This window comes from Candoia aspera, chromosome 15 (assembly GCF_035149785.1).
Source record: "Candoia aspera isolate rCanAsp1 chromosome 15, rCanAsp1.hap2, whole genome shotgun sequence".
Classification (NCBI taxonomy): domain Eukaryota; kingdom Metazoa; phylum Chordata; class Lepidosauria; order Squamata; family Boidae; genus Candoia; species Candoia aspera.
This window is the reverse complement of record NC_086167.1, coordinates 10591747-10663835: the sequence shown is the minus strand read 5'-3', so window position 1 is coordinate 10663835 and position 72089 is coordinate 10591747.

Genomic DNA, 72089 nt, shown 5'->3' with positions numbered 1-72089 from the left:
GGGTGCGTACAACATTAAAAAGCACATTTATGACCACCTCGGGTTACTCTATTTCTGGCATGGTAAGTTTAAATATAGAGCTCCTGGCTTAAAAAGGAAGAGAATGAAGGCAGAAGAATGCTGACATGGTTTTGGAAAGATCTAGGGCTGTGTTCCTCCTTGAAGAATCCAAGCGTTACGTTACGACTCGCCCCCTTCCATTTACGCCAAGAATATTCCCTAAGTCAGTCAATGAAAGTTCTGGCTTGGCGCTTGCGAGCTGTGGATTTGGGTGCCCGGGTGTGCGTGCAAAGGATTAGCTGCATCTTGGCCAGCAACGCTGCAAAGAAGTCTAGAACAGGGATTCTGAACTTTGGGGCCCCGTGGATCGAATTCAGGGGGTCCGTGAAGTTGGATAGGAAAAAACCTACAACTGTTGTAGAGTCCCCTTTCTGGGAGAGATGGGCGGTGATCGAAATTTGATAAATAAATAAATAAAATAAACTTTGTTTTCACTAACCTGTAACCTGCTTTTCATTCAATCATATATGCAGGCAGCTGAATGCCCTCTAAACTCCAAAAATGTTGGTTAACTTCAATAAATCCCATTAATTAAAATTATCATCTCCTAAAAAAGGGCCTTTCTCTTGTTATTGATTAATGGGATTAATAAATAAGTGTGTGTGCGCGCGTGTGTGCGCGTGTGTGTGTATATATAAATAACGCAGATGGGATTCTAAAATATTTCTGAGAAGTGTATTTAAGCATAGACGACCGACAGGAAGCTCTGGCGTGGGCTGGTCCACGAAGTCACGAAGAGTCGGAAGCGACTAAACGAATAAACAACAAATCATTTAAGCGTAATGGTTTCCCTTGTAAAACAATCTATATCTCAGTATTTGATTTTAGGCATTGAAGTACAATTTTCTGAGAGAGGGCAGTTTTCAGCAGTTTTCTGTTTTCAGCAGATTCTCAATGGGGTCCATGGAACACAAAGTTTAAGAACCGTTGGCCTAGCATGAGATTTTGGGGGCGGGGGGATGAAAGGATGTAGTATGGGGGTTATGATCTGGTTCCGCATATGACTTTACTCCATTTGCTAGAACAAAAATAGATAGAACTTCAGGACTGCCCTCCAGATAAATAGCAGCTGTTTATTATGAATAACAAACAGGAGTTTATGAATAACAAACAGGAGTTTATGATGAATAACAAACAGGAGTTTATTATGAATAACAAACAGGAGTTTATGAATAACAAACAGGAGTTTATGATGAATAACAAACAGGAGTTTATGAATAACAAACAGGAGTTTATGATGAATAACAAACAGGAGTTTATTATGAATAACAAACAGGAGTTTATGAATAACAAACAGGAGATTAATAACAAACAGGAGTTTATTATTATTAATAAACAGCAGTTTAGTATAGAGGAGTTGCAACTGAGTTCTCTGGTACTAAATCTCATCAAATGATTTTCAGGGGTTCTATTCAAGCTCCAGAGTGTGCCGCAATAATTATAAAATAGTTTAGTGTCAGGGCACAAACTTACGGAAAGGGGGAAGGACAATTAGGCTATTTTCCACGTGAACCAATATCGATGGAAGGGATTGATTGATTATGTGCTGTCAAGTCGTTTTTCCACTCCGAGCAACCGGATGGATGAATGGATGGATGGATGACAGACCGACCGACCGACCGACAGACAGACAGAATGGGGGGTATTATATTTGGTAGTAATGTGAGTGAACAAGTTTGCAGAGGAGAGAGCATGCCCTCCTTGCTTTCACAATTTTGGAATCAGCAGCCTGATATTTTAAGTCATTCCTGCTGGAGGTTTTAATATCAACTCTTCTCTGTTTTCAATTAAATGTCTGGTTAGATTGCTGGGCCTGGTAGTGTATCCTCTCTATGCATCACTTCCAAAGTGGAGAGGTCTTACTCAGAGAAGATAAACGGGTCCATGACATCAGTAGGTACAACAGTCCAGAATTGCCATGAAGGTAGCAGAGTGGAAACTTACTTGTCAGCCCCAAATAAGCAATGTGTCACCTCAAAAAGGACAAGAGGGGGCTGAATTAGCCATCCTAATTAAAATTAGCCACCTAATTTAAGTTAGCTAAATTCAAGCTAATTTTAACATGTTGACTGCAATATAAATAAAAAGGCAATATTGTGGTGAGGATCCAGCCTGGTACGTAAGTCCTGTCAACTGTGGATGGTCAACTTAGAGGCCTCCTGTTTGACAGCCTTAGAATTCTCTCCCTTTAAACCAGATCTGGAGGGAGGAACCCTTCAAACAGAGGTTAAAAGCCACCTACTGTAGGTTTATGAAGCTCTTGGTCATGTTTTAACCTAAAGAAGTCTGGGGAAGAACCTTGCAGGCAGTGGGAAGGAAAATCACCATCTCTACCATTCCTGGAAGAAATTCCTGGAAGAAAGCAGTACAATGACATGCCCATGGCAGCAACCTAGTTGAGAACTCTACCCTTTTGCAACAGGACCTGTTGTTTCATGCATCTTGGACAGGGAGAAACCTGTTAGCAGAGTGCTAGAAAGCATTTGGCCCAGGAGAGATCAGAAAAGTCACACACCAGGCATTTCTATAAAAATAATTTTATTTACAGAAAACAAACATATTTAAAGGCTGTTTGCTGAGAGGAGAGATTTCTCTCAGCTGCATACTCTCTGCAAGCCTACACAGAAGGGAAACTGAAACTAAAACAAGTCCAGGCAAGTTCTTCCCCTTAGGCAATGCAACCATTAACACGTGAAAAGGGGACAATTAAATTCAACCTCTTCACCCGCCAAAATGATTAGTTACCATAGTAACCTTAATCTGTAGTAGAAAACATATTAACAAAACCAACAATTAAACCAATGCATGAGAAGTGAAAAGTGGTTCTTAGGGGCAAGGGAGGGGAAGGAGAAAACATTGCTTGGTGGTAGATCATCTTCTTTCCATATCCCAAGTTCTAACCAACATTTATAACTGACTTTCGTTCTTTCAACTGGTTATGTACCATCAAGTTAGTGTTGACTCTTAGCAGCCATATTGATAGACCTTCTCCAGGATGGTCTATCCCAAACCTGACCCTTCAAGTCTTCCAACGGTGCACCCACTGCTGCTAGAATTGAATCCTTCCACCTTGTGGCTGGTCGTTCTCTTCTTCTCCTTCCTTCTACCTTTCCCAGCACTATAGACTAGATATTTGCATAACGTGTTCAAAATATGATAATTTGAGCCTTTCAATGCCTATCAATAAATAATCCCAACCTGGGACTTTTATGGCAGAAAATAAGAGCCAGTGGTGGAGGCAAGGGACGTGAGAACTAGCTCGCCACCTGAATGTGTAAACAACTGGATCTTTTCAGCTGAAGTCAAAGCCGTGGGGAGCTCGTCTTATTAACTGAGCTTGGAAGATCATTTTGCACATCATAAATCACAGCTGATGCCAGGCAGGCATCTCACACAGAGTAGCCAAGTTGCTTCGGTGTGACTCTCCTCATGGACAGAGGGCAGCAAGGTGTGGACACGAGCAGGGTTAAACTTGAGACTGTCTAAATATTTGGATGTGGCAGCCAAACCGGAGGACCAGTTATATTAGTGGCTGGTGAAAAATCAGAGCATTTATGTGGACAGGGGTGGCGTCTTTATTTTCAGTGTCTAATTTTGGTAGCAACTGCAAGTAAGCTTAGGTCCTGAAGAGGTGTTTGTGGGTAGTATTAAAGCATCATGTACATTGTTGGGGGACAGACATAATTGTGTGGATGTGAATCTCTCTTGAACGAAGGTAGTGACAATTGGCCATCTTATCATTAACTTGTGTACTTACTCTCATCTAATGTTTCCATCCATCCATCCTAATCTACCATATCCATTCATCCAGCTGTTCATCCAGCCATCCATCCTTATATACTTTATCAACCCATCCATGTCTTTCCATCCATCCATCCATCCATCCATCCATCCATCCTTATCTATCTACCCATCCATGTCTGTCCGTCTGTCCATCCATCCATCCATCCATCCATCCATCCATCCTTATTTGCTTTATCTACCCATCCATATCTATCTGCCCATCTATCCATCCATCCTTATCTATCTACCCATCCATGTCTGTCTGTCTGTCCATCCATCCATCCTTATTTGCTTTATCTACCCATCCATATCTATCCACCCATCTATCCATCCATCCTTATCTATCTACCCATCCATGTCTGTCTGTCCATCCATCCATCCATCCTTATCTACCCATCCATGTCTGTCTGTCCATATGTCTGTCTAGATATCTCTGCCTTAACAGCACCTACCCAATTTTGGGTGATCCCAGACTAGCTAAGCAAAATAGGACCTGGCTAATACTTCTGTGGGGAACAACCAGGACTTCTGTAACTTGGACTGGGAGGCTAGGAAGTAAAAAAGGATTTAAAAATCCTGGAAGAAGACAGTAGCAAAGCACTTCCAAATTGCTGCCAGGAAAATTACATAGACTTGTCTGTGTAGCCACCTGCACAAACCTGAGCCAAGAGGATTTTTACATGCTCATGCACAGATGTTGAGTGTAAAATGCTTGTTAAAATAAGAACCACCAGAAGATGGATGGGTAAGCAAAGACACCAGATGCCCCAAAGTTACAGCTGGTCATTTGTAGCCCCTGCTGACCTCCTACCATCAACCCCCATCACAACATCTCCCACTCTCCCCCACAACACAATAAAATAAATGGAAGGAAATGCCCCATTGGGTCGGTTGAAATAGAGGCCTGCTTTCCAACCGTTGCTGCCTGGAATCTGGAAAGCTGGCTCTAACTTTCACTGAGGGGCTTTTCGCTGTTTTCCTAATTAGTGCTAATTAGCACACGAAAGCCAGAGCTGGAATCTTGACTTGCTTGATTGACAAGGCCTCCTTGATGTGGTTCTCCTAATGACAGGGGAAAGTGCGAGAAGCCGCAGCAGGTGAATCCTGGTTTCATTACTGCATGGCTCTGTCATCGGACTAATCTGGGAACATCGGCATTCCCCACCTTGAAGGCTGACACAGAAAAATGTGGAGGGGTGTTTCAAAACGGTTCATTATTATTAGCCAGTTCTGAAGCTCTTGGTCTGACTTATCTATCTCCAAAGGCCTTTGGAGAGCAGTCCACCCCCCTTTCCTTAAGCCCTAGAGCTCGGGATTTTCATCTCGGAAAAATTGGCAGCCTTAGATGAGAGAGGCTTAAATAGTTATACTGAAAGATCTTAGCTTGATCTTTAATGCTGAGGTTTTGCAACCGAAGAGACAACATCAAGCAACGTTGAGCCTTCCAGCAGAATGCTAGAAATTTCAACGTTCACTTTTGGCATCTGGCAAATCATGGTCTGCTCGGTAATGCTAATAATGCCTCAGACTCTGATCCTTCAACTTCTCAATTCTTCCTCCCCTGGAAAAACGGAAAAAGAATGTGTTTTTGATCCTGTTCTCAGGGCAATTTATTTTTTCTTGGGGGAAAGGGATATTTTTGAGCTTACTTTATTAATCTGAGGTAGCAGGCGGCTTCCTCACATCTCTCCCACAAAAGAACAGCTAGAAGGACATCCAAGAATCAAATCAATCTTAATTGAGGTTGGCATCCAAGAATCACCATGCAAAAACCCAAGGTCCCCCCCCCCCAACTTTTCTTTGGGATTCAGTGGCAATAAGGGGCAATACATAGATTATTTGGGCGTGTTTTAGCCCTTGCAGAAGATCTTTCTTTCAGTTGCTTTCAATGCAAGGCTGCCAAGGGATATCTGTGAGGAGCACATTGATCATTGGACAGTCCTGTCTCTGGTGGCCTCCAGCTTCTTTGTTTCCTACCAAGGGGAGATATTCAAAGGGAACTCCACCCAGGAGACATTTTTAGATCAGAGGGATGGAGAAATGGGGAACATCAATATACTTTTTGCATGATGATTCTTAAATGCTGCTATATTTGTCCTTCGATGTCCTGCAGTGAAATAGATTCCAAGAATCCATGAAAGAGGTGAATAGATAACTACACAATTTATTGATTTCACTTTTGCCTGGGTCCAGGTTGCAAAATCCAGATTAGAAAGAGTTTGTAACCTGATGTAGAGTGGCTGTCCCCTGCATGTGGGAGGACCTAAATTCAATTCTCAGCCACTTCAGGTAGAGCTGAGAGAAGGACCCTGGTATCAATGATAGCAAGGAAGATGGGCCAGTGGTATGACCCGGTATAAAGCAGGTAAGTATCTTGTTAGAGAGAGAGTGGACTTTCCAACTTTGAATTTTGGAAGGCTATATGAACTAGAGTTCCAAACTCTAGGTGGAATAAAAGAAAAGGTTCTCCCCCAAACTCCAACCAAGCACAATTCCAATGTTGGTGAGATATGAAGAAGACCCACCCAGCTGCTCTAGAAGATCCTTGTTAAGCTGGTTTGGAAGAATGCTTGTCTGCAGATCTTCACTGGTAAGTTGATTTGTAAGAATAATGGGCAAACTTTATTCCAAAGACATGAGCAGGAAGCTGCCCATGAACTGGGCTGGGTAAACCCCATCTTTTCCTTTTGCAAAACGTTGAGAGGAAATTTAACGGGGCTGAGGTAAAAATGAGGAAACCTTTCAACTCCTAGTAAGTAGAGAGAAAGAAACTCACTTTGTTTATTATCTACAGCCAATTGGCAAGAGAAAGGAAGGCTTGTAACATTCGTTGGCTACTTCCTCTGTGGCAGAACACACATTGAGCAATGACCCAAGGGGACAGAGAGGAAGTAAAGGGGAGACAGAATGAACCTAAGCAGAGGTGTGGGGGACGCAGCTGTGAAGAAAATGTCAGAGGCTCCAGCACTGGGCTAGGAATGAGCAGAATGGATTAGCTCTCCAATTTGTTGACATTGCTATAAGCCATGTTTTTCTTGGCCTGGTCTGACTCTAGAGAAATGGTGGACTTCCAAAGTCTTTTTGAATTAATTACCAGATAGTGTTCAGAACAACAAGGTGGTTTCCCGTGCTGGGGAAGGAGAGCGCAATCTCTGCTATACCTCCGCCTCCCCACAAGGTAGAACATCCACAGAATGTCATGTTTGGGAACACTTGGAAAATGAATGATGAGCTTCAAGATTGCCAGTTCTAGAACGGTGACATGGAATTCTTGATTGTCATCTGCCTGGATTGTTTGTTTGCAGGGTCAGGTTTCTGAAGCCAGACAGGCAAGACAGTGATGTCCGATGTGAGATCTTACTGACTTACTGTCAATCAAAACTGGCATTACGACCACCTTCTGCCACTCAGGCCCTTCTAGAGGTTTTCAGCTATAACTTTAATTGTCCATGATCTTAGCTGTGCTGGTGGAGTTGATGGGACATGTAGTCCAAGCATCTGGAGAAAACGATATTCTAGAAGACCGTGACTTCTAGAAGACTGTGACTTATAATACTGTACAAAGTTACATGACCAGATTGGGGAAAACAGTAGCTGATTCTTTTTAATCTCATTTATTTTGTCATATTCATTATGATACATTGTAATGCCATGCTATGCTATGCTATGAAGAATAGCTCAGGTTTTTCTTTAAGTCTGTGTCTTAAAGAAAGCACCAGAAAGACTTTCTGACTTGATTTTGGGAGGCTGTTGCAAAAGTGAGAGCTTCCGTCCCACCCAAAACCAGGCAGTTGGAAATTTTTCTTTCATACTGTATTTATGCAAAGAAAGACTAGTTTTAAAACTACACATGTCCACAAATACTAGAGTAACAAACATTTGCTCCAGGCTGAACCACATTCAGTTGCCTTCTTATAGGCTTTCTACCCAATGTTAATAAATACATAAGCCAACACTATGCAGTTCTTCCTAAATTTCCTGCAGGAATGACAAATAAGAAAGAAAAATAATGCAAAGAGAAAAAGTCTGTCTAGATTACGGTTTCTCAGCCAGGGTTCTGTGGTGCCCTAGGGTTCCATGAGAGGTCACTAGGGGTTCCCTGGGAGATCACCATTTATTTAAAAAATTTCAAATTTGGGCAACTTCCCATTAAAAAGGTAAGTTTCATTCTTATTTTTAGTTTAAGAACACTGTGAATGCACATGGACAGGCCTACCCATGAAACGAATATAATAATTTTGCAACTTCTGGCCTGTATTTGAGCCTGAATGTGCAGGGGTTCCCCGAGGCCTGAAAAATAGTTCAAGGGTTCCTCCAGGGTCAAAACGTTGAGAAAGGCTGGTCTAGTCTGTCTGTCTGTCTGTCTGATGTGTAAATCAGTCCTGTGAATCTGCTTAGAAACCGCAATGCATTCACCTCGAAGCCACCACTGAAAATGGGGAAGTCACTCTCTGCAGAATGAAATAAACCTTGCACCAGGGAAAAACTCCATGGTTCACCCATGAGATTGCCTTCTGCATTTGCTAAATGTATAAATCAGCTGCTATGAGATTCTCATCCCTCCTTTTGTGCCGGGAGAGTGAGTGTAAGTGGCATCACTGGGGTTTAGCACTTTGTGACACGGGAAAGAAATTGAGGAACAGATGGTGCAGAATGAATGACAGGAAAGTTTAACATTTGCCTGTCTCCTCTTCCCTCAGATCTCATTGACTCTAGCAGGAGATCTTCCCGGTCAGCCAAATGCAAGTGGAGGCACTGAAATATTACCACCCGGCTGGGTGTGCCACAGTGATGACTGCATTTCAGCTGCTCTGCAACAAAATATGCTGGCCTGGATCATCTCCCTGGTGCTGACACTGAGCAGAGCAGTAGCCTTAGAAAGAGACTGGTGATAAGTCATTAGCTCTTTCTAAAAGAGTCAGGTTGTCCTGGTTGTCTGAGTCTTAGCCAAGCATGTGGTCTGGAAAGGTAGGTAGAAACTGTGACCCAAGGTCAGCTGCAGGCTAGATTTCAGAAGAGGTTCTGTTGACTTGCATGAAGAAGATCAGGGATCAATGGTGCCTTCAGAGGAGGGCTTTGGGGCCTCTCAAGATGGGGACTCAAATGTACCAAGGCTGGCTTACCTCACTGGGAAGGTTAGAGAAGTGACCTTCTTTCCTATTAAGGTCCACTGCGAAGAGGCCAAAAGGTACCTGTCAGTGCAAGGACATGTGCTTTCCATACAGAAGATCCCAAGATTAATCTCTAAACGTTGCCAGTTGAAAGGATCAGGCAGCAGTTGATAGGAAAGATCTTGGCCCAGGGTTCTGGATGGCTCCTATGGTTGAGAGCAGGCAGTATTGAGATAGGGTGACACATGAGACAGGTCACTACGTTCTTAATAGGCCAGAACCATAAGTAGCAATTCTGCACAACATCATAGCTCATGAACGAATGTCTGTTGAGATATCAGCAAAAATGGGGAGATGGTGTGGCCAGTTGCTGGAAGACCAGGTCTTTAACCCCATGCCTACCCCTCTCTTCTTATTCCCTCCTCCTCTTTGGGGAGTGAGGAAAGATTTCTAAAATTCTCTTGATTAGTCCTGAGATGCCGTGCACTGACACTGGATTCCCTACATCACTTTCAGTCCAGGCTTATAGCGGGAACACAGAGCTGCTAAGCATCTATTAGGACCCCTCCCTGTCTATGCCAAATTGCTCCATGCAGCTTCTCAAAGCTTTCTTCCCTGGAGAAGCTGGGTTCTGTTATTCTGCCTTATTCTATGGATACTTAATAATTTCTTTCTAATTTCTCATGGTGGTGGTGTGTTCTATTTGATGACGCAGCTTTCCATCAGTCAGAAGTCCTCCTAGCTGCCCATCTGTAAAGGTCTCCTAGAAGTTCTCTTTTCATGTCTTCCCTTGGGGCTGAATCAAAGTATGGGAAGCCAAGGAGGCTGCAGATCATTACATGGAAATGTGAGAAGCCAGGGAGGCTGCAGACTATTAGGTGGGAATGGGGGAAACCAGGGAGGCTGCAGATCACAGAACAGACAATTTCCTGTTACACATCTTTCCATCACTCTGCAGCCTCCCTAGCTGTATGTACTTCTCAATCAAAAAAAAAAAAACTCTATGGAAGTTCCCTCTTGATACCATCCCATAGGGTGTCCACAGGATACGGTCAAAAAAGTTGATGGAAATTCCATGATGCACATAAAAAACATCATCGTGGTCACCATCTTGACCACACCCTACGGACACTGCTGGTTCCATAGCTCAGTGTCAGTTGCCACCTGCAATAGCAAACAAAGCAGCAGACAAATTTATGATACCAGCTTTTCCCCATAGGTAAGATGTCTTCCTGGATCATAGCTGAACAATAAATGTTGACTGAATAATAAAATAACAAAGCAAAAGTGTAATTTTTAAAAAATGTGCACGGATACCTAAAAATTATCTTGTGCAAGGTGGATGCAAATCAATGCTTTATTTTGTCCTCTATTTCTTTTACTTTTAAGAAGAAATCTACAGATATAGATATAGATATAAATACATAGATATACCAACCATCCACCCAAGCAAAATTTTTGCAGGGCAGCTTACAATGTTCTAAAATCGTGGTAGAAAGTGTGAACTTTAACCTCAATCATTAAGCTAAAAATAGCAGCTACAATACTTTGAGTATAAGCAGTAAATTAACAGAAGGAAAATCCATATAAGATATCCAGTGTAACATGTATATTAAAATGGTGTATTATTAACATGTCATTTTTGAGGTATGCTTCTGGTTAAGTGGTTGTCTTAAGATTCAGAGCTTGCGGTCCAAATTTTATGTCCGTTACCCCCTGTGCTTTTGAACCTAACATTTTAATTCTATTTTTGAGTTGGTATTTAAATTTGTGCTGTTTTTAATCCAATTACATTTGTTGATGTATCTGGGGGCTAGCTGAGTTATTTTTGTTAATTGTCAGGTTTTTTACTGTGTTATGGGCCACTCTCAGTTCCTTCTATAGAAAGGGCAGTGCAGTGTATTAATTAAAAACCATCACGAACAACAACAACAGATTTTGCATCTTGCATTTTAAGAGGTGTAGAGTTAGAATTTGCAAGCCTAAAGGGATGTTCAGTTTAATAACCGGTTAAATAATCTCATGATGGCTTTTTGAAGGAACATGCATGGTCTTTGCAGGAAATTACTAATGACAAAATCGTTATAATAAAACCATCAGTATTTTTTTTCCTTGATTGTATAGTTTTAGTAAATGACAGTATTACTTTCCTACTGTTTATTTTTTTTGATGTTGTGTAAATATATTGAGAGCTCTTGCACCGAAGTCAAATTCCTTCTATGTCTAATCATACTTGGCCAGCAAAGTATTCTATTCTAATTAAAAAATTATAAATTGATTTCTAACCATTTCCAAGGTACCAAACGAAAGGAAGAAAGAAAAACGTTGAGAAGCAAATTGCAACGATTCAAATACAATTCCAATGCTCATTTGAGCCTAGCCCGAGTTTATTGTCTCCGCAAACCAGCCCGTCATGAAAAACAAAACAAAACATTTCTTTGGAGAGAAGAAAAATGGACTTGGAACATCCAGCCCAAACCCCTCCAGGATCTGACGGTTTTGTGCAGGCTGGAAAAAGCTCTCTCTGTATTTCCAGGAAGAATTCCCTCCTGATCAGGCCTTCCTGAAGTCCTTGCTTTTAAAACTGGAAACACTTTGATGGATATTATTAGCCAAGAAGGGGAAATGTTTGAAGAATTCCTCTTCCGCAAAATTCAGCCTAAACATTGCAGGAAGAAAGACCGATCCTTTGGAGAGCTTGTTCATATCCTGGGAAGGGAGCTTTCTGATGTGTTTTGGGTTTTTTGCAGACATCTACAGGGATAGGGAAACTCTGCCTCTTCCCCGGTTTAGCCTGCAGGGTAGATGCGAAGAAGAATGAATCTCTGGAATTTCTTATTGAGAAAATTCTCCATATTGTCCACCGCTGGGCTATGTTTTGGTTCTTCCTGCTGATCCAAGGTGTGCTGGGCAAAATAAGGCTTTCCCCCCTGCTAGTTTTTATTCCACTTGTTGAAAGAGAATTTGCTTTCTGAATTTCCTGCCAAGGGAAAGAGGATCTTGGTGAATCACCCTATTTTTATTTCTATAACCTCTTTCCTGGTCTGTCCTTAGCTTTAGAGCTTTCCAATAAATCCCAAAATAAGAGGAAACTATACGCAAGGTTTGATGGTGTTTTTTTTTTTTTCCAGAGTGGGAACTGACTTGCAGTGAAGGAATTTTAGGGTGATCGGACCTCTTCCCCACCTCCAGCTGAGAAAGTCAGCCGAAAAACAATGGCTAGGAGAAACCTGAATGAAGAAGTCTCCATGATCCTGAGAATAAAGTGGAAAAACAGCAGCCCTTTTTATAAGGGAAGATGCTTTCTGAGAAACTGCCAGACAGACACAGAGACAGCCTGCATTCCACGTCTCTGTTTGCAGCATTGTTAAAAAAAAAAAATGGGGGGGGGAATGATGAAATTTGACAAAAAAAATACAAAACAGGATCTTCTGCTCAGTCTGGTCATCCTTCTCCAGATCAAGGCTGAATGATTGGCAGAACCAGGGTGACCTTTGGGAATTAAAAAGTAGCTTACTCGTTTGCAAAGGTGCAAGGCAAGCTGCCGTCATAGGTCTCCTAAAAGTCCTTTAGTCGAACACGTAACTCCCAAAACCACAGTCTAAATTAAAATCAAGAAGGAAAGTTTTTCAAAAAGGAATTCTTCTAAGGCCTGGTTTGAAAGTCTCTCGTATCCCCGCTTCTAGCTTTCCTGCAGCTGCAAATTAAAACAGGGACCCCTGATTCCCTTGGTTAGCTCCTGACAATTGCGGCTTGCACAATTTTAATTTTCCTTGTGGTGGGACTTGGTATTTTAAGAGTTCCCCAGTTCTGTGGGCCTTTCATATACTAACTCCCACATCCTTTGATGTGAAATGCAAACACGCAGGCCTTTTTCCAAAGCAGAAAACGGTTTTGTTTTTCCAGTGCCTGAAACCCCAACCTGGCTGAGCTTCTCCAACTGGCTTCAAGAAAACCTCTTCATTTCCACCAAAGCAAAAGTCTTAATTGGAGACATGATCTGACTCAACTGGAAGTGTTGGATAAAACAAATCCAGGCTTTATTTTGACTTAGAGTGGTAGTCGGCTACAGTGTCGTTTACTCTCAGGAATAGTTTCTGTCTCCTTATAAATCCAATACAACCTGGGAAATATTAAGGCATTACTAACAGGAATAAATCTAAGGTGATAACAGCCTCTACAAGGAAGTTTAGTTAGTGGAAAGGAAAGCAGAGGGCAGTGGAAAAAGAGAGATCTTATATCTGAAGGATGAGAAATAAATACCGTGGCAAGAACAGATGAGATTCTTTTTCTGTTTCGCTGATTGCATTTTACCACCATTGATAACTTGGACAGATTTCATATGTATTTCTGAAAAGCCTTTCATCCCGTTCCTGAATTGCATTTGGGAAATAGCAAGCAGAGGGGGAAACTGTTTTAAATCTGCTTGTTTGGGGTTCTTGAAGCCATTTGTGGCAAGGCAGGGAGACAGATTTACAGAATCATATTTTGATCCTTTCTGTTTGTTTATCTTGGGGTGGGGACAATAAATCCATGTGAATGGTGTTTTTCTCTGTTGTTTTCTCCTGAGATTTCAGAGTGGTTCTTTTGCCCTATGCATTTTTTTTCCTTCTCAGCAAGTCCAGAGACTTCTACCCACTTTATGCATTCTACAAAATGCTGTTGCTTTACTCTCTTGCAGCCAGAGAATGTAAAGGTTGGAAGGAATCATGGAGATCAGTTAGGCCAACTTGCAAATCCATCCCTGCTGAAACAGACAATCTTGCTGATTGTATCAACACCTGTTTATTTTTTTCATTCTGTAGTGAAACTGACCAGGCCATCCACATAGAAAAATGGTTTGCTCCCAAGTCTACAGAATTCTTGCTGATCTGAAAAATATGGCGTGTATATTGTGCATTTTATGTATGTGTATGTTGTACGTGTATACTGGTGTGTGTATTAGGCAAAAGGAGGAACTGACTTGGCTTAGTATAAGAAAGTCTGCCTTTTCTGTACAAGAATGTTACCATATCACAGATTTTATATGTCTCCCTTTGTGACAGGGATATAACTTTATTTTAAAATGTGCATTGAAACAATTTTTTCCCAGCACATGCATATGCACAAATACAAAGTAAAATCTTAAAATACCTCTTCTACTTAGTTTGATCATAATCAGTTTATAGATTAAGCATAGAAAATGTGGTACAAATGGTTGTTAAAAAGAGAAGTATATATAGCCACATAGGTTATTTAAAGAGAGAACTGAATAACCAAAAACAATATTTCTTTCATATGAGGTAGCTCTTGTGTTTAATATTTAACATATTTAGGTTGATGGTTTCAACTCTAATGAACTTGCTATATGAATGGGCTAATCTTTGTTATGTATTTTGTAGGAATCATACAGCAGCTATCCCATCATCATTCATTTTCACAATACAGACTTTGTCTCTGCATAAAGGGTAACCCATCAGGATGAGAGATTATTCCTTTAAAGCTTGAATGTAGGGTACTATTAGTTTAAGAATAAAAATACATTATGTTCTTGGTGTACATCAAGATGGTTAGAAGTGGGTAACCCTAAGATGGTTTGCAATGTGATCTCTAGATTAGAGATCTTAGCTGGCACAATGTTTAGGTGCTGGTTCTGCTTGTGACTTAGTGGCCCAAATGTGCTGAAACTGACTGGAACCGTTCCTGTTAGCAGGAAATGTTGCATGTGATAAAAATGCAATAGAGACTGTTAACCATCCCTTTCTTGCTAAAAAGTATAGTCTGAAAGTGTTGGCCCAAGCAGGATGCACAGCCGAGGTGATTCCCACTGGGGGATTCCATTGCATGCATTGCATTGTTCACCCTGAAAAAGTAAAGCATGATAGGTAAACGGGCAGGCATAAAATTATCTTCCAGTTTATGGGGACTCAGGGAGGAGCTTTGTGTCTGTGTGCGTGTGTGTGTTTAAATAAATGAGAATTTGTCTAAGTGAGAAAAGAATTAAACATAAGAATCTTCAATCACAGTGGGTTGACAACTTAAATCTATATTTAAAAACAGAAAGAAAGGAGGAAGAAAGCATAAATCAAGTTTCCCACTGTTTTATAAACATTCCCCAAACTTTGTTCATTTATCACACACACTGCTATTCATGCCCACTGAGGAATCATCTCGTTTTTAACTGAATTTACTATGAAGTAGGAATACACCTCAGATAGAATACTCCGTTGCAAATATTTTATTCTTTCTCCCAAGAGCATATCTCTTTGACATACAGTACTCTGTATTTTGTAGTCTTTCCTTTTTTTTAACCACAAAAATATTCCCATGAAATATTCCTATTTTTTATGCTCAACCACCGTAACAGTTTGTAGCATAAGATTACAGGAACTGGTTATTGTTTCCCCCTTCCCTCCTTTTCATTGTTCTTTACTTTCTCCAACCACACTTTCACAAATAGAAAAAAATTGTGAAATAAAAATAAAAGGAACATCCACAGTTAATATCGTGAAGTAAGTTACTGGGGCTGCTTATTTTTATTTGAATACAGAGAAATGCTTATATTTGGTAAATGATCCAACTGGGCTTTGTTTTCTAAAAAAACGAAGTCTATTTAAAAAAGCTCCTTTCAATCCATTTAGTCAGACTGACATTTAGAACTTCACTGAGAGAGAATGTCCTGTAATTGTCTCTGTTTAAAAGAGAGACCTTTTAAATATTTTTGCTATTTTTAAATGGAATTTATATTCAACACTTCCCATTTTAAAAATGTCAGTGCATTTTATTTATTTATCTCTCTTTTAAAATTGAGGTTTATTTTCAAATGCGACTGATTTTGGATGATATTAGTAATAATATTGGCAATAATTAATTGCTAATATCTCAAATTTTGCTCCAGTTGCCTTCTTTGCAGATAAATGCACAGAAACAATACAGAATGCTTGGGAAAAGAAGGAATATTCTGCAAGGCGTCTACATATTTAAAGAAAACTCCCCATTCATCTAAGGAAATGATCTTTTAGTCAGAGAAAAGCTCATCTTCTGGACTCTCCACAATGTTCCAGTATGTGCTTTCCCACGTAAATGGACATGACTCACTCCAATAGCTTTAATCAATGAAAAAGAAAGATTTGACCAGTGGCATCATATGAAAATTATTGCACCTTTACAAAGGATTTTTTAAAAACCCTTTTTTTCTTTGCTCTGAGTTTTGAGGAAGTCAGTTCAAAGCAGTGGTGAATTTGAAAAGTACAGAAATTGTAACAAGGGGGCCAAAATATTCACGGATAGGAAGATAGATAGATAGATAGATAGATAGATGATAGAGAAAGAAAGAAAGAAAGAAAGAAAGAAAGAAAGAAAGAAAGAAAGAAAGAAAGATTTTTTTAAGAGCAAAACTTGTATCCAGAAAGGATCAAAGTGAATCTTGTAGAACTTTGATATGACCCTTCAAGGATTCAAGCATAGGCTTTGTTGAAAGTTATGGTGCTGGACAATTTGGTTTGATCTGCATTTTTTAAAAAGCAAATGACTTTAACTTTTCATGTCACTTGGGAGAAAAAGGCAAATTAACCCCGCCCCCCACCTTTCGCTTTACGCTACTCTCTGGATGTTGTGACACGGCTCTTGGCTCAACAGTTCCATTAAAAAGGAATGCGTTGCGGAAAGTTGCATACGAAAAAGCATAAATTCAGAAAGGGCGTGTACCAACGCATTTATTAAGGAGGGATGCACAACACTTCCAAGAATAAATCTCTCTTGGGGGGCTGGGTGAATGGGGTGGGTTCTTTGTGAAATCAAATTGTAGAAGTCCGGTGTAGCCGCTGTAAGATCAAGTACATGTTTGACTGCTGTGAATTAAATGTAGACTAATCTGTGTATCATAACAGAGTCCCCCTTTTAGGGGGAGATGGGCGGTGATAGAAATGTGAATAATAAATCATAAAAACCCTCTGGTTGAAAACTTCCGCAAGAAGTTGAGGGGGCTGAAGTAGCACTGCTCCAGTTCTTTTACATCTACTTCACAGATTACCAGCTTGACTTTAAAATGGGAGCGTTAACCTCTAACGTCCCATATAGCCTAGGATTACAGATAAATCCAATTCACTTCCATTTCCCCAGCTTTTAGGAACTTCAGACGACAGCTAACTTCCAGTTCCTATCTTCGTTCCCAAAACTTAACTAATCTCTCCCCCCTCTCAATTCCACAAGGTGATGAACCCCCTCCTCTTGTGTTTTGGGATGAACTTTGTGGAACGTCTGAAGACCACCCATCCTGGCCCCTGCTTCCAGGTTTACCTCCTCTTTGCCTGGCTGCGCAACACAAAGCTTCATTCTTTCTCATATGCACAACACACATATGTAAAAAACACACAGCTTCTCCACCACAACATCCATTTTCCATCAGGATACTTCTGACAGCTGTCAACACTCTGCTGTTTATTTGTTCAACAGGAAGTGATGGGGGTGGGGGTGGGAGAAGACTGCCAGCAGATTGAGAGAGGCGGGGAATCAATGCCATTATGGGAGAATCACCTCCTCCCCCAGTAGAAATCCTCCCCCCCATCCCACCCACCCACCCTGAGCTTAACCAAGATTAGGACTTTCATGGAAAACATGGCATCTCACATAGCATGAGATAAACAGAGAAGGCCAAATCAATAGAACTGAGAAGTAGCTCAAGATCTTTTGTTTACTTCCTGGAACCAGAAGAAATTTCCTTCTGGGTTTTTCTACTCAGCTGAGATGGAATCTTTTGTTTTTGTTCAGAGCATTTTGCAGATGCTCTAGATAAGCAAGGTCATGCTTGTTATGTCACCCTATTACTCATGGTTTCATGTAATTACCCATATACCAGCATGTTATTATCAGCATGCAGTGCTAGTATATATTGTGCCTTCATACACCTATCATATCCAATGTCCCATGCATTTTTGTGTCATGCCGTTGCATGAAGCTAGGAAAGAAGAGACATCAAAGATGGAATACTCAAACCAGGCCAAAACAACAGGATGGTTCAGGAATTTCAATCTACCCAGCATGTGGAGAATGACCACTTTGAAGAAGGCATAGCAAGCTCTGGTTTTCACCACAAGTGAGGGTACCCAGAAGAACAGATGTCAACTGGATGACACAAAGGCACGTAGGTGGAAAGTAGCAGGAGATATGAGAAGAGTGACAAGGTAGGATCAAGCCAAGCTTTGATGGACAGGCCAAGAGTTCTTGGACATTATAAAAGTGTATGGGAACTGTAATCCTTTGGCACCATCACACAGAACCAAGTACTGAATAATTAGCACTAGAGGGCGTCATAAAGACCTTTGATGACTCCAAGGTGACAGTGACAGACAGGGAGAGAAGAAAATGGTAGAGCTTCATTAGATGTGTTCTGACTTCAGTGGCAATCAGGCTGGTAAGTGAGATACTTCTGATTAGGTAGCATTATTGAGGGGTGGGCTCACAACAGGTGTCAGCCCCAAGCCAAACGTGGTTGATCCTGACAGACTTAATCAGGGTTGGATTGGGTTAATACTTGGATGAAAGATTACCAAGATGTATTGATCTAGTGGATAAGTGAGAGCAGATAAAGGTAGATTGGGAGGTTGAAAAAGCATCTTGGAGTCAAGAATCACCTACAGTTGAGCTTGACTTGAAGATGACTTTGCTGTTGGATAGAGTCATGGAAACTGCTGCAGCACGACCAGCACAAAATGTCTCATATTCAGAATATCAGCCCACTGGACCCTCATTTCCTTTCCAGAAGCCCCCCCTCCAGGTTTCTTTTAGGAAAGATGGGAATCCTAGAGGGCCCCAATTATTTAAAGAGACTGGCAATCTTTTCCCTATGTTCTCCATGACTATTTGGTTCCAGAGCCTATGGTCCATTTTGAAACAAGGAGCTTCTAGGAGAGAAATTCCTTGCAAGGAAGAGTGGGGGAGTAATATTAGGAATATAATAGATGTGGAAGAGATTTGAGAGATTTAAGCTTTTCTTTAACAGGGCAAGTAAATTAAAAATAAAATGTATGAGAAGTCATTATTTTATAAGAGAGGGAGCAATGGAGGCAAACTCAGGATCTATCTAGAAGGGAAGAACGAAGGCCTGCCTTATTCAGTGTTCTCCAGGTAGGCTATCTTCTCCCTTTCTCCAGTACTGATTTTTTCATTTCTCATTTAAGCCTTCAAGTCTCCTAGAGATTCTTTCATGATTAAAAAAAGGCAGTTATAGCCTTTGGGCTTACAATCCAAGAAGATAAATTAACAAAAGGCAAAGAGGAAGGGAAGAGGAGAAGAAAGGGGAGAAGAAAACCTTGGTGCTCATTCTTAAATTTTCTTTTGTTCTTCTCTGTTTCGCTGTGGTGGAAATAGGAAACCTAGAGAAACCCAGATAACACCATCATTCCAACTCTTCTTCCCAGAACAATGGGAAGTCCCACTTTGGTCCTGTCTGTGTTGTCATCTCGTTTATAGCTTCAAGATCTGCTGCATGCTATTAGGTCCATTAACCCCCTGTCACTCCCCACCCCAACCCCAAAAGCTGTCTCAACGAACGCAGGAGATTTCAAAGGGCTTTTACAATCTACTAATCGCAAAGCTACTTCCCTTACCAGCTTCCCATTCCTTCCTTTCTCTCCTTAGCTTCCTCAAAGAAGTCTCTCTTCTCAGCCGTTCAGAAATTTCATCACCTTGGCCACTGGTCTCCTTGGTTTGGCTCCTGTGCAAATAACTTGAATTCCAAGCTGAAAGAACTGTTGACACGGTGATGGGGTTTCAAAATCTCCCCAATTAATTAAAGCCTTTCCTTTCAAAGCTCCGGCTCTTTAATTTTGCAGCCCCAAACAAGACCATCTGAAAATACCATTATTCTTGGGGGAAGAACCCACAATTGATTCTTTCATTTTTGAAAAACCCTTTTTTCAGGCAAGGGAGCTACGAAAGGTTGGGTTGGTCAATTAATAGAAGTTGGGCTCCATGTTTTGATAGTGGGTAGCCCAAAGATTGAAGAAAAGGGGGAGATGTTCTCTGAACTGCATTTTAAAGTAATCAACACATTCTGGAGTCATATTTAGATTAGAACACAGTTACTTTTGCAGTTTTTATGCTTATTTATATATTGGAATTTTATATCTATATAATTTCTCCTCTTTCCCATCTAATACGCCCATCAGTCTGTAATCTTTCAAAATGTATGAAAAGAAATCACACTTCTTTTAGTAAGCAGTTGCCCTGATCAACTATACCTGTTTTTTATGCAGTTCCCCCCAAATATACATGGTTGTGTTCAGCTTTTCCATATAAACACATTTCTGTATGTCAAGAACTGCACTTCTGAATTTGAAAAAAAAAAAAAACACTAGCTAAGAAATTGGGTTCTAGTCTCCATGTTAATCCAGACAGTGAGAATTAGGTCCCTATGATAAGAAATGTGAGACAATTATTCTGGGAAAGAATAACCATTGTTCTTACTTCCATCATGTTTTTCTGTCATGGCATTGGTTTTACGGAATAGCGTTATGTTACGTTATTATTTTATTTCACTTCACTTCATCCCATTTAGATGCTGCCCAAACTCCATGCAACTCTGGCCAGCTCACAACAACCAGATAACATAAAAACAGCAAAATTAGAGGACAGCAATGAATAAATAATAAATGTGGGATCATTTAATACCAGGGGTCTGCCCCATTCATTACAATAAGAATCAGATAAACAATAGAGTTCTATCTACATACAGTGTGCTGGAATAAAACATTAAGCATATGACTTTTTTCCTCCACTCTGTCCCAGGCCGATATTTGCAATCTGGCAAATATGTACAACATATATATCCAATCTTGGTTGATGCGCTTTTTGAACATTCTATAATTTTTTAAAGGCTTACTACTATATAAAGCTCTGATTTGTAGGTTTTATTTGAAGGCAACAAAATCAGCTTGGCGAATCAAACTGATGGCCCAACTCAACACTGATGATTCCCATTTGAATTGGACTGGATGCCTCCAAGCTAATTTTCATCGACTGCTTCAGAAAATCACAGCAATTCATTTTTCTGGCTTGATTTGAATCATCGGCTCAGACTGAGCGGACAATTCCAATTAGCCTTGAGAAAAGATGACTATGTAACATTCCTCAAGAAACTCGTAGGGACATCGTTCTGAATAAGATCAGAACCAATTGCCTTTTACTCCAGAGCACAGGACACAGAACGATGGTCTTGCATTATAAAAAGAGAGATTCTAAATAAATGCTGGAGGAAACTTCTTACTGGTAGGAGGAAGTTGACTGTAGAATCAATGACCTGGGAAGGTGCTCAAGCAGAGTTTGGACAGCCGTATCTCAGAGTCGCTTGAATCTGGATTCTTATACGAAGAAGGGTTGGGCTCAGTGGCTTTGTGGTCTCCTTCTAACTATTGGATCTACGACTCCTGAGTCTAAAAATGCACAATCGGACGAGCCCAATCCATGCTTTGTGATCTCAGAGACTTTTACGAGATTACGTGCTCTAAAATCATACGCCGTAATCATGAGCTTGCATCAAAACGTAATACTGGAGTTCTCCTTCAGCCTGACAACTGAAACCCAAAGCAGATGTCCTCACCAACCCACAGAAGACCACCAAGAGGCTGCTCCGATTAAACCATTTTCCACTGACCATTTCCTTTGACCTGGCAGCAACCAAGAGCATCTGACTGAAGGGGGACAGATCTCCCCCCATCCAGTGTCCCCCCACCCCCTAGCATGCAACCTTCTTCCAAGCGAGAACAGCGCTATTGACAGCCTCTCCACCTTCAACAACTGAAAAGTCTTGCAGGAGACGTCAGATTCGGAAGTCACGATGGAAGCAAGAAAGTAGAGTTGTTACTGGTCCGAAAAGGAAGCGGGTGTCCCCCTCACCCCTCCCCACCCCAAAACACCGCAAAATTGAGAACTAGAACTCCAGATTAAGCTGGAACTAAGCTGTTGGAACTGAAGAATAATGTAAACAATGTTTATTCTTAATGCTGGTGCTCATTTCCTTTGGGAGCTTTGCAGTAGGAGATGGAAGGAAGAGAGAGAAGAAAGAATGCTGAGTGACCAAGGAGAAATAAAATAATAGCAGACGCTCCAAGAATAGAAGCTGCAGGTTTATGAATTACCAGCAGCGTTTTTAATAATGTTCGGAGAGGCACAGGCCAAGCAAACCAACTCTCCAAGATTAAATGAGATGGAGCATCACATTAAAGCCAAGAGGTTGTTACAGAGCAATGCAACTACAGGTACTCCTCACTTAACGACCACAAATGGAACTGGAATTTTGGTCGCTAAGCAAAGTGGTCATTAAGTGAATCTGACCCGATTTTCCAACCTTTTTTGCAGCAGTTGTTAAGCAAATCACTGCAGTCATTAAGCAAATCACATGGTTCCCCATTGAATTTGCTTGCCAGAAGCCAGCTGGGAAGGTCAAAAATGGCGATCCCATGACCACAGGATGCTGTGATGGTCATAAATGTGAACCGGTTGCCAAGCACCCAAATCATGATCACATAACCAGGGGGACACTGTGACAGTCATAAGTGTGAGGACCAGTTGTAAGTCAGTTTTTTCAGCACTGTCATAAGTCCGAACCATCACTAAACAAATGGTTGTTAAGCGAGGACTACCTGAAGAGTTGCAAGAGGTTACTTGGGAACCTGCAAATATTTGAACACTGTTACCTGTTCCAGAGCAGAGCATTTTTAAGCACCAGGCCTCTCTTTCCCTCTACACTTTTGTGGGGCAGGTATTCTAAAGCCCCTCTAGCTGAGGGTCCCAGCCCATGCACAAACAGTACATTCTTCTATTATATTGTAACTTTGTACAAACACAGTGGCGCTGCGGGTTAAACCGCTGAGCTGCTGAGCTTGCCGATCGAAAGGTCGGCGGTTCGAATCCACGCGGCAGGGTGAGCTCCCGTTGCTCGTCCCAGCTCCTGCCAACCTAGCCGTTCGAAAACATGCCAATGTGAGTGGATTAATTGGTACCGCTTCGGCGGGAAGGTAACGGCGTTCCGTGCAGTCATGCCGGCCACATGACCACGGACGGGTCCTTATGGACAACGCCGGCTCCAAGGCTTAGAAACGGAGATGAGCACCGCCCCCTAGAGTCGGACACGGCTGGACTTAACGTCAAGGGAAACCTTTACCTTTACCTTGTACCTGTAACTCGAATGCTAGTCTGTTGGTCTATGATCTCGTTCTTCCTCTTATTCAGGTACATCCCATGCAACGCACACTCTCACCATCACACGAAATTCACCCAATGCTTTTCCAGCATCACTGGGCTACATCTCTCTCCCTCCCTTCCTCCGTCGAGCAACTCAGCGAGTCTCCTTAACCCTTCTTCACCGGACTTGCAGTATTTCTTTCCCCCCTCCCCTTAACTGAATGTCCCGGGGGACTGGTCACAGAGGCCGCCCTGGCAAAGCCTGGCAAAATTGCTTGGAGATGCTTGAGAACTCTGGGTGGCAATAGATCATCTCAAAGATCAGCTCTTCTCTCTGTGTGTCTTTTGGGCAGACATACTATTCATAGCCTCCGTAGGAAAGAATGGAAGTGCTGCAACAGTAAGTAGCCAAATGCCATTCATACGCTTCTCCGCATGATTGAGACAGATTTCCCAGAATCGTGTCTATTTAAGGACACAAAGCCTTTATTAAAGGACTGCTCTGAGACATAGGAAGAACAAGAGATGTCCTAGTTACCGGGACATTAGTAAGTTATGACCCAGGATGACCTATCAGTCTCAGGTGCCAGCTGCCATGCCCCTGAAACGATGAGACTTCATTGAATATATTAGTTCACCTGTTCCTTCATGGCCAGAGAGAGCTAATACCATTCCTAGCTTTTGTCCCTGGTAAAATGTTGTACCACCACCCCTTCTCCTTCTCCTTCTCCTTCTCCTTCTCCTTCTCCTTCTCCTTCTCCTTCTCCTTCTCCTTCTCCTTCTCCTTCTCCTTCTCCTTCCCCTTCCCCTTCCCCTTCTCCTCCTCCTCCTCCTCCTCCATAACTATCCCCATCCTGGCTTTCTTTTTTAAGTTATGGCATAAATTGTATTTTTGAAAGCCTTCAGAGATTATCTTCTTCAGGCTCTCAAGATTAGACATGAGCTTGTCAGATGTACTCTGTTTTTCATTGGACCAGCCCAGAACATACATACAGCATGTACAACGATTTCAATTCTTGATTATCCTGTGCTGTCTTCATTTCAATGGCCAAATTCAAGTGAAAGAAACCACAGGATTCCCACATGCTGTACACAGTGACGGCTTGTTGAACAAACCATAAATCACAGTTACAGTCTATATTAGGGGTGTTCTCTTGTCATGCTAAGTCCAACATAAACAAGCCAACTTCTGGTTCAGCGCAATGTATGACCCCAGCCATTTTGTTAACACAATGGGAGCTGGAAAATTGCCGATCTCTTGTAAAACTGTCCTCTAGATTCAAATCAATGTTAGTCTCAAAATCCATTTGCTGTTTGGGCAATCAGGCCACTTATATCTAGGCTGCATGTAGGTCAACATTTGTACAGGAGAATGAAGGTGACATACAGTGGACAGCTTGACAGTTCATACAAGTTGCCACACAAAGAACATCCTTCGGGTACGTTGTTTAGTACCAAGGATTCCACAGTTGTTAAGTATTCCATCACATCCAAAGTGAACAAGCAACAGAGGATGCGGTAGTGAACTACCTCCATGTTTCCAAATCTTGACCAATTTGTATTTCTGACCTGGAGCTACGTCTGATCCCCTTTGATGATCAACCTAATCAGACCACATAGCATAAGCAAAAATGGGAAATGTATACATAAAACAATTCAAAACTCTCATTTAAGAGAGTTTCCCCCCTCTCTTTTCTTCTAAAAACCAAAAGGAGACCACCTACTTGTTTCAAATAAGCTCCTGAGCACTTGCAGGATGTGAATGACCTTTGCTCACTGGTGAACTGAGATGGATTTGGAATTCGAACTCAAGACCCAGAGGTGAAAGGCATCATATCCCATTACAAGTCCCTTAAGGCAGCTATATCCCTTGTCAAGGACAAGGGAGCAAGGTGGGAGGTCTGCAGGCCTGCATGGATGTGAGTCGAAACATTCCCCTTCCTCCATTTGCATTTGTTTGTTAAGCAGATTTAGAAAAACACCATCTCCCCTTCCCTCTGGAAATGTCCCCACTGGATGGAAATGCCAGTTCCTGAGTCTTGGTATGTACTGAATCTCGGCTTTTTGTTTTGCCCCTCAAATGACAGAGAGGAAATGGTGGTGGACCCAGATGAACGGAAATCTAAGAGGTGTTCGACTGGTAGCAAAAACATGCAAGAGAGGTGTATGATGATGATTCAGTTTAGATTGGCATTGGAGGGTCACAGGGGAGCCTTCCTATTCCTATTATTATTATTATTATTATTATTATTATTATTATTATTAATTATTATTTCCCACCTTTCTTCTGTACAACTGAAAGTGTGTCAGCCTTACCCAGGTAGACCCGACAGGAAACATGACCAGGTAAGCTAATTCTACTTTATGGAAAAGCTACACTAACAGAAACTTGCAAGTCTGAAAGTACAATTCTCCCCGTCTCCTAGGGAGGGTCCCTCCTGAGCCTCTTGCCCCACCCACTATGCAGCTGTGGGCTAAGCTGCCTCTTCTCTGACCATTCCCTAGGCAGCGTCTTTTGGCCCAGTCTCCCAAGGTCTTTCCCACATACCATTACATCACCCTCCCCTTCAGATTCATCCCCCCATCTCCTTTACAGTCTGAGAAACTAGGGAGGGTCCCTTCTGGGCCTCTTGCCCCACCCACTATTCAGCTGTGGGCTCAGCTGTCTCTTATCTGACCATTCCCTTGGCAGTCTCTCTTCGCCCTGTCTCCCAAGGTCTTTCCCACATACATCGCCCTCCCCTTCAGATTCATCCCCACTCCTGAGTTCCCAGGGGAAACTGATTGTGGGCTGTGAGAACGAAATGTAGCTTGTCTCTCCCCTCTTCTGCTGGTAACTTCCTGAGATCACATGAGGTGTCCCTTCTGAGCCTCCTGCTCTGCCCATTATGCAGCTGTGGGCTGTGCCCTCTCTTATCTCACCGTTCCTTAGGCAGCATCCCTTTGCCTGTTCTCCCAAGATCTTTCCCAATACCATTACAAGGTATCATATATAATGCTCCCGCCTCCTATGTTCTCCACAACAAGAACTCCAAGAGGTGGATTGGGCCAGTCCCTTTCTTCAGCCCAAAGTCACGCAAGCAGATTTCATGCCTAAGGGAGGACTAGAACTCACATCTCCTGCTTTCTTGTCTAGCACCTAGACCCCTATACCAAGCTAGTTCTCATTCTGCTTGGAAACATTTTTGTGATTGTGATGTCATTCCTTCTTCGTACTGGTTTCAGGTGGATGGGAAGGGAACTAATTCTAACAGTTGCCATCCTTCCCCTCTCTGAATGCCCCAAATGTTGCATTGGTCCAGATGTTGCATTCTGAGAGAGGGAACAATGACAGCTTCCATTGGAGGATTCAATTTTCTCCCTGTATTTCCCAGAATGCAATGCTTGGAGGACTCTGGGAAAACAATGGCAGCTGTCAGCAAAGTCTGTCCTATTCTCATCACAATAGATCTTAATCTTCTACAGCTACATGTAATTCTTTTGGTTCATTTTATGCATTAAATCTTACTGACTCTACTTTTATCCTCTTACTGTGATATTTTTATCACAAGAAACCCTCCTACAGGGGGGGAAAACAGCATTAATAAGCTACAAAACTATTCAATCTATGTCCAGTGCATTCAAAAATACTCATAATTGTTCTAGCTACAACCGAATTTCTCCCCCCACCCACGCCCTTTTGAAAGATCCAAAGCTCAGGAACATCTCAATGCCATGTGCATGAAGAATTTCAACACTCCTTGGTGGCATTGGTTTGCTATGTGGGAATTAAGCTACACTTCCTGTTGATGCATTCTGGAGTTAGCAGCAGACTATAACTGTTGATGGAAGCACAAGTCAAGCTCGTTCCCCATTAAGCCTGTTCACCAAGCTTTGAACCCTTCTTCAGAACCTGGGTTTTACAACAGAAATGTCGTGCAATAGCTCTGATATATAATCCTGGGTTGTTTTCCAGTGAACCTTTGTAGGAATTAGATTCAGAATGAAGAAAGCTAACTCCAGTATTTGGAAGACTATGGTGTAGATGTCTGGGAGATCGTACCACCTCAAAATATATATGGAGGCTCTCTTATTTGAAGGTGTGATCTGTAATACAATTGCCTGCATATAGAAAGCTGACATCTCAGAGAAGTTTTCTCTCTGTTGTATACGTCAACTGAAGTATGGTGGCAAAAATTGTACCATCCCCAAGATTTGAAGAATCAAGAAACACTCCAACTGGATTGCATATGTGGAATGGGTAGAAATGCCCCCTTCTTCTTTCTTTCTTTATATTTTGAATTTCATCACCACCCATCTCACTCAAAGAGTGACTCTTTGCCACAAACAACTGGTTGGTTATATTTAGGACATCGTCCATTTTTTCACTCCAAAGAATAGGGATTCGCTTTGCACTTGCTGAAGGAAGGCACAATGGTTGCCAAGTAAATAAATAAATACTAGGGAGAGTTGTGCCTTCAGACATGTTCATTAATAAAAGAGAAAATGGGATTTCTTCCATAACCGTTGGTATGACTATCACAGCTGCTTGTCTTTTAGGATGAAGTTCTTCTCAGCATAGAAAGCTCTGAACTGGGACAAGTTACGTCAAGGTTTTTTTCTTTGTTATAGATCTGAGATACAGTTAAGACTTTTGGGAAGGGCCACACCTCACCTGGGAGTTACTGAAATTCACTTTTTTAGAATGGTCTCCTACCCGTTGATCTTCAAGAGGTACCTTCTACGTTTTCTTTTTTGACATCTGTTAAAAGTGTCTCTCTTTACTTGAGACACTCCATCAATTCAGAGTGTGAATCTGGATTTGTAATGGGTTAAGGGGTTGGATTTTTGTTTTGGAGGGTGTTTTTTTTTGGGGACTGATAGGTTGAACATGCTTTAAATAGCCTCACCATTGAAGATTGATAACCTTGTTACGTTCTGTTGTAATTTTGAAAAAAAAAATCTGTTTGATTTCACTGGACATCACTGGGAACTAACCTTCATTGAGATGGTAACTGATACACAGACTTAGTAAATAAATAATTTGAGACCATTGGATTTAGTGAGCAAAAGTTAACAAAATTAGTATCCTAAAATTGAGATTGATGTATAGTTAAAATTACAGGGCTGACCCACATATTTATTTCTACTGCTTATGCAGAGAGCTATGTCCCAAATATGCATGATGATTCAGCTGGGAGTTTGAAACCAAGGAGCTTGAATCTATGCTAAAATTCAGCCAAAGAGATAAAGAAAAAATAATTGCTTGAACAACTGGAGAATTCAAGTTAGAGGATTCTTCCAAAGAAAACATGCTTAAAAAAACAGTTACTGCATATCTTGATCACTGGTGAAGAGTTTGCTCCAATGTTATGGTAATCAAACCCTACTACTCCTATTATTAGATTGCCTCAATTTTGACCTTAACTCTTTGGTAAATTACAGAATAATTGCTACCATCACATACAGACAGTACTGCTAATTTGTAGGATCTAAGAGGCACGCAGCATCAGCTTTCTGCACATGGAGCTGTTCTGATGGCTGCAAAGCCAGTGTGGGATCAGGTTTAGAGTGTCAGCGGACATCTGGATCAAGGCATCTCCCTACTTGAAGCTTCAACTGGTCCAGAAAACAGTGTCTTAAATAGTAATGGGAGTAACTTTTTTTTATTTGTTCAATCGTGTCCGATTCTCAGGGACTGCCTGGACAAGTCCCTGCAGTTTTCTTGGCAAGGTTTTTCAGAAGTGGTTTGCCATTGCCTCCTTCCTAGGGCTGAGAGAAAGGGACTGGCCCAAGGCCATCCAGCTGGCCTTGTGCCCACAACAGGACTAGAACTCACCATCTCCCCATTTCTAGCCTGGTGCCTTCACCACGACACCAAACTGGCTGTCAATTAATATTATAGGTGATAATAAATTGGATCAACGCTAGGAATCTAATTTCTCATAACACTGAAAGTTAGACTCTCAATGTAGAAAAAGCCAAATTTTGAGCGTGCTACAAATCTGTGGATTAAGTTGCAGTCCAGAAATGGTTTCCAGTTAGAATTGAATTCAACATCAGATGAACTTTTCAGATACTGAGGAATTTTCAACATCAAACTGCACTTCAATTGCTTGGCTAGTCATTCTTCCAAGGACCACAAGTTTTATGCAGTAATTATAACAGAGGGAAACTTGGGTTTAAAACTGCAAAAATCTATCCAACCACAAGTTGGCAATGAAGAGACACAAAAAAATTAACTCAGTGCTGCTATATAGTTGACACTTGGATTTATGTATCCCAGGTATGGTAGCCTGGATTCAGATTCCCCACAATCTTTCACAGGCTCATTCTAGGTTACTAATATTATTTTCTTCCACCTTGCTATGTCTCCTGACCACAAAACCCTTGGAATGAACTTTGCACAAGGCAGAAAGGAGGGCACCTGATATAAGCATATTTTTTTTCTCCCTGGCATAATGACTTGCTACATCATATTGGAAAGCTAACACACCTATTTCCTTTCATTCCACAGAAAAATCAGCAAGAAATCAGGGACTTGCAATTTGACTTTTTTTTTTTTTGGCTGCTAGATTTGGGCAGGGTAATCTTTGCACACTCTGGGGTGCTACTCCCCCCAAGTACATAAATAAGTGGTTACATGTGGGTCATGAAACTATGAAACAAATGAAGCTTAAGCTTCAGGGCCCCTAATCCTGGAGGGGCCCCAGAAGTGACTTTAGTCCACATTGCTTAAAAATTTTGGGTCTATTGTATGAGAAGGGGTTTTAAAAAAATAATAATATTAATAAGATAGTGTAATTCAATACAAAATAATAGTTGAAATAAAAAACAAAAGGTTATTAAAGTATTGTGTAGGCTAGCCGTAAACGAAAAATGTTCAAATTAAGGACGTTTCTAAATACATTTAGGTTTTTATTCCCCTTGCAGAAATAGATCTGCAGAGAGGAATTATCATGTAAGGAAGTAATGCACTTCAACATTTCATTGCAGGCTCACTTGTTGACAATTCAGATTCCAAAGAGGCTCCAAGATTGCACACCATGCTTTTCAGCACTTTTAGTTTCAGGTGGAAGCCAAGGAAGGGAGCTCACAAACTAAGCAAGGAGTTACCCCAAATCTCAACACCATGATGGTTAGATGAGCACAATTCTCTCTTGGATTCCCAGTGAGTTTGACAAGGATCTTCTGTCCATGACGTGTTTTGGGGAAGCATTTTCTCCTCCTTTGTTTGTGTTTTGCCCAAGGAATTTCTTGAAAGTTTAAGAAAGTTCAAGGCTTCTTTTCAGATATTCAACAAAATTATTTCTGATGCCACACAAGAGGGATCCTCTCCGTTAGCAGAATGAGTGGTGCGTCTGTCCTTCGACAAGCAACAAAACCATGGTAGAAGGTCACCTCAAGAAGAATTTATAGCCAAAGAAGTGAATTCCTTGAGGATGGGTGAATATAGAAGATGGGCGCATCCAGGTTTTTTTTTTCAAAAACTTCCAGGGCTGGTGGTGTAGTCCACAAGAAAAGTAGTATTCCTATGTTCTGCCTCCTGCCCCATCCCAACTTCTGTTCCTAAAACACTGACGAAGTTGCATCTCATTTTATGTAACAGTATGTGGGAATGACCTTGGGAGACCGGGTGAAGAGATGCTGTCTAGGGAATGATCAGATAAGAGGCAGCTGAGCCCACAGCTGGATAGTGGGTGGGGCAAGAGGCTCAGAAGAGACCCTCCCTAGTTTCTCAGGCTGTAAAGGAGATGGGAGGGGGGAGAGAATGGTACTTTCAGACTTGCAAGATTCTCTTAATGTAGCTTTACCATAAACTAGAATTAGCTTACCTGGCTGTTTTTCCTGTCTAGTCTACCTGGTAAGGCTGACATTTCACTTTCCCATTTTTGAACTGAACCTTTCATTCCGCACCACAAGGCTCAGCTTCCAGGTCCAATCGTGTTCACATTTTTTCTTTGACCACAGTAACAACAATGAGCTGTTTCTGAACCATGTGAAAAAAAAAGAAAGAGTTTTTCTCATGGCTCCTACACCTTGTTTGACAATTCAGTTTTCCTCCTGGCCCGTGGCCATCTTTAACACCGCTGTGACCAGATTCAGTGCCAGGAGTGCGAGGTTGGTGGCGGTGGCCGAAAAGAGAAGAATGATGGATTTGAGTTTTTAGAAATTTAAAGCTCCTCTGTCACTCTGGCAGTGATCACTCCGTAATAAAAATCTGATGTATTGCAAACTGGGAAACCCACCCCAGAAAATGTCGTCTGCGCTGACTGTCTCTCCACCCCTGTTCCTTTTCTAGCACAGCTTGTAAATAAATCTGCAGTCTCGCACGGCTACTAACAGGCCAGCTAGGCTGTGCCACAGAGTTATTTATTTTACACTCTGGACTCTGCTTCTGAGCCATGGAGTATAAAAACAATCAGAAGGACAAAGTGTAAATTCTCCCCGCTGATTTATTTACTGTTGTGTTTTCATAGGCCCACAAGGCTCGGAGACGTGCACTAAGTCCATTCGTTCAAGCAAAACTTCCACTGTACGCTCCTGGAGAAATGAATGACTTTATAAATTCTCTACAATAATAATCTCACGTAGAGGAATGCGTGCAGAGGAACACCCAGACAGAACTGGAATGTTTTTAAGAATATAAGATTGTGCTTTTTTGGTGAGGGAAGCATATTTCTCACAGAGGTCTGTGGTACAGCCGAGGCTCCAAGTCTGTCTGCCTACCACCTGTAATGAATCCTTTGGGAGAGCTTAATTGGGGCCACCCAAACTGACAGGAGGCCATCTAGACAGCGACTCTTGGATGTTAACAGCCTTCCTGAAGCCCGGTCTGTTAGAGACTCCGGACAACCATGCTGATTTTCTCTTTCAAAAGAAACACACAAAAAGGGGGGAAATGTCCAATCTGGTTTCTCTCTTTCTGTCTCCCGTTCAAGCAGACGTCCCTGGCTTGAAGATCTAGCCTGCAAGACTCTGGAGGACCATGAGATGACAGCCAAGGGAGGCAGGAAAAGTTAACGCTTGGCTGCTTTCTAGTGGTGCTGGGATAATTTGCAGCCTGGTGGAAGCCCCGGTTTAAATAAAGCAGGTTTGTCACGCAAGGCAATGCACACTTTCATCCTTTGTGTGTCTGTGTGGGAGTGTACTTTCTTTTATTTATTCTAAACAAAGGACATTTCATGTACATCAAGGACTTTCTCCTTTTCCATTGGACAACACTCTTCTGTGATAGAATCATACAGATAAAGGGGTACCCCTGTGATTAAGCTCTGAAACAGAAATGCACAACCTGAACATCCAGGGCTTTGTTGCCCCCTAAAAGCCTTGAGTGTCATCCTTGGAACCTTTCTAAAAGTTGTCATCAACCTTAATTTTTAAAAAAAAACTATCTCAAGAGAGGGAAAGGACAAATTACAAGAGAAATAATCGTATTAATGGGTGTCATTTACATGACATGAAACCCAGTTTCAGTGTTTGACTTGGCCCTTCCCACTTTTTCAGCCTGATCCTGCTTGTTTGCATGGTGTGGTCCTCACCACCAATCCTCAAAATGGGCCTTCAGCCCATAAATGACATGTAACCTAGTTCTGAAATGGTGCTAGAAGTCAAGAGTGTTGGAAAAATGCCTTCTCCACTAAAATCTCAGATGTGGGAAGGATGACTGGTTTGCCTGTGTGATACTTTCCCCAGGATCTTCCACTTTAGAGGACAGGTCTCTGTTTGAATTTATCCTGCATTATTTTTGCATCTAGATCTAATGGGGACTCTTTAGATGTCAATATGAATTCAACTACTGTGAAATAAGGTAAGTTGCCACCTACTACATTTGGGGTTCTCCCCATCTCCAAGTCTACCTTGATGGTACCTCTGGTATTAGAAGCAGTGGTCCAGCATACATCATGGGTTGTTATGAATAAAACTCAGACAGAGAGGGAACACTCCTTGTTGTACTGAATAAAGGTTGGGAATTCAACACATATTATAAATGGCCTTAGCAACCCTGTGAAGACCACCAATTGTCCCAAAAATGCAGCCGCAAATGCTGTAGCGCAAAGCTGGCTATTTTATTATCATCCCCTCTTTGCAATTCGGTCCAGCTACATTTTCCATCCTCAGATAATGCCAACAGCATGCATTTCCAACCAGAATTATTTAAGGTTAGGGAGATAAGACCCAATCTAAAAATTCAACCGTAGATGGAAAAACTCACTAGTCTCCATTGCCTTAAGGGACACATCAAAATAGCTTCTGGTTGATAAAGAGCTGTTGCTACTATCATAGTCGCGGTGTCTAGGCCACTATGTCCACCTGATGCTAGCATTCATAATGAAGATAGAGTAGTCATCCTTATTACAGTGCAGCTGCTGAAATGATCGCTCCTTAACATCTTCCATTAAACCATGTTGTTGCAAGGAGCTGTCCAGGGAATGGAGCAAGAAAGATTTGGGGACTTGTGTTGCCCCTTTCTGGACTAATTCCAAACAAGAGATTGCTCTTTCTGTATACGGGAAAATTCTTCAATCCTTCCCTTATCTTTCCCTTTTGGACAACAGGAGCTAATAACAGCTGTTTGTAAACACAGCAAATCCAAAATTAGCAGGGGTTTGAGCAGGAGAATCATTTATCAACGTCTGCCCTCTGGAGCATCTTAAAAATGTTGCAGATCCATTGGCACTTTGGTTAGGGATTTAAGGAGCTGGCTAAAGCAGCCAATTGCCAGCAGGATGCCCCCTCCCAATCACGGGACATGCAGCGACCCTCCAGAGAATGTCCATCTGGCTGTACAGATCAAGACTGTTGGCACTAATGAAACCCAAGCCTTGGAGAGCCACAAATGATTTTGTCTCATTAATCATCCTTTGCCTTGGAAGGTCCCATGCCCACGTTGAGAAGAGTGTACCATTCTGGTCACCACATCTCAAAAAAGAAGGATATTTTAGAACTGGAGAAGGTGCAGCACTGGAGGGTTTTGATCTCCAAAACAGGCTGGTAGAGGAAGGGCATCATGAAGGTCTATAAGACCATACATAGCATGGAAATAATGGATGGAAAATGTTCTCTTCTTTTACAATATTAGAGAGCGGGATCATCCACTGGAACTAAGAGTGAAAAGATTCAGAGCTAAGAAAAGCCATGCTTCTTGATCTATTGCATAGGCATACTGTAGAATTGGATGATGGCCATTTATTTAGATGTTTGAATGGAGAAGACTATCAATAATTGCTACCACTAGTCTTGATGGCTGCATATTATTTCCAGGTTCAAAGCCATGGAGTCTTAGTATCACCGGCTAGAAGCACCAGCAGAAGAGACCTCCATGATGCTCTTGTGAACTTCTTAAATGTATCTGTTTGGCATTGTGAGACACAGGGCACTTCCACATGGTTCAGTTCAAATGCACTGTGATCCCACCTTGTTTTAGCTGAGTTTGGCAGGTCCACTCGCCCTAGCCAGTCCTTCAACAGGAAACCAGATGATCTAAGAAGGATGCAATGGAGAAGAGATCTTACTGAAGTTGATAGGAGGTCTGCTGCTAACTGCTTTGGAGGGATTGTAAAGTGGAAACAACATCATGTGGAAGTGCCATGAAATGCTCTACTGGATGAGACTTTAGCTTGATCCAGAATGACTCGTTCAATACAGGTAGTCCTCACTTAACAACCATTCGTTTAGTGATAGTTCAAACTTAGAACGGTGCTGAAAACACTGACTTATGACTGGTCCTCACACTTGTGACTGTCACAGCATCCCATGGTTACATGATTGCCATTTTTGACCTTCCCGTTGGCCTCTGGCAAGCAAAATCAATAGGGAACCATGTGATCACTTAACAACCACATGGTTGCTTAATGCCCACAGTGATTCATTTAATGACCGCCACAAAAAAGTTTGTGAAATCAGGTTGGATTTGCTTAATGTCCACTTCACTTAGCAACCAAAATTCCAGTCGCAATTATGGTTGTCGAGCGAGGAATCCCTGTACATTCTTCTAATTCACCCTTTAAACACTTCTGGACTTCATTCTCCATCTCAGAATTTTATTGCATATCGCCTTTGGAAGGTAATTTTGCGAAGCACTAATAAATATATATTTATAATATATGTTGATGGAATTCTGATTTTTCTAACTCACAAACCATGCTTTGTGGCATCTTTACCCAAAGTTAATGGGTGCATTTCCTTGGGTGGCATGGCATCCAATGAGCACCCAAGCAAATATCTATTTTTCTCCTGTGACTGATTATTTTCCCCCATGTTTTTGCCTTTCGCCATTCAGTTTTGGGGGACTTTTTAACCATCCTGATCCCCTCTCCCTACTCCTATAATGAGTGCTGTTCTGCTTGGCTGTACCCCCTCCCCATTTTTTCTTTTAGACACATCAGCGAAATGTTTTCCCAAATTTGATTGATTGGTGTAATGCTTCAATGGAGCGTGGAATTCTTCCATCCAGCTTTTGCCGGAGTGTTACAAGGAGCCTTGGAGACTGCTCACATTCTCCCACTTCTGTTCCAACAAGAACTCCAACTCAGTTGATTTTTTTTCAAAGTTCACACACACACACACACACACACACTACATCAAGTGACAATATCTGGCAAAACTGACCCAGGATATGTGACATGTTCCATCTTCAGAGAAGAAAGAGATGGTCTATTTAGATCTGATCGTGGTCAGATGGGTTGGTTTGACCAATTCCGTGGTGAATTCAAGCTTCTGGAAAGATTTGTGGATTCCAAACCAATTATTTCTGTTCCTTGCCCCAAATGCAGAATAAGACTTCTAATGAGTTCTAATTTGGTTTACATAGCCTTATTCTTAAGTACCCCCTCTTCAGCTAGCTTTATTTAGTGTCCCATTTGTTTACCCCATGGCTGAAAAATAGCCTAGAAAAAACAAACAAAACAGCCTGACATTTTTACACCACAATAGTACAAGCAGGCACAGAGATATCCAGGAAACCTCTGTTTGCTCCCATATTGTTCATTCAGTAAGAACACAAATACGTTCTTCATTATATGGGCACCAGTCATTAAAGGGGCTCTGTAGAATGTATTCAGTCAGCCTCCGCCCTAGATGCATCTTGGCCAGGTATGCTGGCTGATGCAAAACTGGGATCATCCTGCAGAGAACTTGCACATTGGTTCATGTTTGTTCTTGCCCAAAGAACAAACCTAGGGCAGAAAGGTATGAGCTGCAGGCTGTGTCTATCCCCTAAACTTTTTTCTTGTCTCAAGATCTGGTGATCAAACTCCAGTGGCCAAGATGATATGATTTCTTGATAGATTGTGGTGAGAGGAGAGGGGAGGAGAGGAGAGGACGGGGAGGGAGAGCGGAGGGGAAGGGCGGGGAGGAATGCTCAGTTGCCCTTATGAGTGCCAAAAAGAATGGGTCACTGGACGTGTTCAAGAGAGTTCATTCACACACTTGACTTATCCCAAACGAGCAAATGGGGCAATGCAAGGACACATCTAGTTTTCCTCTATCAAGGATCTCTGCAGGGTATGGTCAACAAAATCAAGATGGTAGCCATGACGATGCAATTGCAACCCTGTCCATTTTTTATGGGTGTCGCACTACACAAGATCTGACCTAGTGAGACTGTGTGGGCACCTAAAGGAGGGGATTGTGCAGTGATACCACTGCAGAGTGGAGCTTGCCATAACTTGTGCCATAACTTTGCTGCTCCATAGAAGTTGGACAAAATCCCTACCTTTCTTGTGTGGCCCATGTTCTTCTGGTGTTTTCCTTCTGATGATCCTCATCTTGGCTTAGTGGAAGCTCTTGCAGGCTCTTCTTTAAACCCTGTCTCTCTGTTATTGCCAACATTGTTTACCTAGAAAAAAACAAACACAACTAAGCATGTCACAGGCCACCTTTTGTGATACAATAAAAATGAGCTCGTTTTATTTATTGAGCTCGTTACAAAAACCTTAAGACCTATATTGTCCTTCACAAAGTCCCTTAAAATAACATCTGCCCATCTAGACATACAATCTCCCACAATTCCTTTGGGCCCAGTGACTTTCCATGGTAGGTGAATGACCACACATTGCCTTTAAAAACATTTTTCAATCTTTCAACACTTCTCAAAGCCATGATAAATTTTCTAGCTGTAGAGACACAAGGGTGAAGTGAAATTTGTATCAATCAACTCCAGATTTCTACAATTCAGCACTTGTTTACCGTATTTATTTATCTGATCAATTTCTTTGCAGCCTTTCAAGGCCATGGTGGCCTCTAGTTGGCTTAGCAGATCAGGGCTTAGTGGATCAATTTCAGCAATATTATACTAAGACAGGAAAATAATTTACAAAACAGTTTCCAATCACTAATTGCAGTGATTGGCCCCAAACAAATTTTCACTCGAAAGCTGGATTAGAGCAAATATATATAACAGCCACTTTGAAAGCAGCTGCAGGTGAAAACTTCTGTAACTTCTCCAGAAGGGATGTCCACAGAATAGGAGATGTTAATGAGGTTTTTAAATTTTTACATTTCTGTCTTTCTACTTTAACGACAGACTAGTAAATAGAGTCTTTGGTGACAATTTCATAAAAGCTTAGCAGTTCGACCAATTTTGTAGAAATGAATTATTGTATTTAGCCTACAGACAGGCAATATTTTCTGTGCAGTCAGAATTACTATTTTGCCCATTCAGGGAAGCACATAAAACTACAATCTCCACCAGAAGGAGCAGCAAAATATAATTTTCAGCCTGGTGGTTCCCCCATTTTGGGGGCATGGGAAGCCAATTTGAAGCTTCTTGTACCTCTTCTGTTCCCTTCCCCACAGAAAACCAGCAAGGAACAGTGCTGATATTCAATGCTTGCCACCAAATTGTAGTAGCATGAACTGGGGGAGGGGAGGGGCCGTATAGGCTGCCAAAATCAAAGCAAGAGACCCTTTTGGGCTACCCTTTGTCAGAGGACCACCAGTTGCCCATTCCTGTTTTAGGACTTTGAAGGTCAACATTAGCACTTTAATTAGCCCTCTCTCCCCCCAATCTGTGCAGGTGGTAGTGAAGTGGTGTAACACGATCCACACTTCTAACTTCAACAAGACTTAAGCAGCTGCATTCTGTACCAGCTGAAACATGTAAGCTGTTTTGAAAAGCAGCACCATGAAGAGTGCATGACCATCATTCCGTCTGGATGGAACCAGGAGATGCATAATTGAGGCGAGGCCCATTTTCCTTACTTAGCCTACATTCGTTTCATAATGTGGGTGCAGACACAAAACTCACGACATGCTATACATGCAGATCACTGTCCAAACTCATAAATAACGTCCCTGCCACCAAGTCATTCAGAACTCCTAAGGCATGGCTTCCATTTCAGAAATACGACCCAGAGATTTGGACATCCAAATTCTGAAGAAACATCTTGCTTCAGATCATCTGGAAGAAAAGCTTCTCTGTCTATTACCTCCAAAACACCCAAGGGATCCCAAGCAGTTACGTCTCATTGCTCAAGTGACACTTGTATTTACTTATATAACCGCCCAGAGTCTCCTTTTCGGGAGAGATGGGCGGTGATAGAAATTTGAAATATAAACAAACAAATAAATAAATAAATATTGCCAAATCCATACAGAGCCATGACGGTTTACGAAACAATAAAGAAAACCATCCATTAAAAGTGTCCATAGCCCATATAAATAAATTAAAACTTAGAACTAATCCAAGTTACCTGTCATGAGTACTGATGGCGAGCAGGAGGGGGCCCCTGTGCAGGGGGGAAAAAGCATGCATAGTACTGAGGAATTAAGCAGCCATTCAAAGAGACACAGATCAGACCCGCCTTAATTTTTGGGGTTTATCTGTCTGGGTTTTTCCCACGCTTCTTCGGTTTGTTAGGATTTTCTGTCTTATGTAGCAGCAATAAACACTAGAGACCTGTTCCTCGTCTCAGCGTGATTCCTGACTGTTAGGATATTACCACAGCCCAAGGATCAATGGCAGTAACAGCGACAATGAAAGATAAATAACAGCAGTCATAACCCCACCAAATAAAATCGCAACAACAAATAACACAAGGGAAGTCATGCAAAGCAGAATAAATGAAAGATGATGAAAATGGACACTTTTATGGTGGGTTGCCCAAATGGTCCACACTGGGAGCCATGCTGGACCTTCAAAAGGCATTCCCCAAAGCAGTGGATGGAGATGGAATAAGAATTAAATTTGATTTCACGTACAGTGAAGTGTAATTCAAATTAAATCATATTTATGCATATTCATCATGTGTTTAGACATTTCCCCCTTCCTTCCATTTTAAAGACAAACCATTCACCATTTTTTTTAAATCCTTTATTAAAATACATTTACAGTTATAGTACAGTCTATATACAAAAAGCCACGGTACAACAAATATAGAAGGACAAAATAACAGAACAAAGTATTTTCTATTAGGAAAAAAAAGAAAAGGAAAAAGGGGAAAGTTTCTGACTATCATAGCTATAGATATACTTATATTTGCCTTTTGTAATCTCTTTTCTCTATTTACCCTTATATTACCATTATTTCTATCTAACTACTTCATTAATATAAAAAACCCATAGTCATAGCTTCATTTTGTTCGGTTATAAGCAGGTGATCAAGAAGTGGTTGCCATAATTCCTTAAATCTCAAAGTATTTTTATCTTTCATCAGAAATGTCAGTTTTGCCGTCTGTGCTAAATCTAATAATTTAATCATCCATTCTTCTACTGTTGGTTTTACCATTTATGGTGGACTTGTAATAAAGCAAAGAAATATTGGGGACAGATGTATATGATTACTCAAAAAAAATTGAAGGTAAATATAGTAAAAAAAACCAGAATTATTTTTATTAGGAATAATGGAGGAAGAACTAAGAAAAAAATATGGAGATTTGTTGTTATATATGATTACTGCAGCAAGAATTTTATATGCTCAGTATTGGAAGAGAAGAGAGATTACATACCAACAATAGAAACCATTCACCAATTCTGGAATTCTCTGGGGCAGGAGGAAGGGGACATACCCAAAGCTTTTGGGGGCTACATGTACTTGGGAGGCTCTAAGCTGGGCATCTGCGCTCTGCAAAGAGTGAGAGGTTCATTTATTAAATGCAAACCTGAGTTTCTCCCTAGAAATGTAGTCTAACTATTGCATCACAGCAATCTTGGCACCCCCTCAGACTTGCTCTCTTTATGGGGATAAAGTATTTCTCATTAAGAACCAGTGAGACCGGATAGAGAAGAATCTTTCCGTGGACCTCTAGAAGAAGGTCAATCTATTTTCTGCAGGTGCTCCTGTCTAACCATCTGTAGGCACAAGGATCTCCAGGCAAAGTATTAAATTGGGGTGCTGCAGAACGGCTTTAAAGAACCACCAAACACGAAGAGCTTAGAATGGATTTTCCCTGTATCATGAAACTTACTTTATGCTGGTAGACAAGTACATGCCTTGCAAAGGCCCTCAGATCTTCGTCCATGACCAGGTTGAGCATTTATCCCAAAATTTATCCTAACTCTGTGCCAAGAACTATCTTCCAAGTCCTCCAGAGAGGTGCCTAATTTGTATAACATCACAGTCAGGGTGCTGCGGAATTTCCTTCACATTTCTTTTCCTGACTTGGTGTTCTCAACTCCTATTTTTGTTGAACAAGATGGTGGAGGCTAAGGTCTTGCATATCCAATCTGTAGAAAAATTAAGAAGTTTTAGATATGCTGACCCAAAAGATCTTTGATATGCGGCATCTTTTTATAGATTTCATTAGTAAGGATAATAAGGATAAGATTCCTCAAGGGTGTAGAAGAGGCTGGTCAAATATTTAATCTGCTAATTTCATGTATGATTACTATGTCTGTTAGCCAACTCTCCTCATTAGTGTTTGAGTGGATTTTTTTAATACAAGTTTTTTTAAAAGGTAATTTTTATCTGAGACATGGGAAGCCAAGGAGGCTGCAGACAGCAATAAAAGAATTTTGCTGAATGTTTCTCCTCTCTTGGAAAAAAATGACCCCATGGAATTTTTTCTCCTTAAGACTGAATGAGAACAATCAAGAAAATGCTGAAGATGTTTTTGGCCAAGCAATCATCTTTAATGGCAGACTTGCAAGATTCTGTCAATGTAGCTTTACAATGAAGTAGAATTAGCTCATCTGGCACTCAGATGAAGGAATGTAATGGCATGTGGGAAAGACCTTGGGGTGAAGAGATGTTGCCCAGGGAATGGTCAGATAAGAGACAGCCTAGCCCACAGTTGGATAGTGGGTGGGGCAAGAGGCTCAGAAGGGACCCTCCCTAGTTTCTCGGCTGTAAAGAAGACGGGGGGGGGGAAGAATTGTGCTTTCAGACTTGCAAGATTCTGTCAATGTAGCTTGACAGTAAAGTAGAATTAGCTCATCTGGTCGTGCTTCCTGTCTGGTCTACCTAGTAAGGCTGACATCAATCCTGTAAGTCTGAAAGTACAATTCCCCCTCTGTCTCCTGACAAGGAGCCATTAACAGATTGATGGAACTAGATGCAATCTACTATCCAGTCAAGGGGCCAGTTCAAACCATTGGGTGTATTCTGATTGGGCCACAACAGAATGATGAGGTGAACCAATCAGAAAGCAGCTAACAGCATTCCCAACCACCAATCAACCAACACTTCCCAAGAGGCATCCAATCAGCAACCTAGCCCACAGAAGATAAATACGGCCAGGCAATTCCCCAGCTCTGAACCTGGAGGGATGTCTGGCAAAACATCTGCCCAAAACAGTGATCGCTCCTTTAATATTGATCTCCCTAGACCTGGGAAATTCCAGTTAAATTTGCTTGTCCTTAACAGCAGTTTCCACAACAATTTAAGGACAAATAATAAACACAACACGGAGGGGGAAAAATGGCAGGAAACTGGCACGGGAAGCTGGTTAGGAGCAGACAGATTATACTCCACCCCAAGTAACCATGATGGGGCACCAAGAATTAAAGACCCAATATTACCTCTGTCAGGTTTCCTGGCTGGACAGAGGCCTCTTCCCTTCTGGTTCTTGGAAAAAATAAAAGATCACATAATTGTAAGGTTGTGTTACATTTTATTGGGCCCAAACTATTTCTTTCATGTGTAGATGCTGAACCTGTTCTTCAGTGGAAACTTTCCAGTGTTTGTGGCATTTGGAGCTTGGAAGGCACCAGCTTAAGTGTCTCACATACGCTGGTCTTGGATAATCCTTATTTTTGCCTGCTCTGGAGTAAAAGGCCCTGGTGTAACTTAGACCTCTTTTATCTTCCATTAGCCTGCCCCACCGTGAAATCATACCGATGAGTATCAGATTCCCAACCTGAGGTAAATTTCAAAACTCAAAAGCACAGCCTAACTGAGCTCTCCAGGGGCTAAACCATCTATCCGAAATACTGGCGTACCTCTGATTAGAGAACAAGAAAAACCCCAAAAAATGAAAAAGGAGGAGGATTTTGCAGTGTCGATTGAACTAGCGGAGAAGGGACATAATGCAAGTCTAGGAAGAGCTAAACATTGTTTCTATGGCAACATTCTTCTTTGCACTCATTGAATGGAGATCACACCACAGCCTTCATGTCTCTGTCATGTATTTCCAAGTTCTCAGGACCACAATTCCCATAAGGCCCAGCCTGGGGAGATTAGTCAAGGATTATGTGAGTTGTGATCTAAGATAGCTAAAGGGTCAGCTCTAAATTAGGGAATTTCCAACCAACTTTCCACATGTCTCCCATTTCTATTTCCTAAAGCACCTTCTGACTTGACCTTTCTATAATATTCCTTTATTGTTATTATTTTTAATATTATACACAAACTCCAATAACCATATGACTATATTTGCTAGAGTTCAAATACCCTGAAAGCCAACCTAGCCTACTTTATGTATTTAAAAAACACTACATTATGAGGACAAAAAGAAAATACAAAAAAAGAAAATCCGCTTCTTGAGAGAAGAAACACAACAGAACCAAAAATTCCCCATAAAATACAAAAAAACCTTAACCAAAACTTAAACAAAATTAAATATTCTCTTTCTCTCTCATTACGGTATATATCTGTATGTATTATAGATGTATAGATATATCACACTACTAAGTTCAATTTCAACATTATGATTCCGTTTTAAACATTAAACCTAGACCACACAGAATCGTATTTCTTTATTTACACATTTACTCTGCCAACTGCTTAATCGTATACTGTTCCATCTGCTACATCAGGTCTGATGAAGTCTTAGATCATATTATTGTTATGAACCTTGAGTATCTTCTTGAGTGGAAGGGCAGGGGATACATTGAATGAATAACTTCAGCCCCATAAATATAGCAAAAGGGTTATATGTATTGTATGTTTGTTTACACACACACATGTAGTCTTGAAGGCAAATGAAAGCAAGCCTGATGGATCTTCTCTAGATCTTTCTCTACCTTCCTGACAATAAAAGTGTAGCCTTGCAGAGAATAGAATCATGGACACAATTCTTCCCCAACCAGCATGTAGATTTTCATTTGCAATGCATTGAAGCCATAGTAAATGTTGAATGGACCATTCATTGTTCAGACAAACTTGCAACTCCAGTCCAGAGGTGTTTAATCCAGTTTCATCACCTTTAGGCTAATCCATGGGTTACAGCTGAGGAGTTAATCTCCATATTTGCTTGCTTATGGTGCATTCGGCCCCATCTCTTTTTCACCAGCCATCACTATTTGTTTGACCAGCCTTACCTCGGTGCCCTCGGCACTATACCTTTGCTTCTAAAGGGAGGTCAACAGGAGGAGAGGAGAAAGGAAAACCCCATGATCCTCTAGGAGTCAGGATCTTCCCATATGTAAACAGAGATGGCAAGACTTCACTAATCTTGGCTGACCCCAAAAAAGCTCAGAAGGATCAGATATGGTTAGTTCTTGGATGGAAAACCATCAGGCCACCCTACGGCTTCAAGCTAGGCTGGGAAGTTGAAAGAACATCCCAGATGTGTCAATGAAAATTACTTCCATGTTGTTATGAAGAAAGTAAGCTGGAGGCTTCCATAAAGTCACCAGGAATTGAAGTCAACCCAAAGGAGACTTTTACTTTTACTTTTCCATTTAACCTCACATTGCTGTGGATTTTGATAGATGTCCAGCAGTACCAGCCCTTGATTCCACCCTTGCTTTTCCCTACTCCTTAATATGCAGCTGTCTCTCTTCCTACTCACTGCATTTCCCCCTTAGGAGAAAAGAAATCCTATGTTCCATAGTGGAGTGCAAATACTAAAAATGAACTATTAGAGAACTCTGTCCTGATAATCCAACAAAGTCCTCCATTCTTCACAACTCAAGAGGTTTTGATGCCCTGTCCTGCTATCCATTTACCTAGATTTTTCCTGGAGGATTGGCTGGGGAGGACTCAGCTCACTGGCTTGATAGGAAATGAATAGGCACCTTGTTTATTTTGTTAAGGCAGCATTCTCGGTGCCAAACAGACAACGTTGAGTCTTGTCGTGCTTTGCTCCTTCCTGCATTCAGGCCAGGTGTCAGTCAAAGCCATCGGGAGAGGGAAATCCGCACTGGGAAGCCGGATGTGTCCAAAGCCTTTCGGGATCACTCCTCTATGTGATTTAGTCTCCTGGGTTATGGGAAATGGACTCAACTCTTCAGGAAATGACAGCAGGACCTCTTCCTGTTATCTCACTAGATGACCACTCAACAGGAAATAACATCCTTGACACAGAGTGTGCTGTTTTGTGACTATGCCAAAGCACCTCTTTTAGGAGAGTTTTGTTCTGCAGGAGGCAGGTGACCAATCAAACAATGATCTGCATTCATCCCATCCTGTCGGATAAGACTTGCTTTGGTCCCTCCAAAGGCATTGGAAAGCTTTTCCAATTTAATTATTTCTTTTCCTTGCAGGTTTTATGTCTCCCCAACACAAGTGCATCAGATCAATAGGTTGAAAGTGCCTCTGGATACTGACTTTATTTTCCTGTTTGGGTATCCACTAAAAGAATGATATATATTTTCCACAATGCTCACACAAAGGCTCAGAGTCCTAAAGCGAGCAGCAGATCAAGGTGGTGAACCAGCCATTTACAACACAGGAAGTGACAGTGATAGAAGAGATAAATTCTTCCTAACAAGAGGGACAGTTCTAGAATACTTGGGGACAAGGGACAGATATTCTTGAATTCTTCCTTCACCTTGGATTCAAAGTCCAAGACGTTCTTCTAAAGTAGTCCAAGGTAATAATGAAAAAAAAAAATCTGAGAATGGTTGGTACAATTATTAAGAGAACCTTTCGACAGAGTTGTCAAAATATCTGCAGGTTTCTTTTTAAAAAAGAATAAAATAAAAACAGAACGGTTCTGTGTTCTGATTTATGACACAACAGTGGTGTAAAGTATGTGTCTAGCTTGGGTTAACAGATGTTAGGTGAATTCCCAGTTTCTCCCATAATCTGTATATTTTGTCCCATACGTGGGCACATGATGGAGTGCTTGCTCATTAATCATTTGCAAATGGAAGTGTGAGCCAGTTTTATTCGCTTTCTGGAGCACTGGGCCATATAAATTAACTGGAACGTGTGCTGAATATATCTTCAGCAGCTTCGCTCACCTCTTGGTGCAACAGAGTAGCTTTCAAAGGAATGATCGGGGCAAATCTCCGGTTTTTAGAACAATTCTCAATATCTGCATGAAATAATAATCTTGGGGAAACACAGTTGAAACACATGTCATGCTATCTTTTTCAAATTACCAACTGCTCTGCCTTGCACAATTTTTTCCATGCACTCAACTATTCCTCATTCATATATAACAAATTAATCTAAATCCTCATGATTATATCCCAAATTAAGAGTATTAATGGGGGGAGGGGTCGAAAAAATCAAGATGGCCACTGCAGGATCGAGCCTTCATCCCTTTTTTGCAAAGGGTGATGCATGGAGAACATGGGCAGGGTTTCGTCTGCGCTGTTGTGGTCTCCATTTGATGTGCTTTAATAGCTCCTCCCCCCACGGATGCCCTTGTCCCATTCTAAAAATAAAAATAAAAATCAGAGCAGGGCTTTATTATCATTCTCATTATTATATTATTATGTCTCTCTTGAATAGTGTGTTAAATATGGTTTATCTCTGTGATAAAGATAAACTATATTTGATATGTGATAGGATATAATAGATATCTAGATAGATAGATGTGAAAGAGATAAACCACATTTATACACCATTCAATTAAAGAAAACAAAAGCTAAGAAGAAAACCAAAAGGCCAGAACACATCTTTCCAGCAGCCAACACCCAGATAAGCAGGGATTAACACCAGACAAACAATCAAACAGAAAACAATACCCTAATCAAGGAACTACCAAGGAGAAAACCACACCCCACCAACACTGGCAGGGCAAGCAACTGGATATAAACAGGGAGCAAACTCCACACTCACCAGCACTGATGATGTTGCCTAGTGGGGCAATGAGACGTCTGCAAGCCAGCCACCAAGCTCAGAGAGCACCATGGTTGGATATCCATCACCTCCTTGATAAAGCTGTTCTCATGCACCTGAATTTCTTTAAGTCCTACATAAGAATTTTATTGGGCAGCACACAGTCACACCAGAGTGAGAAGTTGTGAGGAGGAGGAGGAGGAGGAGGAGGAAATAATCTGAGTCCTCAACTATTTTCTCCAGGAAGTGCCTGTATCCCATGGGCCAATGTTTGAGGAGAGAACTAAAGGTTTTGTATCTCTCACCCATTCCCAATGTGGCTCAGCCAGTGTAACCATTCAGTATTTGCTAGTGCCATGCTTTGGCAGTGATTGTGTTCATTTTTAAACTACTCTCTGTCAGCCCTTTGAGGTAGGTCAATTCAAGGAACAGGCACAACAGGGATTCCAGAAATGCTGTTTACTGTAATAAGGTAGAACAACAGAATCTTGAAAGCCTGTTCAAGTTCCTCTCTGATCCAACTTATACTGAACAAAATCAAGGCTGGGCTATCTTAAGTTTGTTTCTTACACTTTCCTTTTTCTCAGGATTGTATCATCTTTCCCCCCAAGTACTCCCCTTAAAGGCTTCCTCCTTCTTTCTCCACTTACTAGGGAGAAGGTCCTATTTAGGTCAGCTCTACATTCCTTCACAATGCACTTCAGGTGGACTGAACACAAATGTTCATTTTTCAAAATAGTAGTGAGTTAGTTCTGTAATGGAGAAGTTTACTTCTGAAACTATTCTCTCTCTCTCTCTCTGTCCCTCTATTTCTCCATCTTCTAATCTTGAAGGATTTAATTAATTCTTAGAGCAATTGATGGGGCTTTGGTGTCCCCATGACACAGCTGATGAGGTGGAGTTGGTTTTAACTCAGATGGGGTTGAGTTTAACTCCCTGGGGTTTAGCTAACTGGATCAATTTACACCATTTTGGTGTTCCTATAACATATCAACATCCCTCACATCAGTTTAATGTGTTGTGGGAACAGGACCTTTATGTAGCATAAAAGGATAGACTATTGTTCTCATACACACCTGTCACTTCCCTTCTGTGCACATGGAGGTATGAGAGAGAGAGAAAATAGCCAGAAAGAACCTCAAACTCCTATTCAAATCACTCCTGCAAATACTGAGGTAATAGCTTTATTTGACCACACCGGTCACCACCTAGTTTGCAAACTTTCAGGTTCTCAAGAACTTGTCATCAGGTTCAGAAAACAAAAGGAAAATAGGAGGAGGATGACAAAAATATGGCCGGTGCTCAAGTCAGGTCGGTGTTTCATCAGAGCCATGGATGAGACATGAGACGATGTTCCAGACATGCAAATCAAGCCATATCAAAGAGTTGCCAGACTGGTTTCAGGTTGCACCCACATGATTTGAACATTAGGGTGCTTGAGTTGAAGTCCTCCAAGCAGGCATGAGAAGAATGTGCGGTCTTTCTGGCCTGTTGCTCAGCATGGAAATAGTCAAGGACTAAAGGGGAGGGGCCAGGGTCACATGGGATGTTGGGGGTGGAGCCAGCCTGTACAGTCCCATTCTAAACCGACCTTATCCATCACTTGCTTAAGTTCCTTGGACTTTTTTGAAGCCAGTAGAGAAGACTGAGCTGTACATTTCAATAGTTCCTCTATGCCTTAATTACAACTTGATAGAAGCTTTGATCAACTACAATAAATACGACTCTTTTTCTGAAATGTCAGGGGGTTTTCAGTAGCCCATACATTGAAGATTGGGCTAAAATATGCAAGAATGGACAGACTTCCTGATCCATGACCTTTCCATCCTAAAAGGTCATGGCTGGGCCTGTTCAGTTCTGTTCCATTTAGCATTAAAAAAAAAAATCAGTATTGACTGTCAGTGTATTTTCTTCTAAAAGACACATTTATTTATTTACTCCTCACATTTGTACAGTGCTGAACAAATCTGTCCATTTTCAATGCCCCTTTAAGCCTCTCTCTAAAGCAGAGCTCCAGATCCCAACTTTTGGAAAAATCTAAAGGATAATTCTGTTCCAATCCACAAATGAGTTTGGGAAGTAGAGATAAGGAAATTGGCTCAGGATTCACGAAAAGCCATTTTTTTCCACACCCCTAAAGATCAGGTGTAGACTCTGAGGAATAACATTCAAAGACGGAAAATCCAATGAAACTCAGTATTGTTAAATTAATTAGGTTTTTCTCTAACAGAGAGAGAGAGAGAAAGTGTGTGTGGGTATGAATAGATGTGTTTAACAGATCCAGCTATATGGTCGTAAGTATTCGCTTCAGCAGAAAGGTGTTTTCCATCCAAGTGGGTCAGCTATTAAATTCTTTGTTTTCCTAAGAGCAAACCATATGTGTAAATGGGGGAGAGCATTTTATGGATAATTAAGGATCACTTGTAGGTGCCAGGCATCTGTAGTGCTGTAAAATTAAATTAATTACCCAGGAACCTTGCTCCATCAAGGGGGATTTCATCTGATCAATCAAGGCCAATGGCATTTCCGCTCCCCATTCAAAAGCACCCTCAATTCCCTTTTTACTCTTATTGTTGTTCCTCTTCCATCCCTTTTTGCTGTGAGAACAGACAGAAAAGGCAAACCAACTTTTGTGCATCTGTTGGGTCCAACCTCACCCTTCCCTTCTGGCCACCCGTCGCATCTTAGCAAGATTCCATCATCGGACGGCCAAGCAACAGCCGTTGCAACATTTGCCAACAGACAAAGGGGATGTGAATATTAATTTTGCAAGCTCATCTTTCCCTGCCCAGGGACGACCAAGGAGGAGCTGATGAAGAAGCAATGACTGTTTTGGCTTGTTTCACCTCTGAGTGATCGATGACTTCTTCCTTTCTTCTCTCTTCACATCATTAGGGGCCAGAACGCATGAGCTACAAAGACTGAATAATGGGAAATGGGACTATTCCATTATTGTTGTAGGTAAAATGAATGAAAAAGGGAAAGGGGGCTGCATGGGTGAGATGAATTGCAAGATTCATAACTAGGGACCTCACAAGTTCAAATAGTTTGCACGGACCTTAGTTGCAACCATATCATTTGAACATTGTAGGTCTGGTTGCCACATCTTGAATTCATCATTCCAAATTCTTGCCCCTGAATCTGAATCTTTGCACCCCAGATTAAAGTTTGTGCACAGCACTTGAAGTTAAGTTGCCCAATCTGGATGTGAGGGCAACTTGCCATCATTCTGATGATGCTCAGTGTCAGTGCTAATTTATCCCTGTTTGGGATAAACTTGTGAAGTTCTTAGTGAACATCTCAGTCGCCAGATATTGAGTCAGGATGGCAAGGCAAATCGTTCCAGAACAGCTCAGCCCCAGATAGAGGTGCTCCAAGAAAGAGAGGCATGGAGGAAGAAAGGAAAGGAAAGGAAAGGAAAGGAAAGGAAAGGAAAGGAAAGGAAAGGAAAGGAAAAGGAAAGGAAAGGAAAGGAAAGGAAAGGAAAGGAAGCAAGCTAAGCTTTTGGTGATATTACTGGTGCCATATTTTAATCCACTGTTCTACTTTTTTAAATAGTGTCTGGTCTTGTCTTCTCTTTGGAAGCCAAATAGCCCTGAGAATATTTTGAATGGTAGCACAGAAAAGCTTTAAAAAGCAAAAAGAAGTCACAGCAGAAGAATCCTGGTCATTTCCCCTTAGCTACCAAGCTATTGTTCTCAGCCCTGCGGAGGACCAAACAAGACATGATGCTAAACACATGAGTTCATTTAGCTGTTTTCTTGCTTGTTTCTTTCTTTGCTTCAGATATTACTTGCAATATAAAAACTGTCAGAAGGGAAGGAGGAAGATTTCACAACTGGGGCCACAGAATGCCAAGGATTAAAACAAACAAACTGAAAGAAAGAAAAAAATCTCCATTCTGTAATTCTAGGAAAAATATCTCCGCTAAATTCTGAAATCTGGAAAGGAATTCACCACTAGCATTCGTTGAAAGAGCAGACAATTTTCAATGGAACTTTGGGACCTGTGAATAGGAGGAAATTTCTTCTTTGTATGGCTATTATTTTAGAAGTTTTTTTAAAAAGATGATGATGATGATGATGATGATGATGATGATGATGATGATGACAACGATGATGACAACGACACATTCAGCCTGAAGGTTGATGGAGAACATTGCCGGGATGTGGGGCTGATGTCCCTCAACCCACTTGGCTGTATCCAAATACAGGGACCACCTACATGATTATGCATTGCATTGCATTGCATTTAATATTTGCACCCATTCTGTCAGCCTGGTGAGGTAGTCCAGACAGGAAGTACGCCCAGATGAGCTAATTCTACTTTATTGTAAAGTTACATTAGCAGAACCTTGCAAGTCTGAAAGTACATTTCCCCCCTGTTGCCTTTACAGCCCAAGAAGCTATCAAGGGTCCCTTCTGAGATGTTCACCATGTCCACATTCCTTCTGCTGGCTAAGCTGCCTCTTATCCAACTGTTCCCTGGCTATGGCTCTTCCCCCTGTCTCCCAAGGTCATTCCCACATACCATTACACATTCTCAAGGAGTTGAAAGCAGTGGATGATGGGGTCTCCCCTCATTTTGTCTCTCCGATTACAACCCTGGGATCCTTAAATCACCAATGATGCTATGGTCAAGCAGGGACTTGAACCGAGGTGTCCTTGATCCCAATCTAATTCCAATACCTTAACCATGGTATTCCTCTGCCTTCTGTAACACTGTACAGGATCTCTGAAGCAGAAATGAACTTATTTAAGAGGGTTCTGTGGTCCCAAAAAATGAGTGAAGAAATACAGTTTCCCTGTCCTTCTCGCCATAATTGACTTCACATAGCTATTCCCTCTGGAAGAACATTCTCTTGAATGCCAAGGAGAACTCTTTCCAGCCAAAGTTAGGGCAAGCAATGGGCTGATCTTGGAAAATCCCAGTTGCTCATTATCCTTAATCTCAGAAGATCCAAGGGTCTAATCCATTTTAAGATGCAGTCTAACCTTTGGAACCGCTCCGCGTTCACCCCTTCCTCCCTGACTCAAGCCAGAGGTACAAAGGCATGAAAAACCACAAGGCTTTGTTTGCTGACAAGCTCTAATGATGTTCTCAGAGAGATGCAACTGAGAATGCCCTGGAAAGGTAGAATTACCTGGAAAGGTAAGATGAGAAGTGGTACAGCAAATGCATCAAGAGCTGGAATCAATGCAGCATTGCCAAATTGGCTTCTAATTCAACCCTTTTCCTTGAAAATACAGGGCCAAGCAGAGGCAACATTCGTAAATAGGCTAGAAATAGCCGTTCGCCACCTTTCACTCTAAATTTTATTTGAGTGACACTCAGAATACAATCCAAGCATTAGCCCTGGGATATTTCTTTGCCAGCTTGGGTACCACCTGACCCACTCAGGACCCACTAAGTCAGCCGAAAGAAATGCCAGCATAAAAAAGCTTCCGTGTTGTAACCAAAGATGAAAAAACCCAGTAGGGAAATCTTAATTTGCTTCCTTTTGCTACTTTTCCTTTGTCAACATGAGCTGATCCCATGACCAAAATTGGAAGCTCCACCTTGTTGGCCAATGGTTCAGCTTCAAGGGAACAACACACAACAGTGGTAGTTCTGTATGTTTTCAGCCAGGCCCTTGAAATGGAGTCTGGTGGCCCCAGTGCATCCTCAGCTAGAAAAAGCCCTTTGCCTGAGTCCATATTTATTCATCCACTGGTTTTTCGAGTTTGGCAAACAGACCGGATCAATATTTAATGACCGCTGTGGGAACGGCAAAAACAGAAAGAAGGGGAAGAATAGAAGAAAACCCGATGTCAAAACTCAGCTTCACTGGCGGTACAAGTAGACTTAACTCATTTATTTACCTTTTTTTTTCTTTCTTTCCTCTGTGCTTCTCTCTTTCACACACTAAAAGCCAACAGGAACTGAGCAAGGAAACAGGACCCAGAAATGTTTATGCAAGGGCCAGGGTGGTGCCAAGAATTCTGCCAATCTTTTCTCTGGGGATTTATTTATTTATTTCTATCCCTCTTCTCAGCTACCATCTCTTCCCTAAACTCCCTTTGTCATCCACTTTCAGCAACTTGAGCCCAGCCTACAAGGCGTCCGCTTTCAGCTCCTTGAGCCCAGCCTACAAGGCGTCCGCTTTCAGCTCCTTGAGCCCAGCCTACAAGGCGTCCGCTTTCAGCTCCTTGAGCCCAGCCTACAAGGCGTCCGCTTTCAGCTCGAGCCCAGCCTACAAGGCGTCCGCTTTCAGCTCCTTGAGCCCAGCCTACAAGGTGTCCCCTTTTAGCTCCTTGAGCCCAGCCTACAAGGGCTGCCATGAGATCTCCTCCAACCAATGTTGGGTTTCTTCATTCGGTTGTTCGGTTGCCCCCAACCCTTTGTGACTTGAGGGGCATCGTTTAGCCAGGATGACATTGACTGAGTTGGAAATGTGTGCTGGGTCTTCCTGGCAGAGTGCTGGAGCACAAGATCTTCTGAAAAATTATGGAGAGGTTTTAACCGTATGTTCACTAAGGAAGTTGGAATGTCTGAGAATCCAATCAAACCCATGGAAAAATATGGATCTCTTTATTAAAACTTCCTGGATAGAACCATGATTTACTTATTATTACTTCCAAGGAGTGCTGGGCAGAGAATTGGGGGAGGACATTTCCCTCCCAAATTTAATTCAGTTTGAGAAATTGCCTTCAATATTCTTTTACAGAAGAAGACATTTTTGGAGACATCCTCATGGCTGGAGTGTGCTGCATGATTTAGCAATGAACAGGCCAAAGGGATAAGAGTGCCCTTTTTTCTGGAGGTCCACGGCTTCCCAGTTTCCCGTGCTCTCATTCAATCTCCCAAGAAAAGTCCAGAATTAAATTCCTGCTGTTGCCCGTTTTCAGATGCGGATGTTAGGAGAGCAAAAAGAGGCTTTGGAGTGATGGGAAAACGTCTCACCAAAAAAACAAAAAACCCATCTACAGCATCCTCCACCCCTCATAACAACATAAGTAGCTCAAAAACCCTGCTGAGAGAAAAATGAAAGAAATTTTCAGGCCTACTGAGAAGAAGACAGGAAAACAGAAGCCAGTTTTGTACAGGTGAAAGCGTCTGAGAAACTCCAAGGCAGGTTTTAGAACTGCACTAAAAGAAAAACAGGAAAAGAGGTAGGGTTGCATTCACTGCTTGGGCACCTGAGCCCATATTTCCGCAGTTCCATATTTCAGGCATGGCTCGGAAACATCATTTTAATTTTGCATAAGAGTACACCTGACATAACATCACTGATCAACATTAATGTTACAGCATCTCAACCCTGCACCCTCCATTACTCAGAGCTTCTGTATGCAGGGGGACCAACCTTATTATCCGTGTATTTCAGGTTACAGACTAAGAGATACCCTCCCTGTTATTGCAAACCTGACAACGAATGTTTCCTATCTTTTCTGCCACATTTGTGTTCTGCTGAGAACACCACGTCCCTCCTTCCCCCTCACCCCCCCTTTCAATCACAGGAAACTTGAAAGTTTAGAGGCTTATCAACCCATTATTAAAGTTTCGAATAAACAGAGCTCGGTTTCCACTCTGTTTATTCTGGGCTGATAAAAATTTTAGCCTTTCCCAGCTCTCGGTTTATAATCCCCAATCCCATATTCCCAGACAATATAGTGCGTGCTTAAGGGCTGATCCTCCACTTCCCTCAATGGGCCTATTTTTCTTGGCTGCGATTCTGCAGGAAGTTGGGCAAAAATGAAATTGTTTGCACAGGATTGAGGCCGTTGGAAAGACAGGGAAAGGGAGAGGGGAGGAAAGATGGAAAAATGTGGAAGAAAATGCCCAGCTTAGTTGTAATTTTTTTAAAAACGTGTTTTGCCACATGTACAGCTGCTTCCTGTCTGTTTCATTTTTTATTGCAACAAGTGTAAAGTTTACAGGAAATTCCATTTCAGAGACAATACTCCTTGCTCCTAAATTTGATCTCCTGGACAAGAGCCTTTGTTGCTCCCAGGCAGTTCCAAACAAATCATCTGTGGAACTCCATGCCACAGTTTATTTGGAGTCTGCCACAGGATATCTGGAATTCATCCCCCAGTCTCAGAGAACTGCTGATACTGGGGGATGCCAAGAGGCAAAATATTACAAGGTTGGATGAGCCTTCAGATTTTAATATTGAATGTTGCTGAGCCAACATTGTTAGCACACATCTGTATGGCCCACTAACTGAATTTTACTGCACAAATCCAGAGTTCACACAAGACCTGTCTCATTGGCTGGAAAACCCCCAAACATATTCAAAGCCTAAGCAGGAGGCCTCACTGAGGGAAGGGGAGATGATCTTCAAAACCTACATGGCATGGTTAGCCATCTTGGCTTCCCATCTGAGAACCTGGCTCAGGAGGCAAGCAGGGGCAGAGCAGAACCTTTTATGCTAACTTGGCACAAATGTTCCCCCCAAATTACACCCTAGAAATCCACCAAGCCTGTATGTACTAATTAGCATTTAGCCAGCGGTTGTCATCTGCAAATTGGGTTGGATCGAGAGCAACACCACTTGTTGAAGGACGACAGAAGCTCACGTGGAACTCAGATGAGCAAGTTTTGAACATGGGAGGCACCTCCAGAGCGCTCACAGTTCACAGCCTGAAGCTCCTTTCCAGGAAGGGCTATAAATCAACGCACAACAGCAAGCAACTTGCATTAAACGCACTGAACACGCTAGATAAAGTGAAGGGAAATGACATGTTAATTGGAATCAGCGGCAACACTGCTCTGAGATCATCACCTTCGCCATCCCAGCCCAGAAGCTTGAGAAGCTTCCAGCTTTGGAATCCTCGGTGTCCTCTGAGCTTGTTTGTTTCCTTGCAGATGTTCTGTTACAGATGTTACAGACCTCTGCAGGAAAACCACCAAGCTCAGAGAACACCAAGGACTCCACAGTTCAGCCCTGAGCTACATATATTCTCTTCTATAGGTTCCAGCTTGCTAACTTCTTGGATGAGGAAACAGCCTGCCCATTTTTCTAGCCATAAGTGAAAGGAGGTGCAAGTGCTCCACGGCATGCTCCGTCCCATGTGCCCACGCATTGAGTCATTTGCCAGATGTGTCACAAGAAGCATCAGCACAATTTGTGGGGCATTGAGCCATGCCCAAATTTCTTGGGGGAACATAAATAAAAAAGCTTTACTACATCTAGAACAGGGTTTCTCCACCAGGGTTCCGTGGCACCCTAGGGTTCCGCGAGAGGTCCCTAGGGGTTCCATGGAGATCTTCATTTATTTAAAAAATTATTTCCAATTCGGGCCACATCACATTAAAGAGGTAAGCTTCATTCTTCATTTTTAGCTTAAGAACACTGTTCATGCCTCTAGACAGGCCTGCCCATGAAACGAATATCATAATTTTGTAACTTCTGGCCAATCTCTGAGCCTGAATGGGCAGGGGTTCCTTCCCCGAGGCCTGGAAAATATTTCAAGGGTTCCTCCAGGCTCAAAAGGTTGAGAAAGGCTGAGCTAGAAGTTGCAAATTCTAGGAGCATCTTTCTCTCTCTCTTCTAGGTTCCCACACTGTTTGGATTTTTTGCTGACATCTGGATTCAAGAAGACATTACTTATTCGATTTGCCTATAGGTAAGAGATGAGCTATGGGATAAAGGGTTTTATATTGGTTAATTGAGAGGAGGTGAAGAGATTATGAAATTGTTATACTTGTGACGAGGGTTGGAAGTTGCTTTCTTCGGATTTTTGCTTGTTCGTTTGTTTGTTTTTTGCCACCTCGTTTTTTGTTTTTGTTTTTTTCAGTTTGTATTATCTTTTACTGTTATAATTAAAACTTTTAATAAAATTACTATAAAATATATATTCTGGGTTCCCACATTATGCATTTCTAGGCTAAAGAGAGATCGCTTTGTCTCATTTTATTTATTCAGGGTGGGGATCTGGAATATTTCTGTAGGAGCCAATCCTGGAACATCTTTCTCTCCCTTTCAGCTGGTGGTCCTACAAATATATGAAAACTCACCAGTGATTGGTGGGGCAGAGCAGGAAGAATAGCCACTTCCCATCACTAGCAATCTGCTTTGGCAGAAAACTCCAGATATGTAGCTTAATGCTTTGCTGAGCTTTAAGCAGGGATCCACATGCATCCATTCAGACAACCCCTTGTACGTGTGGACCCATGTACCAATAGCTCTTGAAGCAGCATCGTCTAAATATAATCTGAATACCGAATAGATTCTGAATATTATGCAAGGGGGTTTAATGCTGTTGTTCTTTTTAAACTGCCATGCTAAAAAAGGTAATTTGCAATAAAATCCTGCAGAGGTTGCAAATTAGAATTCACCTGAGCAAGTGAAGAGCTGATTCCCCCCACCAGTGAATATCCACCGTTCACCTACCTAATTTGCAATCAGGCTCCAAGCAAACTATTCTGCCTCCATTCTATCTGCTACCCTTTGCACCAAAATCACATTATTTTGCTTCCAAAGAAAGAGATTGAAAGATATCATCTTGGCAGTGCCACCTTGTGTTTAGAACCTGACATGCAGCCTTCAGATACAGAGATGTAAAGCAGTGTATCTTTAATTTAATTAATTTGATTTAATTTAAATTGTAAGTGTATTTTTCAAGATTTGCTTTGTCACCCACGCTGGGGTTCCAGACCAAAGCAATGTTTAGTCTGTGTTCCTTCAAGAGGAAGAAAAAAAAAAAAGTGGGGGAGGGATTTTGAACGCAAAGAGGTTGTCAGAGGAGGCAGAAAATACGTTCTTCTGTTAGAGATCCATTACAAATGGTTACCTCCATAACTACATCTAGTTGAACATCTTGCGTAGTCTTCTTCAGATTGCCCAAGAGAGAGGCTGAATATCTGAGATCTTCAGGACCAGAAGTGTGGAAGTGGGGTGAGGTTGGGTGTTCCAGATTTGGGGGACTACAGCACTCACTGTCCTTGGTTTTAGCTACATTGGTAGTAAGTAAGTCTACAACATCTAGAAATTACAACATTCCAGCTCCTGGAGCAGGGTGTTCAAAATCATGGTCAACAGCTTGGAATGAGAGGGGAGGAGTCCCATAAGGCTGCTGGGCCTTAGCTCATGAATACAGGGAAGGTGGCTTTCCACCAACCCCATCAGTCTCCTCCAAGCATGCTGTGAGAAAGCCAGCAAGTCACTCCACACCTTCATCTCCTTGACACCTTCCCTTGTCTTCTGCATTCCCACACCCACCCACTCCACCAAAGGAGACAGTTCTCAGCCAAGTGTTTCAAAAAGCTCCTTCTGAAAACCCTGGTAGGAGATTCACTTTTGGTGCACACGTGATACAGCCAAGACAACTCTCTGGGAAAGAGAGGTGAACCAGGGAAAGTACACATCATGTCTCACTTTGGGAGGAGCTAGGCTTTCTGGTGCCTCCAGAAGACGGTTGTACCCGTCTCATTCCAACCCTGCAGTTTGACCTGTCAGCACCGTTGAGTAACCGCTGTGATGTATTTTGAACTCTTGAGTCAGTCAAACAAGGAATCCTCTCTCTTCCTAGGGTACAAAAATCTGTACAGTACACTTAACTCCAGTTTGATCCCTTCCCTTGCCTCTGAGCTCTGGCCTTTTCAAAAAGGGAGTGCTTTCAAACAATCCGATTGTATGTGCATTAGATTATATTGACTGCATCACGAGTGGAGCTCAAACACATTTGAAATCAGGTACGTTTGGGAATGGAAACCTAGATATGCTACTTTGAACTCCTGAATGAAAGGGAAGATTCACATGTAATAAACAAACTATGTTATAACCTCCAAGAGACATGGTTAGTTCTCAGGAGATGTTCTCCTGACTAAGAAGTCTTCTTCCTTCTTCACCCCTGCTGCATTTTTAGATACTCTTGGATTTAAAAGAACAAGCATTTTCCTAATGGGAGAACATAGAAAAGCACCACCATTTCATGATTTCTCATAGGGTTGTACACGTTCCAAAAATTATTCGGAAGGGCTTCAGACCTTGTTGAGCACCACGCCTCTCTACTATCCATTAAAACAGCCCGCCATTTTCCAGGCTACCACAAAAGAACCAGGAAAAAAAAGAACTGCTGCTGCTGCTTTCAAGAATTCATTTTTTAGACTTAAGGTGATCCTGGGATTTGCAGATGTGCAAAGTTTTTTTTATTGGTGAAATCCCCCATTTGGGATCTGTCCCCCCACCCTACCCCCAATCAAACCATTGCCACCATCAGAAAAGATCAAAGAACTTGCCTTGCTGTTTTGTTTTTCAGTAACACTTCTTGCATTGTTGTTAGCAAATATTTTTTCAGCTATTTTGGAGGGGACTGTTATCCTGAGAGGCTGGATAGATTGAAGGAGAAGGAGGAAGAAAAGGAAGAAGGTTTTTCATGATAACAAAGAAGGGGAAGAATTCTTTTTTCATAAGAGGAGGAGGAGGAAGAGAAGGAGAAGGAGGAGGAAGTGGAAGAGGAGAAGGAAGAGGAAGAGGAAGAGGAAGAAGAAGAGGAGGAGGAGGAAGAGAAGGAGAAGGAAGTGGAAGAGGAGGAGGAAGAGAAGGAGAAGGAAGTGGAAGAGGAGGAGGAGGAAGTGGAAGAGGAGGAGGAAGAGGAAGAGGAAGAGGAAGAAGAGGAGGAGGAAGAGAAGGAGAAGGAAGTGGAAGAGGAGGAGGAAGAGGAGGAGAAGGAGAAGGAAGTGGAAGAGGAGGAGGAGGAAGAGAAGGAGAAGGAAGTGGAAGAGGAGGAGGAGGAAGAGGAGGAGAAGGAGAAGGAAGTGGAAGAGGAGGAGGAGGAAGAGAAGGAGAAGGAAGTGGAAGAGAAGGAGGAGGAGGAGGAGGAAGAGGAAGAGGAAGAGGAAGAGGAAGAAGAAGAGGAGGAAGAGGAGGAGGAGGAGGAAGAAGAGAAGGAGGAGGAGGAGGAGGAGGAAGAGGGTCAATATTAACTGGGCAGGCTCAGTGGAGAATGCTGGCTGTTTGGGGGCCAGAATATAACACTGGCTAGAAATGGATATCATTCCCCCAAACTGCACGGCTGGCTGGAAACTAGAATCAGAATCCTGCCAACTACATTCCTATTACAAACTCCACCACCTCCCAATTCCCTGCAGAACTACATCAGTGCCTCTCTGTTTTGTCACTGAGCGCAGGCTCGGCTTGCATGGCTACCATCGCCCCGGCCGGCCGTCGCTCCTTCCCCTCCTCCCTGCAGCTCCCATGTGGGTGAACCAGGTGTCCCCCTCTCCCCCCCCTCCCCAAAGCAGACAACATGAGGGGCCAGCAGCAGACTGGCTGCAATTAAGACACCGCACCGTTCCCATTAGAGTCGCCAACAGCTGAAGCCTGGCCTAGAGTTTCATATTAGATTTTATGGCTTCTTCATTTGCAAAAGGATCTTGCTGGAGCATTCCTCGGGCCGGGGACAAGCAGGACGGAGGGAACCGAAGCCACAGGCTCTCTCTGCGGGGCATAATGCTCCCAGCCTGGGTCCAAGACAGCAGCTTTTTTTGGCACACGGCAAGCCACCGTCGCTAATCTTGAAGACAAAAGAATTTCAGGCAGCGTAAATCACCCTCTGCCACAAAGGGAGCACCTGAAGCTGTCGTAATGCCAAACTAAACCAAGCAGGATTATTCTGGGCAGCCAAGAAGCTGTACGAGCATCATCCATTAGTTTCAAGCCAAGCCATTGCACCCGAACCTGCCAATCTGGGGTTTCCAAGACTTTGGAGACGGTAAGGCAAAGCGAATCCATGCTATGCCAGTTGCTGTCTCCCGGCTGCCCTACCTCAAAGGGTTGTGTAGGAAAAAAGAAGGGGGAATGAGCACCATATGCTCCCCTGACTCCTGAATTAAAGACAGGATTCAAATGTCACAGGTAAATTGACTTGTAAACTTTCAAGAGAGATCACCCATCCTTGGCATCCTAAGTTTAACAAGCTAGATTTTGGGCCAACTGCACAAGGAAGCTTCTGCTGATCAGATGACCAGAAAGGCCTGGGTGTTGCACCATGTGGACACACATGCCCCAATGGACATGTGGCAGAATGCACCAATGTGCCCCAAGCACCAGTGGGGCATGTGGAACACAAGAACAAAACCTCCAGTTAAGTATCAGTTGTGAAAGCAGCCAGATGCTGCCTCAGTTCAGCCACGGTCCCATTGTTGGATAATTGCAAGATGCAGTTTCTCAAGGATATACATCTCTGTGTTTTATGGAGGCATCTCCATATTTCTTTCTCTCCCGCCATTCGTTCGGGGCAATCGTCAGGCAACAGTATTCACCTCTAAGATTTCTGCTTTCTCAGACACGGATGGACAATTTGGTTTCATCCCATCCAAAACCAGTTAATGGGCCAGATCCCTGAAAATGTTGACGCCGTTGAACTGTGGCCCTGTCTTCTCCGGAGGAAGCCTCAGTCTGCCTTACGTCCCTGCTTTGGCAAAGGAGAGCTTAGATAATCAGCAACCCATTTGCTTAACTCCTTCATTTCATAAATACAATGCTGAACGGGTCCCTTGGTGCTTGAAGGCTGCAGAGGTTAAACACTTAGTCCCAGTACATAAAATTTATATTCACTCTCACACAGAAAAGAACTTCTTCCCAACTCTCTGCTTATGCTCGGGACCCAGAACGGCAAATTGCCAAAGCAGAAAGCCTCACAGTATTGATTTAAAGAGAGACATTTGCTTAGGGACTCTGCTTCTGCCCCCACCCACCCCATAATTTGAACAGGGAAGGAGCAGGTGAAGTTGGGAACACAGGCAGAGGGACTGTCCTCTGACAAAAGACAGTATCATTTTGTTTTTACAATACGTAGCTGTGAGAAAAATGCCAACAGAACTGAAGAAAACTTGGCAGGGCTAAGCAGGGCAGGGCAAACACATTCCTATGCTTGCCGTGTGCTCCAAAGCACCCTTTAAAAAAAAAAAAACAAATTTGGAGGGCACATTTTACCATCTTTGTTCCTTTTCTTGTTTTTAAATGTTTTTAACAATTCGTAAACCACCCAAAGTTGCTGGGAGTCGGCGGGGAGGGCATATAAATTTAATTGATGATGATGATGATGCCTTTAGCTCTAATGGATGAGTTTGATTTTTGATGACGTGCCAGCAAGTCAGGCTCAACTCTTAGCGACCATCTAGATCAGTGTTTCTCAACCGTGGCAACTTTAAGATGTGTGGACTTCAACTCCCAGAATTCTCCAGCCAACCATGCCAAGTTTGAGAAACACTAATCTAGACAGACCTTCTCCAGGATGGACTTTGGGGTTTTAGTGAAAATAAACCACAAACAAAACCAAATAATCCCAAGCAGGACTGAAATCTTTGATGTCTGTAGAACAGACAGGAAACACAACCAGATAAGCTAATTCTACTTAATTGTAAAGCTACATTAATAGAATCTTGCACGTCTGAAGGTACAATTCTCCCACCATCTCCTTTACAGCCCAAGAAATTAGGGAGGGTCCCTTCTGAGCCTCTTGTCCCACCCACTATCCAGCTCCAGGTTATGCTGCCTCTTATCTGACCATTCCCTAGGTGGCATCTCTTGGCCCAGTCTCCCAAGGTCTTTCCCACATACCATTACATCACCCTCCCCATCAGACTCATTCCCCCCCCATCTCCTTTTCAGCCCGAGAAACTAGGGAGGGTCCCTTCTGAGCCTCTTGCCCTGTCCACTATCCAGCTCTGGGCTAAGCTGCCTCTTATCTGACCGTTCCCTAGGTGGCATCTCTTGGCCCAGTCTCCCAAGGTCTTTCCCACATACCATTACAGTTGAAGGAAATTAAGCCCAGGAAGTTTGTTTCTTCCTTGTTATCCCACTTTTCCCCTTTCATTCTATCCTCACAACAGCAATTCAGTGAGGTAGGGGTTGAGCCCTTGCTTGACACACAGAATGCCTAGGTTCATCTCAGCCACCCTTAAAGAGAAACAGCTGGCTTTAGGCAACACCATGAAAGGGGTGTCACCTGGATGGATGAAATCAGCAATTGGAATCTGGATGGTATAATGGGATTTCTTTTTTGAAGTGTTCACTCTTTAGCAAATGGATCTGGGCACCGCTTCAGGGACAAAGGCTGGGTTTGTGTAACAGGCACGATTCTAGGTTTACATGCTATGTCAAACGCAACAGCCTGGATCGCTGCATCTTCCCCATTTTAGGAATTATCTGGTGGCAACAGCATGTAGTCAACTTTGGCTGACTCCAAGAATGCTAAGCAAGGTTGCATCAGATTAGAACTTCGATGGGAATGGCCAGGAACAATTGGCAAGGAGTCTTGAAGCTTCTAACCAAAGGGATTCTGGGTCTGTACCTAGTTTTGGGGTTTCACGTGGCCCAGTCTTACGGCTACCGCATGCCAGCTGCGTAGACCGCCCCTCACAGCTCCTTCTGCTCAACGATACCTCCAAAGCAGGTTCTTGCAAGCCGAAGGGATTGGAGAGATGCTGATGGGTGGGTCCCCACCCTGGCCTGAACTCTTGACCTGTGGAATGCGAAGGTTGGAAAACTTGGAGTTCCCTCTGGATTGGCAGAGGTTCCCTGAGGAGATGGCACCAGGAGCTGAAACCCTCCCTGCTCCCATTATTAGAGAACTGGCTTTGAAGCTGACAGCTGGATAATTACAGGAGCAATCAACATAGTGCGTTGCAGGAATTAATGAAGGTTCGCAAAGGGCGTCGGGCTCCCGAGCATGAAAGCTGTTACGGATGTATCACAGTGTTGTTATTACTGGCCAGCCATGATCAAAGGGGTACCTCTCCTGTTTAGATAAGTACCCCGGAGCTGTTTCTCTAAGGATCAACTAAACCTCCTAGATCAAGACTTTGAGGTTGAAAGTCCCAGGATCCAAGGCACCTGAAGTTATAAAATTGCACCAGTTTCAGGGAGTGCCTTTTTTTTTTTTTTTGGGTGGCACCAAGAATTTTTTTTTTTAGGCTGGTCCCTCTCCAGCAAGTCTTATAAGCTGGTGACCCACTGCCTTGAAAGAGCGCGGATTTGCTCGAATAAGGGTAAGGGGCCACCACCCTCTAAGTGTGTAAAACTACTATTCATATAAACCAAACCAGGTTACAAAGTCAATATAGCTGTCATGAGTGAGGATGGCGAGCCGCATTTCTTGGTTTTCTGAAGACATTTCTAAACGTATCTCCTTAATTGCTTGTTCCTCCCTCTTTCGATGGGAGTAGGAGTTTGTTAGGATTGATGTCCTAACAACCAGGAAACACGCTGAGACAAGGAACTGGTCTCTAATGTTTATTGCTAGTACTTAACAGGAATCCTAACAAACTGAAGAAGCGTGGGAAAACCCAGACATATAAACCCCAAAGGTTAAGGCGGTCCCGATCTGTGTCTCTTTGAATGGCTGACCAATTCCTCAGTGCTACACATGCGCTTGACTGGATGGGAGCCCCCTGCTCGCCATCCTTACTCATGACAATAGCATCCTATTTCAGTACTATGTCATAGGATGTTATATTAATTTTAATTATTATATCTACTTATTTGTTGCCCTGAATTTGTTATGGGCTCCCACTCCAGCAGACTCTGGGTGGCTTTAAAAAATCCAAATGTATGGTTAAAACAGTTAAAAACCTAGGCCTTAAAAGCGTTTTTTTTAAAAAACGTAATAGTAATAGTATTAACCAAATTTCCAGGTCATTGGGATTTATTTTTATGTATTTTTATTGTTAGCCAACCAATAGGATTCAGTTTCTTTGAACGTGGCCCAATTTTGTTATTGGCAGACTTCACTGTAACTAATCCTATTGATGACCTAGCTATGGCTATTTATTTTTCTTTTCTTTTCGTCAGTCTTAATTTCTATCTCCCTTAAGTGAAATTCTAGTTACTGATTATAATAAAGGACGGGCTGATTGTGGCACTTGGGTGTAGGGGGAATATTCATATTAATATGACCAGATTAATTCCAGATGATGGTTTAAACATTGTGGGAGGAGAGCTGGGTTAGTTTATGGGAGCAAAAAATCAGGAGGAGTCTGGCAGGACCTTCTCTGACCAACTGAATGGAATAGAATAGACCAGACCAGACCAGAAATTTGTTAGTCAGAAAAGATTATTCCTCCTAAGTAAGATTTAAAGAAGCTTCAGCTCTTAAGTCAAGCACATTTATTTGTTTGTTTGTTTGTTTGTTTTTAAATTTATACACTGCCCATCTCACTATAAAAGTGACTCTGGGTGGCTTACAAATAAAAGTTATAAAATCATGATAAAAATAGAAACAATACAAAAAAACAGAAGAAGATAAAAGAGGGAAACTAAAACATGGAGAGACCGTCTTCAAACCACCAACCACCCCCAGGGCTGCGTACCATTCTTGGATCCCCAATTTAGTTGGCAGAACCAGGTCTTGATGCTCTTCCTGAAGGCCAGAAGAACATCCTCAAAGATGCATCACAAAACATACCAGGGAATGCAAACGCATGACTGCACTTCCCTACGGATCCCCTATATATTAACGAGGGAAGACACGCAAAGAAAATGGGTACGGTCAGCCATCAGGATAAATGTTTTGGGCAATCCCAGCCACTGAGTTGAACCAGGAGACCTTGGAATTCCCCCGGTGTGACTCCACCCCTTTTGCAGAATGGTCTGCTCACGGCAGACCTCACCTGGCAGCTTGCTCAGTGCCAAGCTATGGACCGCTTTTGACATTTCAGCTCTGTTTTCTTGGAGAGAGTTCTCATTTCTTGTACTGCTGCTGCACTTTCAGACACAGCCCGTTTCCTTCCTAGAAAGAGGCAAAATTGATGGGGGGGGGGTGGAGACAGCAGGGCAGGAAGCCACTACTTGGCCCAAGGTGGCTGGCCTCTCTTGAGTTATTTCCAGCCAACCTCCTGGCTTTGTCCTAGCAGCTCACAAATCCTGCTTTCGCCCTCATAAAAGTGTCAAGCTGTCTCTTAAAACACATTCCAGTTATTTGTTTCAATGCGGATTCCCTTGGCTCGGATTCGGGGGGTTTTCTCCACGGCCGTGCTGGCCTGGCCTCCTCAGGGTCTCCAGCTTATCTCTGAAACCTTTCCCACTGGTTCCACTGAAAGGGAGCTCTGATGGGGACCAGGGAATGATAAACGCTCTGATTAAAAAAGGCTTCCGAAAGGAGGGAAGAAATCTCTGGAACCTGGTAAGGAAGTAGCAGACTGGACTGGAGAACAGTCAGATGAGCTACCTTATATACTTGCGAATAAGCCCATCTGCAGATAAGCAGACCTTCAAATTTTTAACCAAAGCACGGTGAAAAATGAGCCACCCATGGATAAGCTGACCTTAATTTTATGGATTTGTCAGCCTTACGTAGGCCAGACAGGAAATATGACCAGATGAGCTAATTCTGCTTCATTGTAAAGCTACATTGACAGAATCTTGCAAGCCTGAAAGTACAATTCTCCTGCCGTCTCCTTTACAGCCCAAGAAACCAGGGAGGGTCCCTTCTGAGCCTCTTGCCCTGCCCACTATGCAGCTCTGGGCTCAGCTGTCTCTTATCTGACCATTCCCTTGGTTGCATCTCTTTGCCCTGTCTCCCAAGGACATTCCCACGTACCATTACAGTTGGAGGAAATTAAGCTCATGAAGTTTATTTATTTCTTCCTCGTTATTCCACGTTTATGATCCGTATTATGGGCTTACACACAAGTATATATGGGGAATACAGATACTTGTAAAAAGTATGATTGTATGTACTCACGGATAAGCCCATCCACGGATAAACCCAACCCAGTTAAAAATTCTCATCTTATATACAGTACATTTAATTTGGACTAAATGCTCATGGAAGGAAATCAGATTTAGTTTTCATCCTATGCCCCACCCGCTATTTGGGGGGGGGTCCATTCACTAGCACCCTCTTCTAGGAAATAAATGCAGCTTTAGCCCACTTATGCTTGTTGAATTGTGTTCCTCCCTGTTCCTATTTTATTTCCAATGTTAAACTTTGCGTAAAAATTTAATCTCAGATTCGAAGCACATCTAATGGTTTGACATATCTAAAGGGAGATGTTGACCAATCAGCAAGATATCCATGGCCTCTATGGATATAGATATGTGCTTGTGGCATCAATGAGTGATTTATTAGTCTGACATGGATAAATAGGGCACTGCATGCTACCAGTCCTCATGGAGGAAGTCTCTTTGATTTCCTCACTGTGCAGCCAGACTTCCTCCACGCAAAGGATCCCCTTTGGTAACATCTGCTTGATGCTGAAGATGACAAAATGCAGTGACAAAGCCTGAGATCACGGTGGCTAAAAATACTCAGGACTTTTGCAATAGTTTAAATCACATCCATGCCTTTCCTCTGGGCCTTGTTCCTTGGGCAAAGCAGCAAGAGAGACATGAAATCTGGACAAATCAAAACTCCAGTGCCGTTGTTCCCACCAGGCAGATTACAAAACATTAAGCACATTAGGAAAGGATCATATGCACTCATTTATTCCTTAGCAACCTAAATCTCCTTGTCTTTTCCCATCTTTGGGGCTTATGTCCCAAATCAACATGTAATGACATTCTGCCAGCATGGATGATTAAGGAATCTCCTCTTTTAAAAGAGCTGGATCTCATTTCTTCCTTGAAATGTTGCCAGGAAGAGAAACAGAGAAAGAGAGAGAGAGAGATGAAGAAAAATAGAGTCACATAAACCCCATGAACTCTGGGCTTGTTTGCCCATTCCTTAAGGATGCAGCCCAAGTGTCAAGCTACAAAAGGCCAATGGAATTTGAGAGAGATGTTGCTGAAGTTACCCTTATTCTTGAACCAAGAAGCTCAAGTTCATATTTCAAAGCAGCAGATGCCCCCAAACTTGCATTCTCTAGATTTGTTTAATTCTCTTAATTGTCAGCCATCATGCCCACGAGTGGGAGAAGTTACAAGCTCAGGTTGGGGTAGCAGGCTTGCAGTTGTTTCTATCAATTTTGCTTTGATCTGCAAATCCAGTCGTCCAGAGTCTCAGCCCCATTTCTGAACTTGACCCCAAGATTCACCAACTTAGAATCGCAAGTGGAAAAATACAATGAAGAGTTGCTCTAAAACACCTCTGAAACAAGCTCAGGATGTTTCAGGAACACCATTTGGAAAACACAACCTTTTGAGGAACACGCTAGGTTTGCAAGCTGTTCTCCTCAGAGCAGTCATATTTTGATATCTAGAATCAGGAAGGAGTGAAACCAAACAAGATTGGTCTATATGTGGGCATTTGTGTGGAAAGCACACTAAATCCCATTCTAAACAAGTCAGCCCCTGAGTCAAAAGAGGTCCAGAGAGGTGATTTGACTGGTTCATTTTCAGATCAAATCTCTGAATCTTCATATATGTGTGTGTGTATAATAAATCATCAATTTAACGGACTAGTAGTGTCTGTTAAAGCAGAATGTCTGTTAAACACAAATGGAATTTCACCAGTGTGTAAAACGGGAATGTGATTCTCCCCCTCTGTATTTTACATATTTTACACATATGCAAAATGATGAATGGAACTTTATTCATGTCCCAAAGCATGAGTGTAGAGAGAGATTTGGCCCATTGCATCCAAAACGCTTGCTAAATCAAGGTCTGTTAAATTGAGAGTTTGCTATATATATATAGCAAAAAATATACAAAGGATAGGAAAGAAAAGAAGAATGTCAGTGAGTAACAATGGAAGAACAGAACTTGCTCAGCAGAAAGCTTCAGTCTTTGAATCAGTGAATCGTGTACATACAGCTGAGTTTAAGATGGACTCTTACGCTAAACCATGCCTGAGATCTAAGTCATAGTGGGCAAGCTGGTAATCCTCCAGATATTGCAGAACCACACCTCCCAACAGAGCCAGCCCAATGGGCTACCTAGAGCTCCATACATGGGCTTAAGCAGAAGAATGCTTTTTCCTATTTGGCAGCAATTCTTCCCATCATCTGCTGCCTATTTTTTTCAACTCAAGCTGCACATCATCATCATCATCATCATCCCAGGTCCTTTGGAAAGACTCACTAGGTGGACAAAAATGCCAAATCCAGCTAAACCTCTGGCAGACTGTGTGACGAACCATAATAATGATGATGATCCAAGAACCTTCTTCATGGAAAACATGTGTTTTTACCATGAAACTCTGGCCCCTAGCTCAAAATAAGCCCTTTTTAAATTACTCTTTGCCATCTTGGGAAAGTATGTCATGTATTCTCCATGAAGCTGGCAGACAGAATTCAGTTAGCCAGGCGGGGCCCAACTTAACGGAAATATATCCGTCCCATAGATCTCCCTGAGTCAACAGCTCTCGTATTTTCAGGAGTGTGAAACAATATTGACTCAAGATTTGCATGGGAAGGCAACATCTCTTTCACATGGCAAGTCAACTTCCCAATGGGGTTCAATTAGCATTTTCTCTCTTTCTCTCTCCCTCTTTTGTCTACCCGGTGATGCAAAAGAGGACTCACTTCAGTGATAAAGAAAACAGACCTCCTGCACATTTTAGCCCCGTGGTTTGAATCAGATAAAACATAATTTCTGGCAGTTTAGTCAAGGAGGATTAACCTGAGTGGCTTCTTAGCTAGCATGGAAAATAAATCTGGAGGCTCAAGCTTTTGAGAATGGAGAAGGGGGTGGTGTTTTTTAAAATACCAGCTTGCTCATAGCTTGGGCAACATGGTGGATGTAAGAAGGTAGGTATGAGCTCTGAGACTGATTTCGTGTCTTCAGATTAGGATGAAGAAGGAATGAAAGAACCACCAACTGCATCAGAGGCAAACCTATCTAGTCCTCATCTTGTTCCCCAGAATACTCTGAAACCTCCTGCTGTTTGAGAGTAATATTGTCTCTGATCCAAGAGGCAAAATTTTGCAAGAGTGGGGAAGCTGTGATCTTCCAGGTGTACTTAGAATCCTGGAGGTTAGAACATCCAAGAAGGCCATCCTATCTAATTCCTCATCGGTGCAGGAAAACAACTTAAAGCAACCTAGATAGGGGGAAGAAGGAATGACCTTGAGGGACAAGAGGAAGAGTTGCTACCAAACAAAGGTGAGATAAAAGAAATCCGAATCCGGGCCAGAACTGTAACCTGAGAAAGCTTAGGAGCATCTTCTCTGTATTATTAGATACATTGTTCCGGGAAACCTTCAGTCTATATAATAATGTATAAATGTGATCAAAACATATATCTAAGGGGTTGGAGTGTAAGATATATCCTCCCTAATGTCTTCTTTAGGGAGTCTAGGAGCTTTATTGATCTCCCTTTAAATCCATGGTTAAAATACTTTTCCTTTCATGGGAATAAAAAGGAACACAATGCCAAGAAGTCCTACCAAAAGAGGTGGTAGAAGATGCAACCGTAAGGGGGATGTTTTTGAAGAGCTGGGATATCCAAGTGCCGTTTACTTCCTTATCAGAAACGTTAGACCATGCAAAGAAAAAAGATAAGCCTTATTAGCAAAACCATAGGCCTTATGCTCCAGGCAGATACAGGGCAAGATAGGGCCCTTATCTTATCGGTTTTGTTTGAAAAAGCTTTCCCAGCAGTGTCTGCTATAATTTTCAAATCACAATATCAACAGCAGTAGTAAAGTTCCATTGTCTTTCAAGTGTTTACTATATTTCACCAGCCTCTTGAGTTAACAAGGTTGGCTTCTCCCATTTCCATCAAGTAGATTTTTCATCCCACAGCAGGTGTGGGTGTGTGGTGTCTATATATATATATATATGATTAGTATTTTTCCTTGCTGAGTTTTTCTTCACCACCTTTTGGCCAAAAACACTGCTTGCCACAGCTGGCTGATGAGCAATTTTCCTAGATGTTTGAAAAGGGCAGGAAAGCCTATTCAGAAAGGTCACACTCCCTCTGAACTGGCTTGGCTTGGCTGTTAGGCAGTTAATTATACCGCACTGGGGTCCTTTTTTCACGTCAGAATTTTGGATAGGCTAGGATTAAGGAGGTAACTATTGAAGGAAAAAAAGGATCTGGAGATCAGAGACTAGGAAAAGGAAAACTGGGGAAATCTACCAAGCTATGTGTGTTCCTCACTGTTATATGAAGAAGGGTGCCTGGTTACCTCCAGGAGTGCATCTGTCAGCCCTTTGAAGTAGTCCAGACAGTAAACCAAAACCATGAGTACTAACACAACTTTTATTGGCCAAATATGGATGCTTTCACAACATTTCATACTACAAGAGAACCTGTGTATGTGGTTCACCTGATTTGGAAAATGTTTTTCATACCCTGTTTCATTGTCAACTCTATGCGTCCATCAGGCTTAAATATTTATCTCCACTATTGGAAAGAACAGCGTGCTGTGACCAGAATTTTAGATTATCTTATTTTCTCCAGGGCACTAATATACAGTATATATTGTACGCAGAATTGCTATGTTTATATTGAAGGAAGGGGCTTAAAGATCCCGATATATGGAACAAATTGGGATATCCTATAAAGATGACTCTCTCTTCTGATTATTGTCCCCTTGTACTGTGATCACATATAAATGTATTTTATTTCATTATTGTATCCCTTCCTATTATTTGATTATGCTTTGTTTGTATTTTAACTCTATCTTGATGTATTGATAAGGTCAATTCAACTAATCAATGAAAGGTACTGTATTTGTATTGTAATTGTATTGTATTGTATTACCTTTATTGTAAGGTTAAAAGGTAAAGGTAAAGGTTTCCCTTGACGTAAAGTCCAGTCGTGTCCGACTCTAGGGGGCGGTGCTCATCTCCGTTTCTAAGCCTTGGAGCCGGCGTTGTCACAGACACTTCCGGGTCATGTGGCCAGCATGACGACACGGAACGCCATTACCTTCCCGCTGAAGCGGTACCTATTGATCTACTCACATTTGCATGTTTTCGAACTGCTAGGTGAGCAGGAGCTGGGATTAACAACGGGAGCTCACCCCGCCGCGCGGTTTCGAACCGCCGACCTTCCGATCGACAGCTCAGCGGTTTAACCCGCAGCGCCACCGCGTCCCTCATTGTAAGGTTACATTAACAGAATCTTGCAAGTCTGAAAGGACATCTCTCCCCCCTCGCCTTTACACCAAGAAACTAGGGAGGGTCCTTCCTGAGATGCTTATCACATCCCCATTCCATCTGTGGGCTAAGCTGCCTCTTATCTGACTGAGTTTTTCCTCCTGTTTCCCAAGGTTATTCTGACAGCCCATGACAGCATCTCCCCCTAAAGTTGGCCTGACCACTTTGATCATGCTGAGTGAAGCAGTTGGTTGTCCCCCATTTTCTGGAAAGGGCAGTGGGGGGAAGCTTGGAAGCATTGTTTTTCCATGATGGGGCAACCCTCTGGAATCATCTGTCTCCAGCACTGCCCGCCTTCTGGAAAAAGCTGAAGACAGAGCCGTGCGCAGTGTTGAGGTTTTATGAATCTTGCTTATGTTTTCTCTATCATTCTGTTTTCCTACTTTGGATACACATTTGCCAAATAAATAAATAGTCCCATGAAACCAATATTTTCTGCAGGGCCCAGCCTGGAGTCGAGGGGCCCTCATGAGAGAGGCATTAATGCTTAAACAAACCTGCCTGATGCCACAGGATCCCCAATTCCAAGGGGATTACCGTGCGTCAGCAGCGGTTCTTGCCAGTGTCTGAAAGCGACAACAGCTGCCAGACACCACCAATCCGAGAGTGCCCCCCAAATTAAAAG